At 39.4% G+C, this 72,089-nt stretch overlaps 1 protein-coding gene across 1 annotated transcript; it reads right to left on the reverse strand.

Annotated features, from left to right (window-relative positions):
* Positions 1-22,066: 22,066 nt before the first annotated feature.
* LOC108037833 (60S ribosomal protein L10) lies at positions 22,067-28,544 on the reverse strand. The gene is made up of 5 exons (XM_044458339.1): positions 28,465-28,544; positions 28,294-28,324; positions 27,935-28,240; positions 27,650-27,812; positions 22,067-22,317 (listed from the first exon to the last, which is right to left on the reverse strand). Exons 2-5 carry the CDS (start codon positions 28,314-28,316, stop codon positions 22,153-22,155), a joined length of 657 nt encoding a protein of 218 aa, XP_044314274.1. The 5' UTR covers positions 28,317-28,324; positions 28,465-28,544; the 3' UTR covers positions 22,067-22,152.
* Positions 28,545-72,089: the final 43,545 nt, after the last annotated feature.

Below are 72,089 nucleotides of genomic sequence, written 5' to 3' on the forward strand. Positions count from 1 at the left end.
AATGCTATCACATGCTCCCCGTCCTCTCCGTCCTGCGTTAAGACCGCGCCTACTCCTAAGTCACTGGCATCCGTTTGTAGTTTAAATTGCCTTGTGAAATCGGGGCATGCCAGTACCGGTGCCTTTGTTAGGCTCGCTTTCAGTTGGTCGAACGATTCCTGTTGTTTCTTGGTCCATTCGAATTTTTGTCCTTTCCTGATCAAACCTTGCAACGCTCCTGCCTGTTCGGTGAAATTTGGTATGAACCGTCGGTACCATGACGCCATTCCTAAAAAACTGTGTACTTCCTTTGTGGATCTCGGTGCTGGTAAGTCTCGAATTGCCGCTACTTTGTCTGGGTCTGTCCGTATGCCCCGATCTCTTATGACATGTCCCAGGTACTTTAGCTCCTTTTGGAAGAAGTGGCATTTGTCTGGATTAATCCGCAGGTTTGCGTTCTGTAGTCTCCTGAATACCTCTGTTAGCTTCTCCAGATGTTCACGTTTGTTCCGGCCAATAACCACTATGTCGTCCAGATATGCGAAAGCAAACGGTTCCATTTCTGGCCCTATTATTGAGTCCAGTGCTCTTTGAAATGTTGCAGGAGCTGTGGTTAGTCCAAATAGCATAACTTTCCACTGGAACAGTCCACGTCCGGGGACTGTGAATGCCGTGTATTGTCTACTGTCCCTATCCATTGGAATCTGCCAGTATCCTGACTTGAGATCTATTGTACTGATGAACTTTGCCTCTCTTAACTGGTCCAAGATGAAGTTCATTCTTGGTACCGGATAGGCGTCTTTTTCTGTCTTGTCGTTCAGTAGTCGATAATCCACACACATTCTCCATTCGTTGTTCTTCTTTCTCACTAGTACTACTGGCGCACTGTACGGGCTACGTGAGGGTTCTATGAGTCCCAGTGCCAACAACTCGTTCACCTGTTCATTGATGATTGCCTGTTGTTTCGGATTTCGAGGATAGTACCTCTGTTTAATCGGTTTATCATCCTTGAGGTAAATCTTATGTTTTGTTATATTACTTGTTCCCTGCATTCCTTCAAATACTTGCCTTTGTGTCTCCAGAAAGTCCTGTACTTCTTTTTCGGATGGTTCCCCTGTCGTGTCTTCTTGCTCTGTAGTCGTCTCCGATTGTTCCTCTTCGCCTCCGGGCTCTCTTATTTCCAGCTCTAAATTTCCACACCTCAGCGTGCTGTGTACCCCTGCCAAAAAGTCCATCCCTAGCAGTATTCCTCCTGCTACTTCTGTCAGTATCATAAACGACACACTGAACACTCTTCCTCCAAATTGGACTTCTGCTGTGAACTCACCTACCGCCTTCTGCGTCGTTCCGTTGGCCATTGTTATTTTTGCACGGGCTCCACACCATCTGCCCTGGTGTTTCAGATCTTGATATCTGTTTCTGCTTATCGCGCTCCTGGATGGTCCTGTGTCCACGATTCCTTTCGCTGTCCTGCTTCCGACCCTTATCCGCCCCGTGTCCGGTTCCTCCGCAGCGCATGCATATCTCCGGTCTTAGCTGCTGCACAGGTTGGCTTGACTGTGTCCGATCCTCTGCTTCTATTCATTCTACCTCCTCCGCAAGTTTGAGAAACTCAGTCAACGAGTTGAATCCTGCCCTCCTAGCGTACAGCTTTATCTTGCTCCTGCTGTTTCTGTATACTCGGTCCAATTTGGCTTCCTCTGAGAGTTTCGTGAATTGCATCAGTTTTCTTAGTCCCATTGCGTATTCTCTTACGGGCTCTGTTTCTCTCTGTCTCATCTGTGCAATCTGATTCTCTAACTGTTCTTCATACCTTGGTGGTAGAAAGTATTCTAGCATTTCTGTTCTGAACTGCGTCCATGTTGCGATCATGCTCGGCGTGGTGTTCCACCAATCACTCGCGATCCCCTCCAGGGGATATATATATATATTTTTCCGACAGTTCTGCAAGTCTTTGTTTGACCGTTTCTGTATGATCCGTTTTTTTGGCGAATGCTGCCAACAGACGTCTTAAATCTTCACTTCTTTCTGCCGTTCCTAATCTGAACTCCTCTGTGTATTTCGTTAGTTCGCTCTTTGGTGCCAGATATACCCAGCTCGACATTACTCCGCTGGAGTCGGTTTATCTCCTGCAACCACTTATCCCTGCTCGGGCGCCACTGTGACGGTTCGTCGCTGTCGGGTGGCTCAGGGATGGCTAGGATTTGTCACAAGAATTTGTTTGTGTCAGGCGTGGTTGCTGAAAGAGAGTTCCGACCCAGCCCAGAGTAGAAGTCGTGGGAAATTACTTAGTAATTGATTAGGACTAGGTTTTATTTCAGTAAATATCTTGACATTTGATTAACAACTAACGAGTTCTCCGATTTGACGGGGTGCCGCCCTTGCTGCCTTTGCTTCCTTCGTCCACTTAGAATACCTGGTATCGGGGGCCGTTCCGCTGTTCGAGAGGACCAATACGGGATGTGTTGCCTGAAATGAGAATAGGGTGCTTGGGGACCCTGAAGTCAGCCACGAGAGAGAGAGTTTGTTGCTTGGGGACCCTGAAGTCAGCCACAAGAGAGAGAGTTTGTTGCTTGGGGACCCTGAAGTCAGCCACAAGAGAGAGAGTTTGTTGCTTGGGGACCCTGAAGTCAGCCACAAGAGAGAGAGAGTTTGTTGCTTGGGGACCCTGAAGTCAGCCACAAGAGAGAGAGAATTTGTTGCTTGGGGACCCTGAAGTCAGCCACAAGAGAGAAAGAGTTTGTTGCTTGGGGACCCTGAAGTCAGCCACAAGAGAGAGAGAAGTGCTTGGGGACCCTGAAGTCAGCCGCAAGAGAGAGAGATCAGCCGGTGAACCGTGCCGTAAGGAGGTGTGATCCTAAAATCAGACGTCTCCCAGGGATACCTCCAGGAGGAGGGACTACTACTAAGCTAAGGAGCTAACTACTATGTATAAGCGGACTTGGATCGAATGATCCAGTCCACCAAAAATTACTTCGCTGCTTACCACCACTGGGGAGTAGATCCTTCACCCTTAGACGGTTGGCTGCTAAGTGCCTTTCCATGGCCCGTGGCCCGTCTTATATAGGGCTCGGCGAGATCTAGTGTGCCCGTCGTCTGTGGGATCTGCCGGGCTAAGTGTGACCATCTTTCTCTCGGTCTAGTGTGCCCCTATATGCGCGATCGTTGGCGCGCGCGCGTTCTCGGTTTGAATTTGAAATTAAATACTTCTTTTGTTTCATGCTTTTTTATTTTTATTTATTTAATTCATTTAATTCATTTTATTTAATTCATGCTTTTCTTATTTATTGTGCGCGCAGCGTCACAGACTGTTACGTGGGTATATTAGTGGCGCAGTCCTTACGGATTTGAGAAAGAAGCGTCTGACGGGCAGGCACAATGATCAGCATAAAAACGCCCGGAGCCTTATTCCCCATGGGGCGTAAAACCGAGGTCCCGAGAGGCGAAAAAAGGACTATGTAGAAACAAACAAAAAAAGACATTCGAAACCAAATACTAATACTAATTTCGTGCTAAATTAGATAAAAGTAATGTCCTTAAGCCTAGTATTCAGATCGATAAACGAGTACGCTAGCGTAAAAACTTTAATCTTTCCAGTGTGACCAACATTTCGAGAGTTTATCAGATTTAAGCGTGCTACGGTCGTACTGTCAATCAGCTGGGTTTGTTGACAAGCCGCTAAAATTCAAATATCGTATTTGCGGAAAAGAGCCTTTAAAAGATATTATCAACTACCTTGGCATAATAATACAACTTAAATTTAACAGTTGTTTTTTTATTTACTGATAATTATTTGCTAATTTAAAGTTCATAGCTGCACTGTTATTATGTTTTTTCGAACAATTTTGACCTAAGAAACACTTTGCTCTGACAAAAGGCACCCCAGATAGTATTAATGTTATTTTGTCCTCACATGTAAACTTCTGTAATCGACTTTTGCAGGTTTTTTAATTTTTCCCTTGCATTTTTTAAAATGTTCAGTGAGAAGCACACGCCAAAAGATTAAATTTTTTATTCTTTTCTCTAGGATTCCCCCAAAGTTCATTTCCGCAGACTGGCAACGCTATGCAATTTTCTGTTTTTCTATTTTTTTCCGTCGATCTGAGGACCGAGGTGAAAAAAAACGTTGACGAAAAGTGAACGCCAGCTGTTTGCCTCTCGCTCTCTCTCATGTCTGGCGTCCAGATTTCGTCGATCTGAGTATTAGGCTTTAAGATTGGCAATGATTCGGTAGTATAAATAATATGGTATAGTCTATTACACAGTACTCTAAAGCATTTGACTCTGTAAATCGCTTTCTTCTTTTTGGGACACTTGACCTGTTAAGGTTTTCATTTGATCTCCTTATATGGATCTTAGGTTATCTGAGTGGCAGCATACAAAGGGGCTTATTAAAAGTTGTCTTTCTAAAATTTTCCGTGTTACAAGGAACCAATCTTGGTCCGCGTCATTTATATCATTTATAAGTCATTATCGAGTAGTTATGTACGCAGATGATGTAAAATTTTGAGGACATTACCTGCCGTTTAGACTTACAATCCGATCTAGATAATTTTCAAAACTGGTGCCGAGATAATTTACTATTTTGACAACTTTCCACACTGGTCCCAGAATATTTTACTAAATTTAAGTGCAAGCTCGCAAAGTGTCAGCGCTTTGGACAAAACAAATTTTGTAAGCAATTTTGGGGTACTTTTAGACCCAACTAAAATTTTCTGATCCGGTTTTGTCCATGGTTAATTTAGCCAAAGGCGTGTTTGGTTTTATTAAAAGGTGGTGAAAAGAATTCGATGATCCCTATGTCATTCAAACAATAATTATTTTGCTAGTACTTCCGATTCTGAGGTATAGGTGTCCTGTCTGGTGTACAGAATACATATTGGATCGGCAAAAGGACGACATTATGGTTAATGCTATTGGACTTAGGTTTTTTAAGGTTTTTCCTAATTTCCGATTGAAATTTTTCCCATTGGCACTGTCTGTTTTATACTTAAGTGGGGTGTACTTTTTTGGTGTTCTCCTCGATACAAATTTCCGTACTTATCGGAAAGATCACCGTCCCGATGCATAGCAAATCATAAGTAGCTGGTTAACGGTTTTTGACGGTTTTGCATGAGATGACTACATATTTAGTAATTCCGAAAAATAGTTAAATGGTTGAGAAGGCGAAGCAATTTACCCAAGATTAGGTGACCCCGAAAAAGAAAATTGGATGACAACGGTGAGAAGAATAGAGTATATCGGTAGACAATACTAAATTAACTTTCTCACTAGTGAATTTGATAACAATACTTACTTTTATTTTTTATAACCACTTATTACACTATTACATTTTTCAATAGGTCGAACTTATTTAATTCACAACTCTTTTACTCTGCTCGATTCGGATCTCAAAAACGGACTGCCCTGCCTCGAGTTTAATAATCAATATTCAAACCTGGGTTTAAGAGATTTATGCTTAATATTGATAAAGAGAGACCCAAGAGAGTCGGAAAATAGGATGATGCAATTGCCAATTAAATTTCAAATCTAAATTCGGGCGGAAATTGGTGTTTACATTAGCGGACTTTAGGGATCGCTGCGTTGTTTACATTAGCGGACCCAGGGCTCGTTTTGGGGCTCCGATGCTTACAATATCGGCTTGGATGTTTACAGCATCCGTTTGATGCGTAGTTGACAGAAATAGCTGACCACGGATTTGTTTTTGGTCTGTCTGAGTTATTTGGAAATTAGCTCTCGGCTCAAAGTTTTTTATAAACTGGGTAAGAGCCCCTAAATAATGTGTCATATAACTCCACCCATTCTAAATTGGGTATATTGAATGTAATTGGTTGGTTAATTTGACGATGATATTTTCTTCTAGGGTATTTTCATTGTCGGGGATAGAATTTATTTCATTATCGGAAATTTCGCTTTCTGGATCAATTTCTATATGAATTTGCCATGGTTTGAATATTAAAAAGTTTCTGTATTTGATTATAACCATAATAATTAAATATATAAATGTGAATATGATTAATATTAACGTAACTGGTATAGTTATAGTTTGAGTTATTTGATTTGAGTAAAAGGATTTAGTATGCTAATATTATCGAAAGAGAGTCTCGAATCATTAGATATAATATATTCGGATACTTAAAAATCAATATATTTTCGAGCGGTGATGTATTCCAATATCTTGTTGTCTACATTGGTTAGTTATTAAATTATTAAATATGACCCATTTAAATGAATGCCATAAACTGTATTTTTTCCATTTACAAAAATGGATCCATCTTGGATTACATCTATATTTTTATTTTTTTCTCGGATTTTGTTACAGAAAAATTTTTCTCTATTTAGTAATCCGGTAAAACAAGAACCTTCAGGGTTAACTGTGCAATAATTATTAAATATTTCTGTCTTTAAATTAGACATTACATGGTACTTATTTCTACATTTTGCGACGTGATTATCTTTTAATAATTTTCATTTTTATACACTTGCAGAGGGTATTATTCTATATATTTTTCTGTCTATTTTCGGGCTTATAAATTTCGTGTATATCATCATTGTTTAGAATATTCGCTAGTGTAATTGTGTCCATTAAATTCATAAGATCGTAAGTGAGCAAGCGCAGACGATATTTTCTGAGTGGAATTTCTTGATCAATAAAGATCCTTTTGAATTCTTCAGAAAAAGATTTTATCTTTTTAAATATTTTAGAATTAATAACAAATTATTATTGTTTTTTATTAAGGGGTTATCCGGGTCTTGAAGCACGAAAAGAAGCCTATTTTCGTGAATTTTTTAAAAAGATCTTACGACAATTTTACAAATTTCATTTATTGTACATTAATGTTTATGGTTTGACCAACATTGTGTAAAAATTTGAACAAAAATTTTTTAAAATTGAGCTGTTGAGGCAGGCTTGAACTTGACCTCATAAAAAATGATAGTGTATGTGTCACGCTTGTCCTCTACGAGCCATTTTTTTTTAAATTAAAAATTAAATTTTTTGTATCGCTTTTCATAAAAAGTGTAATTTTTTACGTAAAGTTTGGCCATATTTTGGCTAATAAAATGAGTTGTAATTAAAAATTTAAAAATCCCTCCGTTAAGGACAAGAGAAGTATGTCTTAAAGAAGTGTACAAAAGCAGAAGTTGATCGGTGCATTAGTTTTTGAGAAATCGTAACTACCGACTTCAAAAAAGCGACCAGCTTCCTTAAGACTTTGTTTTGAGGATGGCGATCTGCTGGTTTGCCAAGCACGTCTCAAACGTCTTTTCTCCAGAACAAGCTGTTCGATTTCAAGGTTAGTTTTGTGTTGGTGTGTGTGCCCATCCCACCCTTGCGGTGTTGAGACTTTGGCTGCATCGGCATAGCAGTCGATGTCCTCCTTAATGTTGAGCTGTGGAGTTAGTTCAATGTGGGAACTTACGTACTTTTTGAACTTCAGCCAGTTGGTTCTATGCGACGTCAGCCTGCGAGGGTGCTCGATTAATTTCGGGCTTTGAAGAAGAGTTATTAGCACAGGTGAGTGGTCGGATGATAGATCCAAAAGCGATTTTGCTGATATTAGATTGCGAGAAATGTTTTTTGTCACAGCAAAATCAATTAAATCAGGTAGTTTTCTAGGATCTGTAGGCCAGTATGTAAGGCTGTCTGGTGAAACCTAGTCCAATTTGTTGCATGTTTTAATGAGTGCATTATATAATTGCCTTCCTTTGGGGGTCACAAGACGGGATCCCCAGTGCGTGTGCTTGGCGTTGTAATCTCCTGCTGCTATAAATCGCTCACCAAGTGAATTGTAGAAGTCCATGAATTGGTCTTCGGAGACTGTAAAGCGGGGTGGGCAGTAGACAGCGGCAATGACAAGGTTGCAGTTGCCCAACTGTAATTTTATCGATGTAGCTTGCAGATGATTTTTTACAAATCGTTGGTGAAAGTGGTGTTTGACGCGGTCTCTTATTAAGATGCCAGTTCCGCCATGCGCTTTACCATCTGGATGATCGGTGCCGTAGAACGTGTATCCCCGTATTTGAAAGTTATATTTACTGGTGAGATGCGTTTCTGCCAGCAACATACTGTCGATGTGGTTTTCGTTCAGAAATTGAGTTATTTCAGGTTTATGCCGTGAAACACCGTTGGCGTTCCACAGAGTTATTCGAAGGCTAGGCATGGTTTATTTGGACTGCTGAGCTGCAAGCATTTGTAACAAGATATTTTGGTTTTGCATAAGGGTTTGCATGGTGGTTTTCATGAAGGACATAAATTCCATCATATTTTGTTGCAAAGTAATCATCATAGATTCCTGTCCCATGGCCTGCTGGATGTTATCAATTTTCGGCTCTATGTGAGCTGTGCTTGATCTTAGAGCACTGGCGTAAGACATTCCGTTGGTGGTAATTGAAGGGCCAAATGATGATCTGGCTGCTTTTGCGAAGAAAACTTCCGGTGTCGTTTGTGATCTCATGTAAGTGTTTTGTGTGTTCAGGGAGCGTGCCGTTGTCGCTCGTTGCTTACTGACTTTTCATCACCTGACCACCATCATACTGACTGACTGGACAGCCTCTGTAGTTTGCGGTGTGGTTTCCTTGGTAGTGAGAGAGTCTTCCTTGTTGGCAGGGCAGGGTTCGGAGCCGTGGCAGTTTTCACAAGCTACACATACTGACCTGAGGGTGCAGTAAGCCCTGGTATGACCGTATTTCTGGCAATTTGTACATTGCACTGGCCCGGTCCGTTTGTGCGGCTCTTCTACGGTGCAGAAGGTACTGCAACTTGTAGATCGGATGCACTGCGTTTTTTTTAAAGTTCTGCTGTCTGGCTCCAGCTTGACCTTAAAGAGTGGTTGCGGCTTCTTGTTTTTGTTCATAATGTTTATACAATTTTTAAGGCCTCTGTAATTTCGGAGGGGATCACATCGGGTTCTATTCCCTTGAGCACAACTTGCAAACCTTTGCTACTTTTCAGCTGGTACGTGTAGTAATTCTTTTTGGCATCGTTTCAGTACTTCGACACTGCTCGGAAATCGTCTTCGGTTTTGGTTTGGAGTTTAGTTTCGCTTATATTCCGTTTATAAGCGGAATAACATGAAAGTTATCTAGTTTTCCGAGTTTTTTGGGGATGTTAGCTTGCGCTTGGAGATATTAATGTAGCGATCCATGCCAATCTGCATGGCCGAACCCGCTTGCAGAATTGTCACTTTTATTTACTCCAGCCTGTCTGGTTGAAGGTTCTGACATTTTGAGAACTTGTTCGAAATCAGAAATTAATCTTCCACTTTGTTTCTACAATCCCTAAAGATTATAAAATGAAAGACCGATTTTTAAGGGGATACGGCCACAGCCCAAACCGTAAGAGCAAGAGCAGCCAAATTTTTTCACAGTATTCCATTGGGGGCGTGGGCGCCCACTAAGATCCGATATGTCCCCCCAGTGGCCCCAAACAGCTCCAACATCCATTATTCTGAGCAAAAAAAAGTTGATGTATTCAAGCTTAACTTCTAAACTGGTTGGAATTTCGATATTTGGTTTTTTCCGAATTTTAGGTTTTGAAAAGGCCTAATTAGAAATCTAAAAGAAATTTTGATATCCCCCATAATTTGGGGGCTACATTTAAAATTAACTTTACGATTTAAAAAATCTAAACCGCTGCTCCGATCAAGATGATTTTTCGCTCAATAGTTATTCTATGGCCCAAATGCTTAAGTTTAATTTGTCAAGTTTTTAACATTTTTTTAAGTATTTTTAACGAATTTATTTAGATTTTCTAAGTCATTGCGTTGTATTTTGCGGGAGCCTGTCGAGAGAACGAAACCCAGAAGCCAAGAGAGCGACGGCCGAGAGAGCAACAGCCAAGAAAACTGATGATGGGGAGGGGTAGTGCTGCAGGGAAAGGGGAGGGGAAAGAGGCAATTTAAGTTAAATTTGTTTAGGATTTTAAAAACTTAAACTGCTGCTCCGATCAATATGATTTTCGATCAATAGTCAGTCCTGTGGATCAAATGCTTAGGTTTTATTTATCATTTTGTAGCAGAAGTAAGAGCCTTATTTAATTTCCACCATGGATGAAAATAGAAAATTACTACAAATTCTGTAAGCAAAGCCAAAATGTTTCCAAGTTAAATATTAATCTTAAGATTCGAACTTTTGACCAAATACGTATGTACATATGTATATTTGGATATGTTTTGATTTGCTTATATGTACAATACATGTACATACATACAATGTGTGTGTATGTTTCTATTCGAATGTAGATAATGTGCTTAAATACAAATAAAATGATTTATTATACCCGTTTATCGATCAAATGTGGAATCTGAAAATAATACGTTACTTTGCTGTTTTTGTATTGGATGCCAATCTTTTACTGTGTGTACAAAGGTTTTCGTTTCATTCAAAACAAGAAATTTGAAAACAACAAATTCCAATTTATAAACAAGTATACATATTTGTGCGCAAATTAAAATTGCTTTGATAACATTGTAACTGATAAAAAGTATACAAGCTCACGACTTTTACTTGGATCACTTTCATCCCTAAAGATTATAAAATGAAAGACCGATTTTTAAGGGGATACGGCCACAGCCCAAACCGTAAGAGCAAGAGCAGCCAAATTTTTTCACAGTATTCCATTGGGGGCGTGGGCGCCCACTAAGATCCGATATGTCCCCCCAGTGGCCCCAAACAGCTCCAACATCCATTATTCTGAGCAAAAAAAAGTTGATGTATTTAAGCTTAACTTCTAAACTGGTTGGAATTTCGATATTTGGATTTTTCCGAATTTTAGGTTTTTAAAAGGCCTAATTAGAAATCTAAAAGAAATTTTGATATCCCCCATAATTTGGGGGCTACATTTAAAATTAACTTTTCGATTTAAAAAATCTAAACCGCTGCTCCGATCAAGATGATTTTTCGCTCAATAGTTATTCTATGGCCCAAATGCCTAAGTTTAATTTTTCAAGTTTTTAACATTTTTTTAAGTATTTTTAACGAATTTATTTAGATTTTCTAAGTCATTGCGTTGTATTTTGCGGGAGCCTGTCGAGAGAACGAAACCCAGAAGCCAAGAGAGCGACGGCCGAGAGAGCAACAGCCAAGAAAACTGATGATGGGGAGGGGTAGTGCTGCAGGGAAAGGGGAGGGGAAAGAGGCAATTTAAGTTAAATTTGTTTAGGATTTTAAAAACTTAAACTGCTGCTCCGATCAATATGATTTTCGATCAATAGTCAGTCCTGTGGATCAAATGCTTAGGTTTTATTTATCATTTTGTAGCAGAAGTAAGAGCCTTATTTAATTTCCACCATGGATGAAAATAGAAAATTACTACAAATTCTGTAAGCAAAGCCAAAATGTTTCCAAGTTAAATATTAATCTTAAGATTCGAACTTTTGACCAAATACGTATGTACATATGTATATTTGGATATGTTTTGATTTGCTTATATGTACAATACATGTACATACATACAATGTGTGTGCATTGATAACTTTGTAACTGATAAAAAGTATACAAGCTCACGACTTTTACTTGGATCACTTTCATTTATTATATAGCTCTGCCAGTATCCTTCTGATTCTCTCTCTTGAAGGATCTTCTACAAAGGTTGTTAACACAAAGGTTTTCAAAAAAAGGGGCAAATAAGAAATAAGAAAGTCCTGACAACCCTAACTCCAAACTAATATTAAGTCGTATACAATACAAAAAGCGTTGGGGCTGAGATGGGTGAAATATTTTTTTTGGATGCACCTGGAGGGACAGGTAAAACCTTCTTGACAAACTTATTGTTGGCAAAAGTTAGAAGTTAAAAAAAAATAGCCCTAGCTGTGGTATCTTCCGGTATAGCTGCTACCCTGCTCAATGGAGGTCGAACTGCTCATTCTACATTTAAACTTCCTTTGGATTTAGTTAATTTAGAAACACCTCATTGCTCTATTTCAAAGCAATGTAATATGGCTGCGGTGTTTAAAGATTGTGAGTTAATTGTTTGGGATGAGTGCACAATGTCACATAAAGGTTGGCTTGAAGCCATAAATAGAACCCTGCAAGATAATAATGAGAATACTATGTTGGTGGGTGGTATTACAGTCCTGCTAGCTGGAGACTTTCGCCAAACCCTTCCTGTTGTTCCAAGAGGTACAAGAGCTGACGAAATAAAGGCCTGTTTAAAATCTTCATTTTTATGGCCACAGATAAACAAACTAGCGCTCATGAAAAATATGCGAGTGCACTTAAAAGGAGACAGTTCTGCAGGTATTTTTGCCGAAAATCTTTTAAAAATTGGGAATGGCGTCCATCCAACAGTTGATGGAAAAATAGTTATAACATCACGCTTAGGAAATGTAGTCAAAAACGTTCAAGACCTTACATCCAAAATATTTCCTGACATTTCCAACATATCATGTAAAAGCTTAGATTGGCTATCTGAGCGCGCCATTTTGACAACGAAAAATGAAAGAGCAACCACTATTAATAATTTATTGCTAAACTCATTTAATGGTTTAGAAGTCTCCTATAAATCGGTCGACTCTGTTCCTGATGCTGATAATGCTGTTCATTACCCTGTTGAATTTTTAAATTCTTTGAATCCTCCAGGAATTCCTCAGCATAATCTGTCTCTTAGGATTGGAGCACCCGTAATGTTATTGCGAAATTTAAGTCCCCCAAAGTTATGCAATGGGACACGATTGCAGATAAAAGGTCTTCATAAGAATGTAATCGAAGCTACAGTATTTACGGGGTGCGCGAAGGGGGAAACATTAATACCATCCAGTCTGCCGTTTAAGTTTAAAAGGCTACAATTCCCTCTAAAAGTTTGCTTTGCAATAACTATAAATAAATCGCAGGGGCAGACTTTGAAGCTGGCTGGACTAGATCTTAGAGAAGATTGCTTCTCTCATGGACAATTTTATGTCGCATGCTCTAGAGTTAGCTCTGCCAGTAGCCTTATTATTCTCGCTCCTGAAGGATCTTCTAAAAATGTTGTTTACACAGAGGTTTTAAAGTAATCATATTAATTAACATTATTAAACCTAGAAAGTTTCAGTGGAATAGGTCTAATTGGAGATACCACATTAAAAAAAACGCGCCAATTTCTCTACCTCAGGGGAGGTGTGGAAATAGGAAAGTCTTGACAACCGTACTCAAAACTAAGCGAACGAAGTCGCGCCGGGTACAGCTAGTTTCTTATATAATAATTCATTCGTCTTTGACTTTCAAAGTGAACGGTCGTGTTTTTTTTCTGCGCTTCGAATTTTGTATTTTGTTTTCATTTATTCCCATCGGTGGGTTTTATCAAAACAATTTTAATTTTCTTCCGGTTATTTAAACATAAATTTAAACTCCGTTCGCTTCGCGAGTGCACTTTTGTATTAATAATAAATTGATCTGCTGTTTTGCTTAAATGGATTTCAAGTTATCTGAATGGCAGGTCACAAAGGGTCCTTTTAAAAAATTCAATTCTTTTTATCAGGCCAATCCGATATACGCGACTTACACATTAAGTGGCAGCTCTTTGGATAGAATAACTCTTGTAAACGATCTTGGCGTTCTCTTGGACCCTAAACTAAAATTTTCTAATCACATTTCGTCCATGGTTAATAAAGCCAGAGGAGTGCTTGGATTTATTAAAAAGTGGTCAAAAGAATTCGATGATCCTTATTTGACTAAAACTTTATTTATTTCGCTAGTCCGTCCGATTCTGGAGTATGGGTCTACCGTCTGGAGTCCACAATACGGAATTGGTCGTATTGAATCTGTACAAAAAAACTTCCTTCTTTTTGCTTTACGGCGCCTAAACTGGGATGCAAATCTTATCTTACCTTCTTATTCTAGTACACTTCTTTTGATTAATTTACCATCCCTAGCCAACCGTAGAACGATGCTTGGTACTATCTTTATTTATAACCTTATACATGGTGATATTGACTGCCCCGACTTCTTAAGTCGGCTAAACTTTTCTGTGCCAAGTAGATTAACTAGAAATTATATTCCCCTAACTTTAAATCATTGTAGATCTAACTATGCCTTGCATGAGCCTTTCAGAGTATTATGTTCTGACTATAATAGACTTTTTCCTGTAATATCAAATCTTGACTCTCTGCCGCTCCTAAAACGATTAATACTTGCTTCATTGGCACAAGATTGATCTAACTATTACTTTTTTCCCCGGCCTTTACCTTTATTTTCCTATCTCGCGTCTATCTTATCGCGAATCGTGCCGTACGATACACGGCTGCGCCCCTCGGTCGGTTGGGCGGGTAAGTGGGCCGTGGGACTCCGCGCGAAAAAAAAAAAATAAATAAATAAAAAAAAAATAATAATAATAAAAAAAGGTAGTATCGCTCACGAATCGTTCTCCTTATTTTTCTTAAAGTTGTTGGCTGATCCAGTTGGGGTCGCCCTTCTCTTGGTTGATGATTCTCCTTGGGGTCGTCCTTCTATTTTGGTTTTCAGATTTTTAACTTGGTGTCTTCCTTATTTTTCAATGTTTATTTTTGGCGAGGGATTGCCTGTTTTCTTTGAATGTTTTTTTTTTTTTTTGATGATGGATTTGATGATTTTTTTTAATTTTTGTTTTATAAATATTTTTGAATTAAATTGTTTTTTTGATTTTATATTGTCAGAGCAGCGAATTTATTGTTACGATCACTATTTTGTAATTTGAGATTTAACGGGATTATTTCATTAATTATTTTCCACCTTATTTTTGAATCAACACAAACTTTTTAATTTCCATCTTATTTTTTGTCAACACAAGCTTTATATTTTCGTCGGTTGTATCGGGTTTTTGGCCGCGCTAAATTCCATTTCACTTTAAAACTTTTTAGCATTTATTTTAAGCCCTTGTTTTAGAATTTTTTAATCGCACAGCCCCATGTTGGGCGCCAATTAACTTTCTCACTAGTGAATTTGATAAAAAAAAAAATTATTTTTATTACATTACATTTTCTTACATTTTTCAATAAGTCGAACTTATTTAGTTCACTACTCTTTTACTTTCACTCGATTTATTCAACTGCTCGATTCGGATCTCAAAAACGGACTGCCCTGCCTCGAGTTCAATGATCAATAATCAAACCTTGGCTAAAAATTGATAAAGAGAATGACTCAAGAGAGTCGGAAAATGGGATGATGCAATTTGCCAATTAAATTTGAAATTGGTGTTTACATTAGCGGACTTTAGGGATCGCTTTGTTGTTTACGTTAGCGGACTCAGGGCTCGCTTTGGGGCTCCGATGTTTACAATATCGGCTTTCTATTCTATTTCTTTCTATTGAAACTTCTTTATTACGGCAATTATTTATTTTTTTTTTTGAAATTGCTTTGCTATTTATTTATACTAACAATAAGTGTATCAAATCTTTAGTAATCTAACTAACAGTCATAAGACTGGTACTGAATGCGGCCCTGAGAATTATTGCTGGATTGGAAGGTCGTTGCATTGAAGGCGGGTTCTGGAAACCCGAGACAAGCCTATTGCGAGATGATTTGGGTGCACGGAGAGTTTTTGTTTGTAGGTCGTCTTTTGTTTGTCAATTTCATCTTTTACTGCAAGAATTCCGAGGTCTATGTGGATGGTTGCGAATATACCACGGTGCCCCAGTGATAGTCCTCAAGATTATCGATTGCGCGCGCTGTATGATGTCAATGTTGCTGCTGCTCGCGTTCCCCATAGCTGGGAGCCATATGTCCAGATAGGCTTGAGAGTAGAGTTATAGAGCAGGACCTTGTAGTCCAGACGCAGGGCCGATCGAATGTTTAATATCCAGTGGAAGCTGCTGGCTTTTAGTTTTAGATGTAGTTTCTTACATTCGATGTGTCTTCTCCAGGTTAGTCGTATGTATAAGTGGACGCCGAGATACGTAACTTCGTTGACTTGGGGAATCGGAGTACTATTCAATGATAGTGGAGGGCATGTTTGCCTGTTGAGAATAAACGATATGTGTTTACATTTTTGTTCATTTATTTTAATACGCCAATCTCTCAACTACTATGAGGTGACTGGCTAGTTGTATTGTTGCTTGGCTTGGGCTCCTCGAACGACTTAGGATTGCAGTGTCGTCAGCGAACGTAGATGTTGTTAGCTGCTCGTTTGTAGGAATATCGAACAGAGTAGGCCCAAGTGCGCTTCCTTGCGGGACTCCAGCTTCGATAATGTAGTCGTCAGATGTTGTTGTGTTGCACCTTACTGCGAAGACTCTGTTGTACAGAGACGACTCAAGATAAGCGTGTAAGAAGGCATTTTTCGAAAAACTTAGACAGACACGATAGTAAACTTATTGGTCTGTAGGATGAAGGAATTGTGTAGTCTTTTCCGGGCTTCGGTATCATTATGATAGTATTAGTATTCCCATTGAAGAGTTTACAAATAGCATCAATAGCAGAGTTTGGAAGCTCAATTATCATTTATGGTGTTATTAGGTCACTGCCCGGAGCCTTTTTCGGTTTCAGATCCCCGATCACTTTCGCTATCTCTTTTGACTGATGCAATGTTGGTAAGGATATAGTTTCGGATTCAATTTGTGGTAGGAGAAATGGACCAGAGGCAGGGTTCGACTGGAAATCGCTTCGGAGATATGAAGCAAAAGTTTCGGCTCTTTCTTCGTCGCTGCGGGCCCAGCTACCTGATGGGTTTCTTATTGGAGTGACTGTTTCGATTGGAGAGCTCGGATTTGCATGGGCCTTTCTCAGAGGATGTTTTGTACTGGTTGACGAAAGCTTTCCGATGTACCGCAGTTGTGCATTTTCAGCGTCTTTCTTCAGGGCTCGGTTTAGTGTGCGAGTTGCTTCCTTAAGGCGTTATTTTGAAGATCTATTGGTTTGCCAAGCACGTCGCAGACGCCTCTTTTCCAGTACAAGCTGTTCTAATTGCAGATTAGTTTTGAAATGCTTGATTTGCACGTCCTTCGATTGTGGTGTTGAAATAGTGGCTGCTGCCACGAGTACATCTTCAAGAGCATCAGTGGATCTTTCGATGTCCGCTTCGATGTTGAGCTGCGGGGTTAGTTCGATGTGAGAACTTACATACATTTTATATTTTAACCAGTTTGTTCTGTGCGATGTCAGTCTCTGGGGGTGATCTGCACTGGCGAGTGGTCAGATGAATGGTCCGAAAGCGCTTTGGCGCTTATTATATTGCGTGAAATGTTTTTTGTCACCGCAAAATCTATTAAGTCTGGGACCTTTCTGGGGTCTGCTGGCCAGTATGTGGGGCTACCTGGGGAAACATAGTCCAATTTGTTGCTTAGTTTTATTATTGCATTATATAATTGCCTTACTTTGGGAGTCACGAGTCGTCCCCCCATTAGGTATGTTGGGCATTATAATCTCCTGCTGCTATGAAGCGATTTCCAAGTAAGTTGTAAAAATCCATGAATTGTCCTTCAGTAATTGTAAAGCGAGGCGGGCAGTAGGAAGCGGTTATGAAAGTGTTCCGCTATCTGACTGCACTTTGATAAAACTTTCGTGAAAGTGGTGTTTGATGCGTTCCCTGATTAGGATGCCGGTTTCGCCGTTGGCTTTAACATCTGGATGATCTGTGCGGTAGAAGGTGTAGTCTCTCATTTGGAAATTGTATTTGTTTGTGAGGTGCGTCTCTATCAGTAGCATAATGTCGATATGATATTTATTCAGGAACTGTGTTATTTCATGTTTGTGCTGGAAAACGCCATTGGTGTTCTACATGGTTATTCGTAGATTTGCCATCAATTATTTGGACTGCTCTGCTGCAAGCAACTGTAACACCATGTTCTGGTTTTGAACCAGTGTTTGCATGGTCGTTCACATGAAGGACATAAATTCCATCATACTTTGTTGCATAGTAACCATCATAGCTTCCAGTGGGCTTTGTGACTGTCCTGGGACCTGCTGAACGTTTCCTAGATAAGACTGGAGTGGGTTTTTCGTTCACATACTGATCGAAGTGTGCAGTATGTTCTGGTGTGTCCATACTCCTGACAGTTTGTACATTGAACTGGGCCGTTCCTTTTATGTGGTTCTTCCACCTTAATTCTTCGGTGCAACAGGTATTGAAGGTTTTTCATTTCATTTTTCTTCAAGACTCTGCTGTCTGGCTCCAGCTCTTCTTTGAAAAGTGGTTGCGGCTTTTTGATCCTGTTAATGATGTTACTAACGTTTTTTTGGAGAAAAACCATTTTCTTTGAGGGCATCGATAACTTCATTGGGGGTTACGTCGGGCTCAATCCCTTTTAGTACAACTTGCAGGCCCTTGCTGCTTTTTAGTTGGTACGTGTAGTAGTGTACCCGTTACTCGTAGAGTAAAAGGGTATATTGTATTCGTGCAAAAGTATGTAACAGGTAGAAGGAAGCAATACAATAGCGCCATCTAACGGATGATTTTGGAACAGCTGGCCAAGGTGCTCAACAGAGTCAACGTTAATTCTCGATAAGGATTTCTATTAAAGGAAATTGCGATGGTTTTCATTTGTCAATACCGAACTATATCCCAAGAACTATGCAAATCAGATCAAGGTAGCCAAATTGGAGGTCTGAGTCAAACAATGGCGTATGTGTGTATGTATGTAAGCATATACATATGTATGTATTTACATTGTACACAGTTGCAATTGCCAGGCAAAGATAACTCATTTCAAAGAAAGCTATTCGCTATACCCGTTACTCGTGTTGTGCAAACATTTCGACTTTAATATACATAATACTATTTAAGAATGTATGTGTTTAGCCAATATAAGTATGTATGTTTAATATTTCTAGTCAGTTTATTACAAGAAGGCATATTTATATTAAGTTGTTTAGCTGAGTAACGGGTATCTTATAGTCGAGGCACTCGACTATAGCGTTCTCTCTTGTTTTTCTTAGCTTCCTCCAGGTATTTAGACACAGCTCGGAAATGTTCTTCGGATTTGGTCTGAAGTTTGGTTTCGTGAATATTCCCTTTAGTGATCGGAACAACATGAAAATTTCCGTCCCCGACCAGCGCAACAATTTCGTTGATGTAAATTTCTCCCTGATGTAAATTGGTGGGAGCTTTGGTTTCGGTTTTGGTTGAGTTTCAGCTAGGAGGGCAAATCTTTTGTTATTGGATCTCCCGTGTAATTCGTTGTCTCTTTGGAATCGGTTTATTTTTGGCTAATTACCCACCGCGGTGTTCTGCGGGCTAAGCCTACGCTTAATTTGGATATAGCGATCCATGCCGGTCTGTATGACCGGGCCCGCTTGTTGAATATTTGCTTCATTTTGTTGTCAAAATTTTTGTTGAAGTTATATTTGGCGCTGCAGTCGACGACATCGCAGTGAATTACGCGGTAAGAGCCGTTGCTGTAGAAGTTGTTGGTTTTGCCGCCGTTGCTGTAGTTGTTGTTGTTACTTTTGGTGCAATTGCAGATGTTTTACCACTGCATGTTGCTGATGTGCTCTTTGAGTATCGACTGACAGTAGAGCCGGGTAGGTCTTTGTAGTATTTTTAACCCGTCACTTCGGCACACCGAGCTTAAGCGCTCTTTATTTGGTTCGCCGGTCATTGGCAAATTATAAAATAATTTGCCCTTGTGCGATTGTGTGCGCTGTATGATGTCAATGTTGCTGCTGCTCGCGTTCTCCCATAGCTGGGAGCCATATGTCCAGATAGGCTTGAGAGTAGAGTTATAGAGCAGGACCTTGTAGTCCAGACGCAGGGCCGATCGAATGTTTAATATCCAGTGGAAGCTGCTGGCTTTTAGTTTTAGATGTAGTTTCTTACATTCGATGTGTCTTCTCCAGGTTAGTCGTATGTATAGGTGGACGCCGATATACGTTACTTCGTACCTTGGCAAGACAACTCTGCCGCTATAAGCCTAGTATCCAGATCGACGAAAACCGTACGCCAGTCATGAGAGAGAGCGAGAGGCAAACAGCTGGCGTTCACTTTTCGTCGGGCCTTTTTTTCACGTCGGTCCACAGATCGACGAAAAAAATACCAGAAAATTGCATAGCGTTGTCAGTCTGCGGAAATGAACTTTGGGTGAACCCTAGTCAGTTTTTTAGGTCCGGAATGTACAAAAAAAACACAATAAAAGTGCAGCTATGAACTTTAAATTAGCAAATAATTATCAGTAAATTAAAAAAAAACAACTGTTAAATTTAAATTGTATTGTTTTTTAATTTATTTGTACGCCGGCAGACTTGTCTTGCCAAGGTATTTTATAATATCTTTTAAAGGCTCTTTCCCGCAAATACGATATTTGAATTTTAACTGCTTGTCAACAAACCCAGCTGATTGACAGTACGACCGTAGCACGCTTAAATCTGATGAACTCTCAAAATTTTGGTCAGACTCGAAAGGTTTTTAAAGTTTTTACCCTAGTGTAATCGTTTGTTGATATGGATTCTAGTGCTAAACCACGATTAAAAAGATTACAATTTAAATTTATTCGTTTTTTTTTAATTTACGGGTAATTATCCATAATTTAAATTTCATAGCAGCACTGTTATTGTGTTTTTGGAATTTTGACCTAAAAACATTTTTCGTCGATCAGAGGCACCCCAGATAGTAATAAAGTTTTGCCCCACTTGTAAATCCTGCAATCGACTTTGGCGAGCTTTTTGGTTTTTCCCTCCATTTCTTATGAATGTGCAGTGAGCAGTTTACGTCAAAAGTTAAATTTTTAAGCCTGGTATCCAGATCGACGAAAACCGAACACCATTAATAAGAGATCGGGGGGCTTATAAGCTAAACTGTTCCCCGTTTTTCGTGGTACTCAGTCACGAAAATTAATAGAAAGTTTCATCTGTCGTTGCCAGTCTGCGGAAAATGAACTTTGGGTGAACTTTAGCGAAAAGATTAACAAATTTAATCTTTTGGCGTGCGCTTCTCACTGAACATTATAAGAAATGGAGGGAAAAACTCACAAAAGTCGATTGCAGGTGTTTACATGTGAGGACAAAATAACATGAATACTATCTGGGGTGCCTCTTGTCAGAGGAAAATGTTTTTTAGGTCAAAAATGTACTAAAAAACACAATAAAAGTGCAGCTATGAACTTTACAAATAATTATCAGTACATATAAAAAACAACGGTTAAATTTGAATTGTATTGTTTTTTAATTTCTTTGTATAGCGGCAGAGTTGTCGTGCCAAGGTAATTGATAATATCTTTTAAAGGCTCTTTCCCGCAAATACGATATTTGAATTTTAACTGCTTGTCAACAAACCCAGCTGATTGACAATACGACCGTAGCACGCTTAAGTCTGATGAACTCTCGAAACTTTGGTCACACTGGAAAGATTAAAGATTAAAGATTACGCTAGCGTAGTCGTTTGTCGATCTGAGTACAAGGCTTTCGCATGAAGAGGTTTGTATACACAAGTTTTTGGTTGCTGCCAATTTTAAGGAACTGTCATTAATACTCATCTATAAAAATATTTTTATTTAACATGTTTTCATAATAATTTAGGTCATCATCATCACCCAATATTTCAGAGGGTCACCATTTTCTGAAACGTAGATGGTGGCCCACAAACTATCGATGGTTACGATGATTTGCAAACATCGATATCTCTGCACCTCTATCTGGCAACTGTTATCCGCCAAACCAAACAGTCCATTTCCTCGAAAACCGTGAGTTTTTTTAATCAAGTTTTTACAAAATTGGTTTTAGGAAAACAAGCTCTTCTTGCACTAATTGATCATTTATCTCCGGCTCTAGTTCCTGTTTAGAAGTTGGTAGCACGCTTTTCAGTCAAAATTTGTAAATACAAATTTTTTTGATGAAACAATACCCACATAAACGCACCCCCTATATAGTGGTATACGGCGGATACCTTCACAAATTCTTAAACTTCTGCAATTGGCCATTTAAGTTTGACTTACCTTTTTGTGAGCTGACCTGCCAACCACTGTTAGGCAGCAGTTATCTCAGAATCCAGGTTTTAATTCATGAATGTTTTTGGTCATTAAATAGGCATCTATCTAGTGGTTAATTATTGGCACTGCAAGCAAGTTGAACTTTTAGACTATTTTTATACCCTTGCATAGGGTATTTTAATTTTAGTCAAAGGTTTACAACGAAGTGAAGGATACATTTCCGACCCTAAAAAGTTTATATATTCTTTATAAGCTGTACCGTTAAAAAAACATTTAAATATGTGCTCAGCAAATAGTATTTATGTATATTGTTTCCGAATTACATAGTTTATGCTAGTTTAAGCGACATTGTAGTTGCACTTTTTTAAGCATAAACATCACGCTGAGCTTTTTCCCAAGCAGCAATTGGGCCGTGCTCGGGGCGGTATTTTACGTTGCAACCATCTTGCTCTAGGCGGTTGTCATCACGAAGTTCCTCGTAGCGTTCGCGTTCGTATTTGGTAAATCCCCATTTTTTGGAAACGTAGATCTATAAAAACAAAAAATAGTAATTATTGAATTAAAAGTGTAATTAGATAGAAAGGAGGGTGGTGTTTGGACAAAGTATTAAATGGCTTTTGCAAAAAAAGTTCGAAATGGGCATAAATGAGTACATGAGAGTTGATTTTGTTCTTTTTTCATTACTAAAACAATTAAATGGTTTTGTTATGTTTTATATACCTTTAAAAGACTAGAAATGAAAACTTGACTAAAAAATTTATTTCTTAAAAGAAAGTCACTTCTCGGCAGAAAGAGCTTTCAAATAAAAAAGCATCTAAAAAACTTTTTAGAAAACTTATGAGATTAATCAGAATTTAATACTGTCAATTTAAACGAAATCGACACAAAAATGTTTTTTGTGTGTGTAAGGATTTTTAAATTATTGATGACAAGATAAATAAATATTAAAGATAAAACAACTTGAATTCGTTTTTTCCAGAAGAATATTCTTTTGCATTTCTCTTATAAATCGACAAAGCAAAATTTGCAAGCAAGATCCTCAGAAAAACAAAAGGCACTTAAAAAGGAATCTGGATTATTACAAGATGAGGCCACATTTGATGCACCAATTGGCGAAAAGACTAAGACAAATTTTTCAAAAGGCTGATCTTTCTGCACAAATTACAAATATTACTAACGGTTGTTTGAAAAATTCCACAAAAAAAATGGCATAGCTATTTAGGATTTCTCAGATTTCTGTACCTACTAATAAATGTTTGCTGTGGTTAATTTAGTGTTTTTCTCACAACTGACGTTGTTTTCAAAGACGGTTCCCCCTATAACTTCAAAACTACTGTGCCGATTAAAAATTATTTTTTCATATTTTAAATTACGTTATCAAATTTACAGAATCCTTTATGGGCAGTTATTTTAAAGCATAAGTTGGTTCTCTTTACGCTTCGCCTTTTTAATTGAAATAAGTCAAATAACACGACAGAAAAAATTTTAATTTTTTAATAAGCCTAATGTAGTGTTTGTTTGTATGAATATAAACACTGAATCAAAATATACAATAATAATACTACAGTATATATATAGCTGCCGTAGAAACGATGAACAAAACCAAAAAGTAAAGTTAAGTTATTTTTAAACATATACATATATTCGTTTTATATGGTTTTAGTTATTTAAATTTAAACGAGGACGGAAGCTAACTTTGGCAAGCCGAAGTTTTAATACCCTTGCAGACTTTGCCGAAATTGCTAAAACTGAAAAAGTAGCGAAAGGAATAAGGTATACATAAATAAACTAGATTTGCGTCGTTTGATATCAATTGCTTTTATACTGCAAAAATGTCATATAAAAATAGAAAAAAAGGGATACTTTCGCAGCCTTTAACAATTTTTTCTACGGAAGCTATAAGAAATAGACGTCCGATCGGCAAGCGCTTTTACCCTAATCAAGGTATGCATAAAAAAATACGATTTGGAAAGATTCATGTCAATTGCTTATATACTGTGCGAAATATCCTAAAAATCATTAAATTTTAACCGATTTCACCGTATTGTTCCGATGGGAGCTATAGGATATAGACGTCCGATCGCCAAGCGCTTTTACCCTGATCAAGGTATGCATAAAACAAGAAAGGAAAGCTAACTTCGGGCGGAGCCGAAGTTGATATACCCTTGCAGAATACTCTGTAAATTATATTCTTCAAAATTATTCATATGATGCATTCTTAATACTCATAAAAAATCCCAACTTCCTAACATTAAAAACATCAAAGTTATGGCATTTCCAATCGTTCAGTTATAGGATATAGTCGGCCGATTATTATGAAGTTTGTTAGGTCGGATTGATTGCCCAAAAATAAAACCCATAGAAAATCCCAACTTCCTAACTTAACAATCACCAAAGTTATGGCATTTCCGATCAATCAGTTATATGGCGGCTATAGGATATAGTCGGCTGATCCTTATGAAATTTGGTAGGTCGGATTGATTGGCCAAATATAAAACCCATAGAAAATCCCAACTTCCTAACTTAACAAACACCAAAATTATGGCATTTCCGATCAATCAGTTATATGGCAGCTATAGGATATAGTCGTCCGATCCCGGCCGTTCCGACTTATATACTGCGTGCAAAGGAAAGAAGGGTGTGTGCAAAGTTTCAATTCGATATCTTTAAAACTGAGAGACTAGTTCGCGTAGAAACAGACAGACGGACAGACAGACGGACAGACGGACATGGCTATATCAACTCAGGAGGTGATCCTGATCAAGAATATATATACTTTATAGGGTCGGAGATGTCTCCTTCACTGCGTTGCACACTTTTGACCAAAATTATAATACCCTCTGCAAGGGTATAAAAATAAGATTTGGAAAGATTTATGTTAATAGCTTTTACACTGCGCGAAATATCTTCCATTCTTGAAAGTTATATCCGATTGTTCCTATGGGAGCTATAGGATATAGACGTGCGATCAGCACGCGCTTTTACCTTGATGAAGGAATGCATAAAAAAATACGATTTGAAAAAATTTATAGCAATAGCTTTTACACAGCGCGAAATATTCTGAAAAACATAAAATTTGGACCGATTTTTCCCTATTGTTCCTATGGGAGCTATAGGATATAGACGTCCGATCGCCACGCGCTTTTACCCTGATCAAGGTATGCATAAAAAAATACGATTTGGAAAGATTCATTTCAATAGCTTTTACACTGCGCGAATTATCATCGATTCTTGCTAGATATATCCGATTGTTCCTATGGGAGCCATAGGATATAGACGTCCGATCGGGGCGATTTTCAAACTTGATCTGCGTACACATTTTTTAGGACGAGTGTGAAAGTTTCAGATTGCTAGCTTTTAAACTGAGCTCGCAAACGGTATTGAAACAGACGGACATGGCTATATCGACTCCCCTATTGATCCTGATCAAGAATATATATACTTTATAGGGTCGGAAACGTCTCCTTCACTGCGTTACAAACTTCTGATTAAAATTATAATACCCTCTGCAAGGGTATAAAAAATGTTGGCAATTTTGTTGCTAGATCTGCAAATTTTCGATATTATGTAAATCGTAGTTTTTTTATCTTTAAAAAATGGTTTTTGTTTAATTTTAGAAAATTAAATGTTATTATTTATATCCATTTATTATCCCGATAAAATAATTTTTTATCGTAATCGAAATACAAATACTGTTAAAGATACTAAAAAGCTCTAGAGCATAGTAAAATATAAAAAACAAGAGAGAACGCTATAGTCGAGTGCCTCGACTATTAGATACCCGTTACTCAGCCAAAAAAGTTCAAATTATCAATTTGAATTCGGCGATCTCTTAGAGCTGGCAGCTTTACAGCACGAGCATCAGCACCAGCGCTGCTTTAGCGCAGGCAGCTGTTGTCCTGCACCAGCAGCTGTTTATGTTTATGTTTTTGAGTGCAATAAATTGACTAGAAATATTAAACATATGTACATACTTATATTAGCTAAACACATACATTCTTAAATAGTATTATGTATATTAAAGTCTAAATGTTTGCACAACACGAGTAACGGGTATAGCAAATAGCTTTCTTTGAAAGGAGTTATCTTTGCCTGGCAATTGCAACTGTGTACAATGTAAATACATACATATGTATATGCTTACATACATACACACATACGCCATTGTTTGACTCAGAACTCCAATTTGGCTAACTTGATTTGATTTGCATAGTTCTTGGGATATAGTTCGGTATTGACAAATGAAAACCATCGCAATTTCCTTTAATATAAATCCTTCTCGAGAATTAACGTTGACTCTGTTGGCCAGCTGTTCCAAAGTCATCCGTTAGATGGCGCTACCACGGGCCATGAAAGGTGGAAATGTAGGCGCTAGCAAGGCTTAAGCGTTTAATAGGTTTTTGGGCGTTAGAGTGGGCGTGGTAAACTCTTAATAGGAAAATCGATAGGTATTGACGAAACAAATACATATCAATTAAAATTTTCATAATAGCATAAAAACTGTGGCCACAGCTTGTGGCTTGTGGGCGTCAGAGGGGGCGTGGCACCATTTTGAAACAAACTTGCGCTGCGTAGGAACTCCTAAAATCTACATGCAAAATGCCAATCTTCTAGCTTTTACAATTTCCGAGATCTCAGCGTTCATACGGACAGACAGACGGAGAGACGGACAGACGGACATGGCTAGATCGACTCGGCTAGTGATCCTGATCAAGAATATATATACTTTATAGGGTCGGAAACGCTTCCTTCTACCTGTTACAAACTTTTGCAGCATTATTAAGTTTGTCACTGCACATCTTTTACGGACATTTACCTAAAATTTCACGACGAAAACTTTTCACAGATTAATTTCCGAGAGAACAAAATTAATTGATTTAAAATGCGGCATACCTTAACTTTCAATTTATATTATTGTTATATTTCTTGAAGTTTAAGGGAAATAAACATTTTAGCGAAGTAAAAAGTATTCGGTTTGTGAAAGAATTCCCGACCCTATAAAGTTTATATATTCTTGATCAGCATCACCAGGAGAGTCAATCTAGCCATGTCCGTCCGTCCGTTTCTACGCAAACTTGTCCCTCAGTTTTAAAGCTATCTGCTTGAAACTTTACAAAAAGTTGTCTTTCTATCGGATCGGACGACTATATAATATAGCTCCCATAGGAAGAATCGGAGAAAAATGAAAAAAAAATATTTCTTTGTTTTTAATTTTTTTTGTTGTTCTTTGGGATTTGGTAATATTTAAGTATAATGGAATTACGGTTTTAATTAAATTAAAATCGGGCAACAATATCATATAGCTGCCATAGAAACGATGGCAAAATGCAGCGCAAAATCAACATAGCTTCACTGTTTGCCTCCTCTTGTTTTTTTTTTAAATTGGTTTTGTCTTTTCTACTCTTTCATACTAATCTTAAACGAGTTTAAACTCAAATTTGCTTGAAAAAATCTTATATCTCAACAAAATTAGGAAACAAATAGCCATCAGCGTTTTAGAAAAAATAACGGTCGAAAACGGGTTTATATGCAATTTTACGTAGACTTGGCCCTGTAAGTCTTTTGGTCAACTATTATTGAAAACCGTGAAAAAAAAATTTACGAAAATTAATATCTCGTTTATTGATCAGCATTAAACGGAGCATTAAATTCTAACGAATAAGGTATTAATCGCCGCTTGCCGATGGATCGGGCCCGACAATTCACTTATACGACGAAATCATTTATACGGCTATTTATCCCAAATAAATTTACTTAATGTAGTCGCATGTTCAACTCTTTTGAACTTCTTTTTTGCATACTTGGACGGCCCCTTATTGGGAATAATAAATAAAATATGTTATATACTATTATTTACTGACCTTCTGACGTCCAGGAAACTTAAACTTCGCACGACGCAAAGCTTCAATAACTTGAGCCTTGTAACGATCGCTTGATCGGACAGACATAATGGGTTGTCCAATACGAACTCGGGCTACCGTACCCTGGGGCTTCCCAAAAGCACCGCGCATTCCCGTCTGGAGCCTAAACCAAATAGTAAAATCATTTAAAATGAATGCTACAAGCTTACAACCCTTATATGGGATACAATTAATATTGTTAAATGTCATTTATAATATAAAGCATCAATTTAAACAAATATTCACCTATCAGCTCCAGCGCACGACAACATTTTGTTAATGCGAATGACGTGGAATGGGTGCAGGCGCATTCGGATGTGGAACTGGTCCTTTCCGCAGTATTTTACCAAATACTTATTGCAACAAATGCGCCCAGCTTCCAAAGCTTCACTACTTAGTTGTTCATATTCATCAGAAACTAAATGAACGCAAAGTGGAAAATCTTCAACGGTAGCTTTTTTTCTTCCCAAGTCAAAAATACGAATTTTGGGGTCAGGAACACCCCGACAAAATCGCGATTTTGGGTAAGGTTTATTTTTACAGTAACGGTAGCTGTAAGTAGAAGGCATTAATAATGAATACGTAATTTACATAGATTTACATACCATCTTGCTGGTCGTCGGCCCATTTTTACCCCTAGTAATAAAAATTAAAAATTTTGTAATATCTTGATTTCCTAATAAATAAGCACAAATATAGCAATCTATTGCTATATAAAAGGCCATGAAGGCCAATTAATAACAGATTAACTAAGATTAACTACGGAGCTAACTTACCTCTTCTAACGAAGCGCACGAAAAAAGGAAGAAGATATTTAACGGAAGCAGACAAGATGCAGTCGCCAGCTACGCTTATCGGTCAGCACTTTAACATTATTCTAAATTTAGGAACAAATGGAATACAACATTATTTGGGGCTGCTTTTTTATATGGTATTCTCACTAACAGCCCAGTGGCTGAGCGACAAATGTATAAGACAGTTACCATACAAAAACAGCCGACAACAGTCATCACTGGTGTAAGAAAAACTTCAGAATTGAGGAATACAAATTTACGTTATAAATCGATATTCAATTTGAGAGTCGCTTCAAATCAAGCATAAATATTTATTTGCTGGAAACCTAGATTTTAATTTATGATAAATACTTTTGTATTTGTCAGCCAATCTAAAAATAAAATTTTAAAATAAATTTTAATTGAAATTTTTGTTGATATTGGCTGATGATTTGCTGATTAAGATGCGATGAAATGGTGATAAATTATTCAGCGATGAACTCTTAGAACATTCTAGTATCAGGAGGGGCCTGATGATCCAGTAACGAGTTACATGATATGCTGTTCACGGCACAACCTTTTTTTTCTTGGAGGCGCCTACGGCGCTTGGCTGTCAACGGCTCATTTATTATTTTTTTTCGATGAAAATTTGTGAAAATATGGCATAAATGTTGTACTTTGATATGCTTATAAAATAATTGATCTGACATTAACCGTATCGCGTAAAAAAATTCACGAAAATATGCCTTTTTTGGCCGAATCAACTATACCCTTAATAACAATTCTAATTTCAATAGTACTAATGATGCTTATTCAACTGATCTCGAAAAAAATTGTTTCTTATTGTTTAAGCCTAATACTCAGATCGTCGATATCTGTTCGCCAGCTATGATCGAGAGCCAGAGGCAAACAGCTGGCGAACGCTTTTCGTTAGAATCTTTTTTCACCCCGGAACTCAAATCGACAAAAAAACAAGAGAGAACGCTATAGTCGGGTGCCCCGACTATCAGATACCCGTTACTTAGGTAAAGGGAGTGCGAGGGAGATGGAGATAGAAACTTTGATCACGCATAACTTTTTAACGAATGGTCCGATTTGAAAAATTTCTTCTACATTTCGATAGGTATTGATAAACACAATAAAACTACATTTTTACTTTTCCGAAATATTTAAATTTTTAAAATCGTATATAAGCGATTGTGGGCGTTAAAGGGGGCGTGGCACCTTTTTGAAACAAACTTGCGCTGCGTAGGAACTCATAGAATCTGCATGCAAAATGCCAATCTTCTAGCTTTTATAGTTTCCGAGATCTCAGCGTTCATACGGACAGACAGACAGACAGACAGACGGACAGACGGACAGACGGACAGACGGACATGGCTATATCGACTCGGCTAGTGACCCTGATCAAGAATATATATACTTTATAGGGTCGGAAACGCTTCCTTCTAGCTGTTACATACTTTTGCACGAATACAATATACCCTTTTACTCTACGAGTAACGGGTATAAATACTGCTGAAATGAACTTTGGGTGAACGTTTATTAGGCCCTAGTGAAAAGATTAAAAAATGTAATCTTGGAGGGTGTCTGTTGTCAGAGCAGAGTGTTTCTTAGGTCAAAAATGGACGGAAAAACACAACAAAAACACAGAAAAATCGCCTGCAAGAACTTAGGGCAGCTATGATCTCTAAACTAAAAAATAATTATCAGTAATTAAAAAAACAACTATTAAACTTAAACTATATTGTTTTCTAATTTCTTTGTATAGCGGAAGACAACTCTTGCCAAAGTAGTTGAGAATATCCCTACAGGCTCTTTACCGCAAATAATATAATATTTTTAAATATTAACTATTTGTTAACAAGCCCAGCTGATTGACAGTACGACCATAGCACACTGGAAAAATTAAAGTTTTTCCGATGGCGAACTCGTTTTTCGATCTGAGTACATGGCTTTTAGCTGCATTTGTTTTTTTTATGCCGTCTTTCCACAGAGATTAATCCACCTTCCCCCATCCGTTAAACGGATGGTCTATAAGGTTTTGCCGTTCCGAAAATATCCAGTTAGTTACCCATCCAAATTTGATGCACTTTTTATGCGATAGTTAGGCGATGTTTTTACGGTGCAACTCTGAGTTCTTCTTCTTGACAGTGAAAATTGAAACATTCACTACGAAAACGTAAACAATAAAGATAGGTAATTTTTGAAAATGAAAAGTGCCAAATCAATTGATTCTGCTTATACTTGTAATAATTAATTAATTACTGCTCCATCCGTGTGGCAGCATTAAGAGTTGCTCCACTCTTTTCTAGGCGCACACCGTATTCACAACATGGAGCAGAACACATTAGAGTACGAGAGTATGTCCCCAGACTTATATTTGTGGCTTACAATTAACTAATAAAATATATTTATTGCAGGCACTAGGGAATACTTTGTAAAAGTCTAAAAAGGCTCTGCAGCGGAAGTCAACGCAGCTCTGCGCCCCCTGCAAGGCGCGCAAACGTGGACAACAAGGACGAGCTAGTGGAGATAGCGCTCAAGAAAGGCTAGTGGAGCAGCGAGCGCATACCGAGATCATGTCATTGAATTGAGCTTGGCTGTCTGCCTTGACATTATAATAAGATAATATATGAAATTATAATAAAACAAAAAACAAACTTTTGTGCTCATTTTAAATGTTATGCAAAATGCAACAGGCTATAATAATAAGCCACAGCTGTTATTGGATGGTGAATGTGCTCTGTGGGAATCGGAGTTTTACATTTGTCAAAAATCCGCCCGTTTCGAATGGATGGACTCTTTGGGAAGAGGGTATTAGAAACATCGATGTTTTACTCGATGTTTTTTTGTTAGAAGCATAGTACCACTAACCATACAACAACTAGACTGGTCATTTCATACAACGAAAATGGACACAAATGTTTCAAAGCGGCAGGCCCCACAGCTGGTAGCGGCAGGCCCCGGACACTTCGTGTGCCTTCGGGTTTTTTTCGCTCTCATTCTTATTCTCATTCTGACGCTCGCGCGCTCATTACTCGAGTTCGGTCGTTCAGTCGCAAAAACCATAGAGTAAGAAACTATATAGAGGTTTCAGCTCTGCTGAGAGCCATGTTCGAAGCTAACTTCTTCTAACTTCGTTTTCTCACCACTTCTAACATGTGCGAAGCACAAGCAATAGTATGGGGAGTTCTCGCACCTATCCTTAGGAATAAGAGCGAGCAGTGCAGCAATAAGAATTCACCATGGGCATCGTTTCAAGCTCGATTCGAACAAATGAAAAACTCTCTTTGCAAAGGCCAATATAATCTCTAAGATGCGTAACGCCATACGATTTTTTTGCACACGAATTTTTTGTGCTGGCTTTTCAACTGGCTTTTCGCTCTCTTGCCCAAAAACCAGCGAGAGAACGCTCTAGAGCCAGCCGATCTCTTGCACGCATACTGCGACAGCCGACGACTGTATGTGTGCAAGTTAACTAAGTTAACCGGGCGACGGCAATGACCGATCGTCCGAAGGCTCGCTCCGGCCAAATTGCTGACACAGCGTCTGGCCGGAAGCTCGTGCATAGCCGGCAAAGACTACCCATTGGAGTGGCCGCTATGAGTCTCATTTTTGTTAGCTTTAAGTTTCAGTTTAGATTTGACTTTATATGAATAAAGAGCTGTCGCTCATACAATTTATACTCCGACTACCGTCGTTAAATTCTTATTATTGAAAAACTGTCTGAGTCCCTAGGCCAGCAGGTAAAGAAGGGCAGTCACCCTTCCAACATAATCTTCGTAATTCATCTTGGAGAATTCTACGGCCAGCCGGCCAACCACCACAGCGACGAACCTTGCCACCCGCACCCCCCTGGATAAGCTGCAACTGCGAGGGACGACCCGTGGGATAATTAATTAATTAATTGGCGCTCAACGCAAAAGTACCCACAGCGGTATAATAGGGATCATGTAAGTGAGCACCTCAGTCCTTATACTTCCCGGCATCTGCATTTGTGTGTAACTTATAATAAATAAAATAAATAAATCACGGCCAGAATATTCTTCTGCAGCTCGAATAAATAAAACAAGTAAATCACTGCCAGAATACTTTCTGCAGCTCCGCTTCCATAATTTGTTTGGTGTTAATTTAAAAAAATAAATACAATATTAATTAACATACTCATTATTTGATGACATTGTGGAATTTTAAATTGTGAAATTATATGCGTTATTATTATATTTGCTTCTGTGTGTTGTTTGCATTTTTAATTGATAAAAAAAATATAAATATATCAGACACATAAAATATAAATATAGTATTAAATATCTCAGCCTCGGCGCAAGAGCGCCGCTGGGAAATAAATAAATTGTTAATTTATTTAAATAATTTTATTGGCGACAGAGCTGTCACATCCAATTGTGGGCATTTAATTTAGCCCTTTTGTGTCGTTGTGTTTTTTGCTTATACTTAAAATTCTCTGTATTAGCTTTGCAACAATCTTGGGGTTTTTTTGTTTTTTTACTGCTTCCCCGCTCCGCGCCGGTACGCGAACCCGACACCGCGCATTCACATTTCGGCTCTGTTAGCTTCGCTTCTTTGTTTACCATAGCGGCAGCCCAGCTGCCACGGCCCCTTTGCTGTACAATTTTTTTATGTAAAGCTGCTTAGGCATGCAACTCTTGGTAGATGGAATTTAACATTGCTGCCCATGTCATTCCTAGATTATAGGGATACCAAACAAAATAGCGACTCAGAGTCAGACTCTGAGAGACTTCTAATTACTTCTACACCGAGGCAGGCGGCTACCAGTGCCGCTCCCAATACAAACATGTCCATAAACGCGGATCAGCTCCAGGCTGTCATCCAGGCGGCTATCGCCAACGCCCTAATAGAAAAGGCCGGCGAGGACCAGCGCAGGGAGAATGAAATGCGCCGAACTATAGAGAACTTAGCTAGGCAGGTGGCAGAGGCGCGGATATCACCCGCCCAGATGGAAACCCCCCAGATTAAAGTTTATGAACCGATTGATATCTCAGGCAATGTTCAATGCAACGAGCCCTTAGACGCCGTTAAATGCCTTCCCGAATTTACGGGGGGCACAAGAGACATATGTCTCTTGGCGGCAAGCGGCAGTAGCTGCGTATTATATATTTAGAAATTACGTAAATAGCTCACGCCATTACCAGGCGGTAATTATTATTAGGAGCAAAATTAGGGGCCCTGCTGATGCCGTGCTATCTTCGTTTGGCACTGTATTGAATTTTGATGCGATTATAAATCGCCTCGATTTCACATACAGTGACAAGCCACCGATGCATGTCATAGAACAAGAGATGGGCACCCTCAGGCAGGGAAATCTCTCTCTGCTACAATATTATGACGAGGTCGAGAAAAAATTAACTCTCCTCACAAACAAAGCCACCATGTCGCACGATGCCTCGGCGGCAAGGGTCCTATGCGAAAAATTCCGGGATGATGCCCTTCGAGTATTCATCTCGGGATTAAAACGCAGCCTCACAGATGTCCTCTTCTCGGCAAAGCCGAAGGACATGCCAACAGCGCTTGCTTTGGCCCAAGAAGTGGAAGCAAACCACGAGAGGTATTCCTTCGCGGCTTCGTTTGCAAGAAGCCAGGAGGATAAAGAAAAAAAACAATATCCTAGGACGCAGGAGCGCCAACAGGCCACTCCTCAAAACAATTCGCAAACAGGTGCTAGCAAGAATCCGTATTTACCAAAACAGGAAACCGGCCGTGTCCGATCGATCTGGCCCGCACAAGAGGCAGAGAGTTAACAACATTGCGCAGAGCGAGGGCGAAACCGAGGGCAAATACACCGCCGCAGCCTCAGGCGCGGTCCAGGAAATCAATGACGACGCCATTCATGAATATGATTCGGACGTTATTAATTTTTTAGGGGAAAATCCCTGCTACCCGTCATCAGACGAAGAGTAGCAGGAGTAGAAATTAAGCTTTTGGTAGATACGGGCGCATCAAAAAATTTCATCCGTACATACGAAGGATTGAAAGGCATTCGCCCGGTAGAATCGCCATTTACGATACATTCTATCCATGGCGTCACCACCATCACTAGGAAGTGCTTTGTCTCCCTATTCAACTTGAAGGCCACGTTCTTCATATTACCAGATTTGTCCTCCTTCGATGCCATAATTGGCCTTGACCTGTTAAAACAGGCAGGGGCATCGCTTTGTCTAGCTTCCGGCCACCTCAAATGGGGCTCCGAAGTAGAACAGTTAGAATTCCAATCGTGCCCCGACGTCAATTTTACCAACATTGATTGCTCGGACGCCCCGCCTCTAGCTAGAGAGGCCTTTATAAAAATGCTCGGCGAACGAAAAAAAGCCTTTGCAAACGCCAACGAGGCTCTACCTTACAACACGTCGGTGGTAGCTACCATCAGGACGGTTAGTGAGGAGCCCATTTATGCCAAGCTTTACCCATACCCAATGGGGGCAGCTGATTTTGTCAATAACGAAATCCAAGAGTTGCTAAAAAACGGCATAATACAAAAGTCAAAGTCCCCCTACAACAACCCAATATGGGTAGTAGACAAAAAGGGCACTGACGAAGCGGGCAACCGCAAAATGCGGCTCGTATTGGACTTTCGCAAATTGAACGAGAGGACGATACCTGATCGCTATCCTATGCCAAATATCTCTATGATACTAGGGAATTTAGGCAAAGCCAAATACTTCACAACACTCGATTTGAAGTCTGGCTACCACCAGATCACTCTGGCAGAGCGTGACCGTGAAAAAACTTCCTTTTCCGTTAACGGAGGAAAGTACGAGTTTCGCCGGCTACCATTTGGTTTGAAGAATGCTGCCAGCATCTTCCAAAGAACCATCGACGACATACTGCGAGAGCAGATTGGCAAATTTTGCTATGTCTATGTTGATGATGTCATCGTCTTCTCAGAAGACGAAAACGCCCACATACGGCACGTGGATTGGGTTCTTAAGAGCCTGCACGACGCCAACATGAGGGTATCAACGCAGAAATCGCGTTTTTTTAAGAAAAGCGTTAACTTTTTGGGCTTTATTGTCACCAGCAACGGTGCCACAACTGACCCAGAAAAAATTAGGGCCATTCAGGAATTCCCCGAACCCAAAAATATATTCGAGGTGAGATCGTTCCTTGGCCTGGCCAGTTATTACCGATGCTTCATTAAAGATTTTGCATCAGTAGCTAGGCCCATCTCCGATATCCTGAAAGGGGAGCATGGAAGTGTCAGTAGGCACAGATCCAAAAATATCCAGGTGCAATTTAGCGAGCAGCAACGGCTTGCTTTCCAAAAGTTGCGTAACATTCTGGCTTCAGAGGATGTCATCCTCAGCTACCCTGATTACAAGAAGGCATTCGATCTAACGACGGATGCCTCGGCATTTGGCATTGGCGCGGTACTATCCCAAGAGGGAAGACCCATCACCATGATATCTAGGACCCTAAAAGACCGAGAAGTTAACTACGCTACTAACGAGCGTGAACTGTTAGCCATAGTCTGGGCACTGGCAAAATTACGCCATTACTTATATGCAGTAAAAGATATAAATATCTATACTGACCACCAGCCATTGACATTCGCAGTTTCGGAATCCAATCCGAATGCGAAAATCAAACGATGGAAAGCTCGCATCGACGAGTCCGGCGCCAAAATGTTTTATAAGCCCGGCAAAGAGAATCTCGTTGCGGATGCCCTCTCCCGACAGCAACTTAACGTTGTGGAGGCGGAAGAAGCTTATTCGTGTGCGGCCACTATTCACAGTGAAGTGTCGCTCACACACACCATCGAAACCACGGATAAGCCATTGAATTGCTTTCAGAACCAGATAACTCTGGAGGAAGCACGCTTTCCGTGTAAACGCAGCTTCGTGCTCTTCGGAAACAAGAGACGGCACAGCATTGATTTCATATGCAAGGAGTTACTGCTTGAGGAGCTCGCGGACGTTATAGTCCCCAAAGGCGTAAACGCCATTCATTGCGATCTGCATACGCTGGCAATGATACAGGATGAATTGGTCCGGCAATTCCCAGCCACCAAATTCTGGCACTGTAAAAACCGTATTACAGATATTTTCGCAGTCGCTGAGAGACGAGAAATCCTCACCACTGAGCATAATAGGGCTCACAGATCTGCACAGGAGAATGTCAAGCAGGTACTTTCGGAATACTATTTCCCGAAATTGACCAAGTTAGCGAATGAAATCGTCACTAACTGCAAGACCTGCGCTAAAGCAAAATATGACAGGCATCCTAAAAAACACGAACTCGGCGAAACGCCAGTACCGTCGCATGTGGGAGAAATGCTACACATAGACATTTTCTCCACTGATAAGAAATACTTCCTCACATGCATTGACAAATTTTCAAAGTTTGCAATGGTCCAACCAATTCCCTCTAGAACAATAGAGGATCTCAAACCGGCTTTACTACAACTTCTTAACGTCTTCCCTAAAGCCAGAGTCATTTACTGCGACAATGAACCCTCATTGAACTCGCACACTATTCGGGCCATGCTGGAAAATCACTTCGGGGTTAGCATTTCAAATGCACCGCCACTCCACAGCGTCTCGAACGGACAAGTGGAGCGATTCCACAGCACTCTGGTGGAGCTTGCCAGATGCCTTAAAATCGACAAAGGCATAAGCGACACTGTAGAGTTGATCTTGCTGGCTACGTCTAAGTACAACAAGTCTATCCATTCGGTCATCGATAGGAGACCGGCCGACGTGGTAGTCACACAAGCAAGTGACCCGCATTGCGAAATACAGGATAAGATTAGAATTGCCCAAAATAAGCTAAGAAGCAGGGAAAATACCTCCCGACAAAACCGAGTGTTCAATGTCGGCGACAAAGTCCTAGTGAAATCCAACAGGAGACTAGGCAACAAGCTTTCACCGTTATGCGAAGAAAAAACTGTGGAAGCGGACATGGGGACCACAGTCCTCATTAAGGGGAGGGTGGTCCACAAGGACAACCTTAGGTAGGCGAGACACAAACATGTTGTCATTCGCTTGATAATTTTTTACTATTTTTTCCATTTTTTATCTCTAGCCACTTGGCATAAGTTTTTGTCCTTATCATGTTTCATTAACATTATTTGTACTCATAACTCATTTACGCTTTATCTCATATGTTTGGTGGTGGGCTACCCAAATGTTATAAAATACTACAACAAATCCAAAATTACAGGTTTAAACCCATACCTCTGCTATTCCTTTTTGCCCTGACATCGGCGCACGTCACGGACTACTCGCAAGCCAAATACATTCCCATCATTGATGGACGAATTTTAGTATGGGAAGAATTCGCATTTTTGAGACACTCAGCGAATCTCTCAGAGTATAGGCGCGTGGTGGAGGAAACTGGTGACATGATTAACATGTTTCCCCAGTCCCACATGCAAAAGCTTTTGATCGTAGATGTCGGTCACCTGCGTGACCTTCTCGAATCACTAAGCATCCACCATAGGGTAGCCAGGAGTTTAGACTTCTTGGGAGCGGCGTTAAAAGTAGTGGCGGGAACGCCAGACGCGGAAGACCTCGAAAACATTAAACTTACTGAATTTCAACTTATCAATGCAAACAATAGACAGATAAATATTAACAACAAAGTACAGGAACAAATCAATAGTATTACCACCACTGTCAACCAAATTCTGAGGTCGGCTAAAAAATCCCAAGTTGATACGGGACACCTATACGAGATGTTATTATCTCGGAATAGGATGATTGCGATGGAGCTGCAGAGTTTATTGCTAGCAATAGCTCTTGCCAAAATCAATATAGTTAGCCCCAGCATATTAGATCATGCAGACCTGGAAAGTGTGTGGATAGAGGAGCCCACAGATACCCCCATTAGAGATATACTGTCCGTTGCGTCTGTCAAAATATTACAATCCGTTAACATTTTACATTTTATTATTAAATTTCCAAAAATTAAGTCAGCATGTGTCAAGATCACAGTTTTTCCCGTGTCACACCATGACACAGTACTCAGGCTGGAGGACAAGGTCATAGCAGATTGCGACGGAGAGATTCACACAGTCAAAAACTGCTCCGTGTCACCTGGAGCCACATTTTGTCAACTGGCGCTGAGAAGATCATGCGCCCAAGAACTCCACGCTGGGGGTATTGCGCACTGCGATATCCAGCATAGCGATTTGCACCCCATCACCCACGTAGATGAAGGCATTATCATCATAAACGATCGTCCAGCTCGTGTGAGGGTGGACAACGGCACTTACGTCCACTTACGAGGAACTCACCTCATCACCTTCATTGAGAGTGCCATGGTTAACGAAACCCGATACGTCAATCACGACGTGGCCCGGAAAAGGGTACCAGGAGTGGCTAGCTCGCCTTCCCTGAACATCACTCTGGAGCACAACATTCTCAGCCTTCCATACCTTCACCGCTTGAGTGAGCGTAACTTGGAACATATTAAACAATTCGGGGAAGATATCAACGGCTATCGTTCACACCAGATAATGCTAATCGCAGGAGCGATCTGCTGCGCGTTGATCTGCGTCGGTCTCACTTATCGGCGAGTCACCCAGGCCAGGAGATCCACGGCCCAGCTAAGGCAGGTGATTGCCCAAATAGGGTCGGCCGAGGGCGGCCTTAATTCTGAGGGGGGAGTAGTTAACTAAGTTAACCGGGCGACGGCAATGACCGATCGTCCGAAGGCTCGCTCCGGCCAAATTGCTGACACAGCGTCTGGCCGGAAGCTCGTGCATAGCCGGCAAAGACTACCCATTGGAGTGGCCGCTATGAGTCTCATTTTTGTTAGCTTTAAGTTTCAGTTTAGATTTGACTTTATATGAATAAAGAGCTGTCGCTCATACAATTTATACTCCGACTACCGTCGTTAAATTCTTATTATTGAAAAACTGTCTGAGTCCCTAGGCCAGCAGGTAAAGAAGGGCAGTCACCCTTCCAACATAATCTTCGTAATTCATCTTGGAGAATTCTACGGCCAGCCGGCCAACCACCACAGCGACGAACCTTGCCACCCGCACCCCCCTGGATAAGCTGCAACTGCGAGGGACGACCCGTGGGATAATTAATTAATTAATTTGCACATGTATTCACAAGCGAAGAAATTCGCTGCAGCGCGCTGTCGAAATATACTCTTTATTTTAAAATTCTAACATTATTATATTTACTTTATTTACTAATTATTCGAATGTTTAATATTTTTTAGTAATGACCAAATATAACCAAGTATAAAAAAAAACATAATTTATTTCATACATGACTTCATATTGGAATCATTGTCATTAGGGTATTCAGCACGCGACGTGTGAACGATTTTTAGGAGCCTCAGAAATTTTGCTATTGAACAGGAAGAACATTTTTATATTTATTGTATTTTAAATATAAGAATTTAAAAATATGTGGTGTTTTTATATTATACGTATTATAATAACATTGAAAATTTAAAATAAATTTATATAAATATTTGTATATTAACTATTTTAATTATTTAAGCCTAGTATCCAGATCGACAAACGATTACGCTAGCGTAATTTTTTTTTCGTACATTCTGGACCTAAAAAGATTTTGCTCTGACAAGAGGCACCCCAGATAGTATTAATGTTATTTTGTCCTCGCATGTAAACACCTGCATTCGACTTTTGTGAGTTTTTTGAGTTTTTCCCTCCATTTCTTATAATGTTCAGTGAGAAGCGCACGCCAAAAGATTAAATTTTGTAATCTTTTCGCTAGGGTTCACCCAAAGTTAATTTCCGCAGACTGGCAACGCTTTGGAATTTTCTGGTATTTTTTTCGTCGATCAGGGGACCGACGTGAAAAAAGGCCCGACGAAAAGTGAACGCCAGCTGTTTGCCTCTCGCTCTCTCTCATGACTGGCGTACGGTTTTCGTCGATCTGGATACTAGGCTTTAGAAAAAAAAGAAACGCAAAGGGGAAACAAAAAACTTATTGAAAATTAATTGTAAGCGACACCAATAAATAAATAATATTTTACTGAAAAATTAAAAAAAAATGGCATCGAAAAAAATTTAAAAAATATAACAAAACGCTTTCGACAACTTGGAAAAAAGTTATAAATATGTATGTACGTAATATTAAATATAAATAGGATATCCTGTAGCTTAGTTCTATAATTAAGCATTCAATTCGTGTTGTTATAAATAGTTCAACTTTTTATAAAATAATAATATTAGCTTTAAATATTTATTAGGTATACAAAAAAAACGATGGATAAATAAAAATGAATATCTGCATATCAAATTAAATGTTTCGTTTTATATATTTAAATTAATCATAAAAACAACCTTTTAACACAAAACAAATAAAACTGCTTGACTAAATAAGAATAGATTTAAATGCAGGTTGATAATATTAGATATGATGTTATTCATATTTCCTTAAAATATTTTAAATCATTAGATCAAAGTTTAATATATTTAAACAAAAATTTAATTTAATATTTCCATTTCAAAAATAGCCATGGATTAAAAAAAAAAGCGAAATATATTTAATTAAATATCCTTTAAATATATTCAATTTAAATATAGTTCACTTTGTTTTTGTTTAACAATCATAGTATATTCAAGTCTATGAAACTTTATTGAAATATTTTAAAATTTAATCAAGCAGTTTTATATGTTTTGTATTAAAAGTTATGTTTTTAGCTTTAATTTAAATATGTAAAACGAAACTATGAATTAAATACGCAGATATTCATTTTTAAGATATATAAAAAAGTTTTACATCAAGCTTCATTGCCATATATACATAATTGCAATTTAAATAAACATCCTGTTCAATCATAGAAGTTCTTTTGACACACAATTAGTTTCGTAAGCCTAGTATCCAGATCGACAAACGATTACGCTAGCGTAAAAACTTTAATCTTTCCAGTGTGACCAAATTTTTAGAGTTCATCAGATTTAAGCGTGCTACGGTCGTACTGTCAATCAGCTGGGTTTGTTGACAAGCAGTTAAAATTCAAATATCGTATTTGCGGGCAAAAGCCTTTAAAAGATATTATCAAATACCTTGGAAAGACAAGTCTGCCGGTGTACAAAGAAATTAAAAAACAATACAATTTAAATTTAACAGTTGTTTTTTTTAAATTACTGATAATTATTTGCTAATTTAAAGTTCATAGCTGCACTTTTATTGTGTTTTTTCGTACATTCTGGACCTAAAAAACATTTTGCTCTGACATGAGGCACCCCAGATAGTATTAATGTTATTTTGTCCTCACATGTAAGCACCTGTAATCGGCTTTTGTGAGTTTTTTGAGTTTTTCCCTCCATATCTTATAATGTTCAGTGAGAAGCGCACGCCAAAAGATTAAATTTTTTAATCTTTTCGCTAAAGTTCACCCAAAGTTCATTTCCGCAGACTGGCAACGACAGATGAGACTAAATAAATGGCTTACAATATCGGGGATCAGTTTAGTTATAAGGATCAAATGAAGTTTATTGTATTGTTAAGCCTAGTATCCACTTCGACGTAAACCGTACGCCAGTCATGAGAGAGAGCGAGAGGCAAACAGCTGGCGTTCACTTTTCGTCGGGCTTTTTTTTTCACGTCGGTCCCCTGATCGACGAAAAAAATACCAGAAAATTCCAAAGCGTTGCCAGTCTGCGGAAATTAACTTTGGGTGAACCCTAGCGAAAAGATTAAAAAATTTAATCTTTTGGCGTGCGCTTCTCACTGAACATTATAATAAATGGAGGGAAAAACTCAAAAAACTAACAAAAGTTGATTGCAGGTGTTTACATGTGAGGACAAAATAACATTAATACTATCTGGGGTGCCTCTTGTCAGAGCAAAATCTTTTTTAGGTCCAGAATGTACGAAAAAACACAATAAAAGTGCAGCTATGAACTTTAAATTAGCAAATAATTATCAGTAAATTAAAAAAAACAACTGTTAAATTTAAATTGTATTGTTTTGTAATTTCTTTGTACAGCGGCAGACTTGTCCTGCCAAGGTATTTGATAATATCTTTTAAAGGCTCTTTCCCGCAAATACGATATTTGAATTTTAACTGCTTGTCAACAAACCCAGCTGATTGTCAGTACGACCGTAGCACGCTTAAATCTGATGAACTCTCAAACTTTTGGTCACACTGGAAAGATTAAAGTTTTTACGCTAGCGTAATCGTTTGTCGATCTGGATACTAGGCTTTAGGGGGAAATTATATATATTGCGATTTGAAAGTCCGAGAGTTAAATGTGAGTTTAATATTATTTTAGACAACACAAAACCATTTAGTTGTGCACCTAGAATACTGTCTTATAATAAAAAGGAGGCATTGCAGAAACTGTTAGATGAATACTTAGAAAAAGGAATTATTCAGAGTAGTGAATCGGAATACGCCTCTCCGATCGTTTTAGTGAAGAAAAAGACTGGGGAGTTTAGGTTGTGCATTAATTTCAGACGGTTGATTAAAACTATGGCTAAAGATCCTATTCCCTTAATTAGTTAGATAGATTAGATTTGTTAGATAAATTGGTGGGAAAATCGGTTTTTACTAAATTAGATTTAAAGAATGGGTATTTGCACGTTTTCGTGAGCAAAGAATCAATGAAGTACACACCCTTTACAACGCCATTAGGGCAATTTGAGTTTTTGCGAATGCCAATGGGTTTGAAGACGGCTCCCCAGGTATTTCAAAGATTTGTTAATGATATGTTTTCTGACATGATATGGACAATAAGGCGATAAAATGACATTTTAATTGCAAGTCAGAGTTGTGAAGAACATTTAGAAATATTAGTAGAAGTATTTAGGAGATTAGTGGAAAATAAATTAGAATTAAGAATAGATAAATGCAAGTTTCTTCAAAATAAGGTTAAATATTTATTTTTTTCTAATTTCAAATGAGGGAATAAAAGCTGATGATAGGGGATTACAAGCTATAAAGAGCTTCCCTAGGTCTTTGTTCACACTTTCGCCGCTTTATAAAGGACTTTTCGATATTAGCAAAACCACTATACGATTTACTGAGGAAAGGGCATTTGAATTTGGAAATGAAGAGTAAGCTTGTTTCACACTGTTGAAAGTTGCAGCTACGGTGCTAGCCTTGTACGATTATAAGGATGAAATTGAGCTCCATTGCGATGCGATTGCTTTAAGGTTTGGTGCTGTACTGTTCAGAGAAAGGAAGACAAGAAGCTGCATCCGATTTTTTATTTTTCGAAAAGATCAACGACAACTGAATCTAAATACCAAAGCTTAGAATTAGAGACTTTAGCCATTATTTACGCACTTAGAAGGCTTAGGATATATTTACAAGGGAAACGTTTCAAGATTGTTACATATTGTAATTCTCTAACATTAACATTGAATAAGATTTAATACCAAGAATTGCAAGGTGGGTTTTAAAGTTACAAGATTCGATTATGAATTAAAACACTGGGCAGGAAAACAAATGCAGCATGTTGATGCACTTTGCAGATGTAATAATGTGGTGATAATAGAGGCAAAAACGTTTGGGAATAATTTGGTAATTTGTCAGTCAAGAGATAGTAAGCTAAAGGAAATTAGGGTAATTTTAGAAAACAGAGAGCCATAAGTGGTTTGAAATGAGGAATGGGGTTATATATAGAAAGAATAATAATTTAAAATAAATCTTAATGAATTAAATAGAATAAAAATACTTATAATAAGAATTAAATTGTAAAATATTGTAAACTACTTCTAAAACTTAGCTTAAGATATATTGTTACGCTAAGATAGTGGGCTATCTCAAAGCCAGGTTGTCCGAGTTAAGCTGGCCACACTATTAGAGCAGTGGATCTCTTTTTCAAGAGAGGTGCTATCCCTCGCTCTCAAGAGAGAGCGCCAGAGAGAACTGCATGCGTGCAGCGAAGCTCAGTCTCGACATAGAGTAAGAAACTATATAGAGGTTTCATTTGCTCTGCCCGGGCCTCTGCCAAAGCTCTGCTGAGAGCCATGTTCGAAGCTAACTTCTTCTAACTTCGGTTTCTCACCACTTCTAACATGTGCGAAGCACAAGCAATAGTATGGGGAGTTCTCGCACCTATCCTTAGGATATATTCCTTTAAACTACGCAAACTGTATTGCGATTTTCTCAAAAACTGTGGATACAATTTTTATAAAATTTTCCAGAAACATTACTAAAACATCCCTGATTCAGACGCTTGTCGATTTTTATTTTTATACAATTTTGAGTTTATATCCTCGAAGAAACGTCTTTTAAGCTGATGTAGAGTGCAACATGGCACACGCTCTGTGGGTTGAGATATTTTCCAAATTGTAGGGAGTCGATTTTTTAAATGCATTTTTGAAATATTTGAAGACCTCCAAATCATCCTTACATATATAGTTAGCAATAATTGTAGTGTTATTGAATTACTCGAGGTCATACGTTGGTTATATTTTAATTTCTTCTATAACGCAACGATTTATTCCACTTAACTTTCATCACACTTACACTCCCTGGGGAGTGAACCCGACTATGATAGGACTAGCTCGTTTCGTCTGCACGTCACCTCAGACTCATCAGCTATCTACGGGGATGGAAGCAGAGCGTCAGAAACTCCCCAATGTTACGATCAGATAAGCTTTTTGGCAATTGTGAGTTGCCAAAGTTTATTGGTTTTAACATAGGTGGAGTTCTGTCGTTAAATTTTAAATTCAACAGTTCCGCCATCGACGCTTAAGCCCTCTTCCCATAGGGTCCATCCGTTCAAAACGGTTGGGATTTTTGACAAATGTGAAATTCCGATTCCCACAGAGCACATCCACGATCCACCATCCGATAACAAATAATCTGAACAGCTGTGGCTCATCATTTAAGCCCGTTGCATTTTGCACAACAGCGTTATAAATGATACTTGGTAACAGACTGCAAGTGATCTACGCGAACAACCAAATCGAACTAATATGTGTGCAGAAAAAATATGAACCGCTTTTGCACAATATTGTCTAAATGGTAACAAATCAATTTTTGTATATATAAATGCTTTGTTTTATTATAATTTCATATTTTATTTTATTTTTAATGTCAAGGATGGCAAGCTCAATTCAATAACATGATCTCGGTCTGTGCTCGGTGCTCCTCCAGCCTTTCTCGAGCGCTATCTCCACAAGCTCGGACTTGTGGTCCGCCTTTGCGCGCTTTGCAGGGGACGCAGAGCTGCCTGAGCGTTGACTTCCGCTCCAAGGGCTTCCATATCATCGGGGTCCACATCTAAGACCTTTACAAAGTATTCCCTAGTACCTGCAATACATATATTTTATTAGTTAATTGTAAACCACAAATATAAGTCTGGGGACATACTCTTGTACATACGTACGAGCAATACTTAATGCGGCCACGCGGATGGAGCAGTAATTAATTAATTATTACAAGTATAAGCAGTATTAATTGATTTAGTGCCTTCCTTTTTCAAAAGTTAAATTTTCGTAGTGAATGTTTCAATTTTCACTGTCAAGAAGAATAAGAGTTGCAACAAACATCGCCTAACTATTGCATAAAAAAGTCCGTCAAATTCGGATGGGGAACAAACTGGGAATTTTCGGAACGGCAAAACCTAATGGACGGATGGTGAATGGTGGATGGATCTCAGTGGGAAGACGGCATCAGCGTTATTCTTCACTTCTGTTAATTTTGGTTTAAGCCTAGTATCCTGATCGACAAACGATTACGCTAGCGTAAAAACTTTAATCTTTCCAGTGTGACCAAAAGTTTGAGAGTTCATCAGATTTAAGTGTGCTACGGTCGTACTGTCAATCAGCTGGGTTTGTTGACAAGCAGTTAAAATTCAAATATCGTATTTGCGGGAAAGAGCCTTTAAAAGATATTATCAAATACCTTGGCAAGACAAGTCTGCCGCTGTACAAAGAAATAAAATAACAATACAATTTAAATTTAACAGTTGTTTTTTTTAATTTACTGATAATTAATTGCTAATTTAAAGTTCATAGCTGCACTTTTATTGTGTTTTTTCGTACATTCTGGATTAAAAAAACATTATGCTCTGACAAGGGGCACCCCAGATAGTATTAATGTTATTTTGTCCTTACATGTAAACACCTGCAATCGACTTTTGTGAGTTTTTTGAGTTTTTCCCTCCATTTCTTATAATGTTCAGTGAGAAGCGCACGCCAAAAGATTAAATTTTTTAATCTTTTCGCTAGGGTTCACCCAAACTTCATTTCAACAGATTGGCAACGCTATGAAATTTTCTGGTATTTTTTTCGTCGATCAGGGGACCGACGTGAAAAAAAGGCCCGACGAAAAGTGAACGCCAGCTGTTTGCCTCTCGCTCTCTCTCATGACTGGCGTACGGTTTTCGTCGATCAGGATACTAGGCTTTATTTACCATAAAGCCTAGTACTCAGATCGAGAAACAAAGTATGCTAGCGTAAAAACTTTAATCTTTTCAGTGTGACCAAAATTTCGAGAGTTCATCAGAATAAAGTGTGCTACGGTTGTACTGTCAATCAGCTGGGTTTGTTGACAAGCAGTTGAAATTCAAATATCGTATTTGTGGGAAAGAGCCTTTAAAAGATATTATCAAATACCTTGGCAAGACAAGGCTGCCGCTGTACAAAGAAATTAAAAAACAATACAATTTAAATTTAACAGTTGTTTTTTTAATATACTGATTATCTGCTAATTTAAACTTCATAGCTGCACTTTTATTGTGTTTTTTCGTACTTTCTGGACCTAAAAACATTTTGCTCTGACAAGAAACACCCCAGATAGTATTAATGTTATTTTGTCCTCTCATGTAAGCTCCTGCAATCGACTTTTGTGAGTTTTTTGAGTTTTTTCCTCCATTTCTGATAATGTTCAGTGAGAAGCGCACGCCAAAAAATTAAATTTTTTTTATCTTTTCGCTAGAGTTCATTTCCGCAGCCTGGCAACGCTATGCAATTTTCTGGTATTTTTTTTCCGTCGATCTGAGGACCGAGGTGAAAAAAAACGTTGACGAAAAGTGAACGCCAGCTGTTTGCCTCTCGCTCTCTCTCATGACTGGCGTACAGATTTCGTCGATCTGAGTATTAGGCTTTAAGATTGGCAATGATTCGGTAGTAGAAATAATATGGTATAGTCTATTACACAGTACTCTAAAGCATTTGACTCTGTAAATCGCTTTCTTCTTTTTGGGACACTTGACCTGTTAAGGTTTTCATTTGATCTCCTTATATGGATCTTAGGTTATCTGAGTGGCAGCATACAAAGGGACTTATTAAAAGTCGTCTTTCTAAAATTTTCCGTGTTACAAGGAACCAATCTTGGTCCGCGTCATTTATATCATTTATAAGTCATTATCGAGTAGTTATGTACGCAGATGATGTAAAATTTTGAGGACATTACCTGCCGTTTAGACTTACAATCCGATCTAGATAATTTTCAAAACTGGTGCCGAGATAATTTACTATTTTGACAACTTTCCACACTGGTCCCAGAATATTTTACTAAATTTAAGTGCAAGCTCGCAAAGTGTCAGCGCTTTGGACAAAACAAATTTTGTAAGCCATTTTGGGGTACTTTTAGACCCAACTAAAATTTTCTGATCCGGTTTCGTCCATGGTTAATTTAGCCAAAGGAGTGTTTGGTTTTATTAAAAGGTGGTAAAAAGAATTCGATGATCCCTATGTCATTCAAACAATATTTATTTTGCTAGTACTTCCGATTCTGAAGTATAGGTGTCCTGTCTGGTGTACAGAATACATATTGGATCGGCAAAAGGACGACATTATGGTTAATGCTATTGGACTTAGGTTTTTTAAGATTTTGCCTAATTTCCGATTGAAATTTTTCCCATTGGCACTGTCTGTTTTATACTTAAGTGGGGGTGTACTTTTTTGGTTTTCTCCTCGATACAAATTTCCGTACTTATCGGAAAGATCACCGTCCCGATGCATAGCAAATCATATGTAGCTGGTTAACGGTTTTTGACGGTTTTGCATGAGATGACTACATATTTAGTAATTCCGAAAAATAGTTAAATGGTTGAGAAGGCGAAGCAATTTACCCAAGATTAGGTGACCCCGAAAAAGAAAATTGGATGATAACGGTGAGAAGAATAGAGTATATCGGTAGACAATACTAATTCACGAACGTGTGAAAATTAACTTTCTCACTAGTGAATTTGATGACAATATTTACTTTTATTTTTTATAACCACTTATTACACTATTACATTTTTCAATAGGTCGAACTTATTTAATTCACAACTCTTTTACTCTGCTCGATTCGGATCTCAAAAACGGACTGCCCTGTCTCGAGTTTAATGATCAATATTCAAACCTGGGTTTAAGAGATTTATGCTTAATATTGATAAATAGAGACCCAAGAGAGTCGGAAAATCAAATCTAAATTCGGACGGAAATTGGTGTTTACATTAGCGGACTTTAGGGATCGCTGCGTTGCTTACATTAGCGGACCCAGGGCTCGTTTTGGGGCTCCGATGCTTACAATATCGGCTTGGATATTTACAGCATCCGTTTGATGCGTAGTTGACAGAAATAGCTGACCACGTATTTGTTTTTGGTCTGTCTGAGTTATTTGGAAATTAGCTCTCGGCTCAAAGTTTTTTATAAACTGGGTAAGAGCCCCTAAATAATGTGTCATATAACTCCACCCATTCTAAATTGAATCGTCCCGATTCATTGGAACTGATGGGTATATTGAATGTAATTGGTTGGTTAATTTGACAATGATATTTTCTTCTAGGGTATTTTCATTGTCGGGGATAGAATTTATTTCATTATCGGAAATTTCGCTTTCTGGATCAATTTCTATATGAATTTGCCATGGTTTGAATATTAAAAAGTTTCTGTATTTGATTATAACCATAATAATTAAATATATAAATGTGAATATGATTAATATTAACGTAACTGGTATAGTTATAGTCTGAGTTATTTGATTTGAGTAAAAGGATTTAGTATGCTAATATTATCGAAAGAAAGTCTCGAATCATTAGATATAATATATTCGGATACTTAAAAATCAATATATTTTCGAGCGGTGATGTATTCCAATATTTTGTTGTCTACATTGGTTAGTTATTAAATTATTAAATATGACCCATTTAAATGAGTGCCATAAACTGTATTTTTTCCATTTACAAAAATGGATCCATCTTGGATTACATCTATATTTTTATTTTTTCTCGGATTTTGTTACAGAAAAATTTTTCTCTATTTAGTAATCCGGTAAAACAAGAACCTTCAGGGTTAACTGTGCAATAATTATTAAATATTTCTGTCCTCTTTGTGCGTCTTCACAGAGAACGGTCGTGTTTTTGTTTTGCGCTCCGAATTATCATTTTTCTTATTGAAACCACCGGGGTTTACTTAAATCTCTTCATCGTAGCTACACCTTTAAGTGTTTTCTAACAACTTTCCGTTTGCTTCGCGAGTGCATCGTGATTAACTTGTGTTTAGTAAACAAAAAGTTTTTATCATAATTTAATTCGGTGCTGGTTTGTTGTTATTGTTTTCTATTGCCCCTCTTTTCAGGCTTTCTCTTCGTTGTTGAGCGCTGTTGGAACGGCACGCACTCCAACGGTCAAATCTCTCAGAGGTGTTTTATACCGGAGTTAATCGGTTAATAATCCCGCTCTCTCTCTCTTTTCGTTTCTATATCGTTTCGTGGTGCCTAACATCAAAGTTATTCGGTGTTTCGCTCCCGCTCTGTCGCTCTGCTTGATTTCTCATTAAAAAGTTCTTGAGCGCTTTCGATTTTTTTGTCCGCTATAGTGCACAGTGGTCCGTGGTCAGCGAAAATGGCTTTCTGTTCATTAAAAAATTGCAAGAAAGTTATCTCGGCTGGACAGCCATACATGTGATAAAATTTATCACGCAAAGTGTCTTGGCTATTCTGGCCTGGTTCGTGATGCCATCGATAAGAGGAGTGGCCTACGCTACTACTGCGATGAATGCATTGTATACGAGAACCAGGCAATAACTATTAGGCGGCTCACAAAAACCAGTGTTACGGAATTAATCCGGAACTGCCGTAAAAATACGGACTTGCTCGTGGCGCTTGAATCTCAGCTCACTAGCCGCATGCTAACTGAGCCCGATTCCCCAAAGCGCAAAAAAGTCGCGGTCGGTGGGCATTCTACGGCAGGTGCTGTGCAACCTGCTGCCCGCGATTCGACTCCAGCTCAGCTGCCAATCTTAGGCGCCACTCAAATGTTACTAAGATCGGGGGCAAAAAGTGATTCGATATCCGAAGTTGCTGGAATCGATGTGGCTCCGCTAGGTACTTCCGCTCTGTCCGATCAAAATAAAGTAGTGGCCCCAACACCTCATGTAGACTTAACGTCCGGATTACCGGCCGATACTGGTAGTACAGATACAAATTCTGTAGTACCAAAAAGGGTTGCATGTGTTGTACCAAAAACGGTTACTTGTGTTCGGGTGCCCCAGCTAAAACATGTATTTGTTTCACGGCTCGCCCCAGACCTCTCATCACTGGATATTACGGCTTATATCCGTAACAAAATCCAAGTTTATGATTTGAAGGTCGAACAATTTAAATTTTCTTATGCTAGGAAAGTATCATCATTTAAGATTGGTATTCCTTGTGCTCTTTTTGCATCTGTGTGTTCCACCAGTTTCTGGCCCGAGGGCATATTTGTAAAAGAGTACGAAGCTAGAGAAAAAAGAATAGTTCAGGGGAAATGGAAAACACCATTAAAGAACCATCCCCAGCGCCCTCCACATCCTCTTCTGTCCCAAAAAACTAGCCTCCTCTTTTCTTCTTTGCTATCAGAATACAAGAGGCTTACTTAGTAAGCTGACTAAATTGTATTCGGATAGTTTTTCTTTCCCATATAATATTATGGTATGTACAGAGACCTGGTTAAGGCCGGATATTCTTAGCTCCGAAATTCTCCCGGGTAAGTACACAATTTATAGGCTTGATCGTCAGTCCAGACGGGGAGGTGGAGTCCTGATTGCTGTCGACTCCACCTTTTCGTCTGAATTACTAACTTTCGAAGAATTTTATGACATCGAATTCCTAGGTATAAAATTATCGTTTCCCGGTAGTTTTGTATATATTACTTGTTCATATATCCCACCATCATCTCAGTTCCCTATTTACGCAAATCACCTTTCCGTTATTCAGTCCATTTCCAAAAAACTGTCGGATCGAGATCAGTTAATTGTATTAGGTGATTTTAATATACCTAGTGCGACATGGTCCCCTGACGAAAACTCTAACATTTTACTTCCATTAGCGCAGCATGACTTTATTGACGGCTTGCTTGACATTGCGCTATCCCAAGTGAACCATGTTAAGAACTCCATAGGACGTTTACTGGACTTGTGTTTTGTTTCACAACTTACACAACCGGAAGATCCTTATCATCCAACTCTAGAGCTGACTGTAGACGCAAGAACAGAGCTGAATAAAAAATCCGAAAAGTCGGTTAAACGAATCCGATGCTTTCGTAAGGCAAACTTTCATCTTTTAAATACTTTTATATCCGGCTATGACTGGTCCGAATTTTATTCATGATATAATATATAATATATTTTATAATGCATTGAATTCCTTCTTTTATCTGTATGTTCCGTTATACTATCAAATAAACCTCCGTGGTTTAATAAAGAGTTGTCACACCTAAAAAATATTAAGTCCAGACTTTTCAATAAATTTAAAATGTGCGGTTCACAATCTGCCTTCTCTCGGTACCTAAGGGCTCGGTCAAATTTTATCGTGCTCAACGCCCGGTGTTATAAAAGCTATTTGACTCGTTGTAGGGTCCAATTTTCACAAGATCCAAAACAGTTTTATAATTTTGTTAACACTAAGCGTAAATCAGCCTGTTACCCTGCATCACTATCATTCGAAAACTCTACGGCAAATTCTGATCAGGCAATTGCCGATCTATTTGCCCAGTTTTTCCAGACAACATATTCTGTTTCATCCCGTCCAAATCCGTCTTATTCAAATGCCATACCCAAGTCGAACTTGATTTTTTGTCCGAGGTTAAGCGAAAGCTCCCTTTTTTTGGATCTTCATAAAGTTAAGCCTGTCTATTCACCGGGTCCGGACGGAGTTCCAGGCTGCGTGCTGAGGTACTGTGGTGAAACTCTGTGTAGACCTCTGTACAAATTGTTTACCTTGTCTTTAAAAACATCTCATTTCCCACTTATTTGGAAGGAGTCATTTGTCATTCCCCTTCATAAGAAAGGAAATAAATGCAATACAAGTAATTACAGAGGCATATCCAAATTATCCGCCATCCCAAAGCTTTTCGAAAACACTATTACACCCCATTTGCAACATCTTTGTAGATCGATTATATCTCCATGTCAACATGGATTTATAAGGCGAAGATCTACGACGACAAACCTCTTGGAGCTAACGACTTTTGTAATAAATGGCTTTAGAAAGAACATGCAGACTGACGTAGTTTACACTGACTTTAGTAAAGCGTTTGATTCAGTAAATCACTCGCTACTTGTATTAAAGCTAGACTTATTAGGGTTTCCATGTGATCTTCTAACATGGATCTCAAGTTATCTGAGTGGTAGGACTCAACGAGTCCTCTTTAAAAACTCGATCTCTGATTTGATCCGAGTTACTCCAGGCGTCCCACAAGGAAGCCACCTTGGCCCACTTCTTTTTACTTTATTTATAAACGATCTCCCTCTAGTCTTGACAAAGTCGCTTGTCCTTATGTACGCAGATGACGTTAAGTTATGCCTGCAATATAACGAAATTTCTAGCAGTTCAGACTTACAATCTGACCTAAACGCTTTTCAAACATGGTGTTGTGAAAATCTTTTGGATTTAAATAGCGCTAAGTGCAAAGTAATGACATTTTTTCGGGTGAACCCACAATATGCAAAGTATTCGCTGGGTGGTTGCGCGTTGTCTAGAATTACGCATGTTGATGACCTTGGCGTCCTCCTTGACCCTAAACTTAAGTTTTGTGACCATATTACTTCTATGGTGAATAAAGCCAGGGGAGTACTTGGATTTATTAAAAGGTGGTCAAAGGAATTCGATGATCCCTATGTTACAAAGACTCTCTTCATTTCTCTAGTCCGTCCAATCCTGGAGTACTGTTCTGCAGTTTGGAGTCCTCAGTATGGTGTACATATAGACCGGATAGAGTCTGTGCAAAAGAACTTTTTATTATTTGCTCTACGGGGCCTTAACTGGAATGCAAGCCTTATTTTACCATCCTACTCTAGTAGACTTCTCCTAATAATTCTACCATCCTTAGTAAACCGTAGAACGATGCTTGGCACAACTTTTATCTATAAACTTATTCACGGGGATGTGGAGAGTCCCGAGTTACTGGGTCGCATAAGCTTTTCCGTGCCTAATAGAATTACCAGGAACTATGTTCCTCTTACATTAAATATTTGTAGATCTAACTTTGATATGCATGAACCGTTTAGAGTACTGTGTAACGACTATAATAGACTATACCACATTATTTCTACTACCGACTCTTTGCCAAGCCTAAAATCATTAATTTTATCTTACTTAGCACAAAATTAGTATTAGTATTAGTCTCGTACGTATTTGTAATCTTAGTCTGTCCGCTTCTACATTGTGCTTTTAACTTCTCGCGATCTCGTTTTTACGCCTATTAGGCTTCGCGCGTAACAAGCACTGCTTGGTGTCGTAAGGGCCACTTGCTTGCGCTGATCATAGTGCATCAACGTCCGAAAAAAAAAGAAAAAAAAAAATAAAAAATTCCATGGTACTTATTTCTACATTTTGCGACGTGATTATCTTTTAATAATTTTCATTTTTATACACTTGCAGAGGGTATTATTCTATCTATTTTTATACCCTTGCAGAGGGTATTATAATTTTGGTCAAAAGTGTGCAACGCAGTGAAGGAGACATCTCCGACCCTATAAAGTATATATATTCTTGATCTGTCTGTTTCTACGCGAACTTGTCTCTCAGTTTTAAAGATATCGAATTGAAACTTTGCACACACCTTTCTTTCCTTTGCACGCAGTATATAAGTCGGAACGGCCGGGATCGGCCGACTATATCCTATAGCTGCCATATAACTGATTGATCGGAAATGCCATAACTCTGCTGTTTGTTAAGTTAGGATGTTGGGACTCTCTATGGGTATTATATTTGGCCAATCAATCCGACGTACCAAATTTCATAAGGATCGGCCGACTATATCCTATAGTTGCTATATAACTGATTGATCGGAAATGCCATAACTTTGGTGTTTGTTAAGTTAGGAAGTTGGGATTTTCTATGGGTTATATATTTGGCCAATAAATCCGACCTACCAAATTTCATAAGGATCGGACGACTATATCTTATAGCTGCCATATAACTGATTGATCGGAAATGCCATAACTTTAGTGTTTGTTAAGTTAGGAAGTTGGGATTTTCTATGGGTTTTATTTTTGCCCAATCAATCCGACATATCAAATTTCATAAGGATCGTCCGACTATATTCTATAGCTGCCATATACATAACTGAACGATTGGAAATGCCATAACTTTGGTGTTTTTAAAGTTAGGAAGTTGGGATTTTTTATGAGTATTAAGAATGCATCATATGAATAATTTTGGAGAATATAATTTGCAGAATATTCTGCAAGGGTATTTCAACTTCGGTTCCGCCCGAAGTTAGCTTTTCTTTCTTGTTCTGTCTATTTTCGGGCTTATAAATTTCGTGTATATCATCATTGTTTAGAATTTTCGCTAGTGTAATTGTGTCCATTAAATTCATAAGATCGTAAGTGAGCAAGCGCAGACGATATTTTCTGAGTGGAATTTCTTGATCAATAAAGATTTTTTTGAATTCTTCGGATAAAGATTTTATCTTTTTAAATATTTTCGAATTAATAATAATTATTATTGTTTTGTATTAAATCATCGATTTTATTTTGGACTGTTATAAAATCATCATGAATTCTCAAAATGTTGCCGCGCCCACTCTAACGCCAACAAATCACAAAACACTTTAGATACCCCGTTCTGGAAATATGTCAAAGCTGGCACTTAAAACTGTAAACAAGAATTTTCCGAATCGCACCATTAATTTACAAGTTATAGAATATTTTATGTGTAAATTATGACGTCATTGCATATTTCGACTAATTGAGAGAGCGGTAGAAAGCGGGAAACAGGTAGCGGAGGGCGGGGGTACTGCTCGCTCTCAGCTTGTGGTGTTGGTCATGCAATTCAGCAGATGTCCCTTTCTAAAATTGAAATATTTTTATACCCTTGCAGAGGGTATTATAATTTTGGTCAGAAGTTTGTAACGCAGTGAAGGAGACGTTTCCGACCCTATAAAGTATATATATTCTTGATCAGGATCAAAAGGGGAGTCGATATAGCCATGTCCGTCTGTCTGTCTGTCTGTCTGTTTCAATACCGTTTGTGAGCTCAGTTTAAAAGCTAGCGATCTGAAACTTTCACACTCATCCTAAAACATGTGTCGCCCCGATCGGACGTCTATATCCTATAGCTCCCATAGGAACAATCGGATATATCTTGCAAGAATTGATGATATTTCGCGCAGTGTAAAAGCTATTGACATGAATCTTTCCAAATCTTATTTTTTTATGCATACCTTTATCAGGGTAAAAGCGCGTGGCGATCGGACGTCTATATCCTATAGCTCCCATAGAACAATAGGGTAAAATCGGTCAAAATTTTATGTTTTTCAGAATATTTTGCGCTGTGTAAAAGCTATTGCTATAAATTTCGTATTTTCGTATTTTTTTATGCATTCCTTCATCAAGGTAAAAGCGCGTGCTGATCGGACGTCTATATCCTATAGCTCCCATAGGAACAATCGGATATAACTTTCAAGAATGGAAGATATTTCGCGCAGTGTAAAAGCTATTAACATAAATCTTTCCAAATCTTATTTTTTTTATGCATACCTTGATCAGGGTAAAAGCGCTTGGCGATCGGACGTCTATATCTTATAGCTCCCATAGGAACAATACGGTGAAATCGGTTAAAATGTAATGATTTTTAGGATATTTCGCACAGTATATAAGCAATTGACATGAATCTTTCCAAATCGTATTTTTTTATGCATACCTTGATTAGGGTTAAAGCACGTGACGATCGGAACAAAAGAGTAAAATCGGTCCAAATTTGATGTTTACCTGAATTTTTCGCGTAGTGTGTAAGCTACTGACATAAATTTTTCCAAGTCTTATTTATTTACGCATATCTTGATTAGGGTAAAAGCGCTTGCCGATCGGACGTCTATTTCTTATAGCTTCCGTAGGAAAAATAGTTAAAGGCTGCGAAAGTATCCCTTTTTTTCTATTTTTATATGACATTTTTGCAGTATAAAAGCAATTGACATCAAACGACGCAAATCTAGTTTATTTATGTATACCTTATTCCTTTCGCTACTTTTTCAGTTTTAGCAATTTCGGCAAAGTCTGCAAGGGTATTAAAACTTCGGCTTGCCGAAGTCAGCTTCCGTCCTCGTTTAAGCTGAGTAACGGGTATTTATAGTCGTGGCACTCGACTATAGCGTTTCTACTTGTTTTGTTTTTAAAAAGTTCTGGGAAACTATACTTAATACCTCCGCTTCACTGTAAATGTTCTATTTTATGCTAGCATTATTTATTGCATTGTTTTCAATTCCGTTCATAAACACTTTACTCGCTGAGTAAACGGGTATATTGTATTTGTTGAAAAGTATGTAACGGGTAGAATGAAGCGTTTCCGACCCTTTAATGTACTGATGTTCTTGGAAAATAGAGATCAAGCAAGCATAATTTAGTTTAGTCAATATCTATATCTATATAGTGGTATAAAGCTCCCATAGGAAGAAATAAAAAATATTTTTTTTAAGAATAACTTTGTTGCTTTTAATCTGTTTATTTGTACTTTGGGATTTGCTTATATTTAAGTACTATTGAATTATGGTTTTTAATAAATTAAAATCGTACATTTACAACTGTTTAATTTATATTGTATTGTTTTTAATTTCTTTGTACAGCGGCAGACTTGTCTTGCCAAGGTATTTGATAATATCTTTTAAAGCCTCTTTCCCGCAAATACGATATTTGAATTTTAACTGCTTGTCAACAAACCCAGCTGATTGACAGTACGACCGTAGCATGCTTAAATCTGATGAACTCTCGAAATTTTGGCCACACTGGAAAGATTAAAGTTTTTACGCTAGCATACTCGTTTTTCGATCTGAGTACTCGGCTTATCTCTCTAACAAACATCGATAACAAATACTGAAATTTAAATTGCTAAAACATTGAGCGATACGTTAATCCGTTCCACGACACACAGCAAGAGATAGAAAATGAAATGAAAACCAGCCTCAACGCTTAAGTTTTTATGGGTAATAGGCATCCCAATACTACTGAAATAAGTGACAAAAGGTTACTTTCACTATGCCGTCAACAAAGAGAGGTAATTGAGTCCCTATTAGGCGCGCTAAAAGAATACGGGCGAAAAGGGCAAGCCTCCAACAAATTTATAAAATCGTTGTGGTTACTCTAAAGATTTAGGACGAGTTTGACAACCCAATTTAAAAAGGCTGAAACAAGGAATCCTATTGGGAGTTACAAATAGAAGTGCAAAAATCACTCATTGCCACGCCAAGCGCAGCCGCCACAAGCAGGACTGATTGGCAGCTAACAAAAAATCCAAATCCCGAAATTTAATAAAAAGTTGTTGAGATGGAGATCACTTTGCTTATATTGTCATGCAAGGTTCATTCTGGGATCGGCATCTCTGTCCGCTTAGGATTTTCCATAGTTAATACAGTTGCGGGAAGGGGCAAAATCTATAGAATTTGATTTTGGGCAAGATATAGTCAGTGGTCACATAGGTGTCACTAAAAACTCTGCCGGTGTTATTTTTCTAAACAAAACTATTAGAAAAAATTTTCACTATAATGCCCGGACAACTCATGTCAGCAAAATAGCGGCTAAGACAAAGCGAGACTATTTCTTGCAGCATACTCGAGGTTCGCGCAAGTTTTATTGACTTCGTCATTTTAATAGCTATAAGTTATTGTAATAGTCATTTTGTCGGGGCTGACCCATTCGAAGTATTATGTGTTCGAGTAAAAGCTCGCACCCTCCATCCAGGACCGGCAATTCACCATTGTTAGGGAAATCCGGAGCGGTTCATTGGGTAGATGACCGGTGGAGGGCTCGCGCGAGTTGGCCAATGCCGTCGAGCCGGGCTTCGATGGCCCGGATTAAGCGTCGGATGATATGGAGCTGCCTCATGGCCTGATGACCCGGTGACGATGTCGGTAGTCGGACGTGGAAGTTTGAATGACTGCTGCGGCGTGATGTACTGCGCCCGTCGATGGAGTCTGGTTGAGCGAGACCATGATACAATTTCTACACCTTGAAGTGTCTTTTACAACTTTCCATTCGCTTCGCGAGTGCATCGTGATTAGCTTGTGTTTAGAAAATAAAACGTTTTGAACATTATTTCGGTGCTGGTTTGTTGTTGTTGTTTCCTATAGCCTCCCTTTTAAGTTTTTCTATTCTTTGTTGGGCGCTGTTGGAACGGCACGCACTCCAACGGTAATATCTCTCTGTGGTGACTAATACCGGAGTTGACTTAACGTCCGGATTACCGGCCGATACTGGTAGTGCAGATACAAATTCTGGAGTACCAAAAAAGGTCGCATGTATTGTTCTAAAAACGGGAACTTGTGTTCGGGTGGCCCAGCTAAACATGTATTTGTTTCACTGCTCGCCCCAGACCTCTCATCCAAGTTGATGATTTGAAGGTCGAACAATTTAAATTTTCTTACGCTAGAAATGTATCGACATTTATGTTTGGTATTCCATGTGCTCATTTCGCCTCTTAGTGTTCCCCCAGTTTCTGTCCGGGGGCGTATTTGTAAAAGAGTACGAAGCTAAAAGAAAAAATAATAGTTCAAGGTAAATAGAAAATACCATTAAAGAACCATCCCCAGCGGCCTACACATCCTCTTCTGCTCCAAAAAACTAGCCTCCTCCTGTTTCTTTCCTATCAGAATACAAGAGGTTTACTTAGCAAGCTGATTAAATTGTACTCGGATAGTTTTTCCGTTCCATATAATATTTTGTATGTACAGATTTCAATATACCTAGTGCCACGAAAACTCTAATATTTTCTTTAGCGCATCATGATTTTATTGACGGCTTGCTTGAAAGTAAACCATGATAAAAACCCTAAGGCGTTTGTCTATTAAGAACATCACTACTTACACAACCGGAGGTTCCCTATCACCCAACTCTAGTGCTGACTGTTCATTATTTATTTTATTTAATTTAGGTTAGGTTAGGTTAGGTTAGGACGGCTGCCAGACTATAGCCTGGCACACTTAGACCTCTGTGGGTCCATTGTGATACCGTATGATCTCTATTTTTGGGTCCCCTATCCGTTAAGAGTCAGCCTGTAGGTTGGTCGATCAGCAAGTCCCCCATCCGGAGGATTTAATAAAAGAGCTTAGACTCTTTAGGTTAATCTGCGATATTTCGGTCAGGTCATTTATGAAAGGATATCCTAAGTGTTTCAGTCTAAGCCTGCATAGGGCTGGGCATGAACAGAGTAGGTGTTCCACCGTTTCCTCTTCTTCCTCATCCCTGCAGCTTCTACAAAAATCATTTTTTGGGGCTTTTAGCCTGCCGGCGTGTGCGCCAACGAGCCAGTGGCCTGTGAGTACTCGAATTAGCATGCCGCACTCAGTGCGGCTGAAATTGAGTAGTTCTGATGTTTTCTTATTGTTTATTGCAGGCCATGTCTGGTGAGAGATTCGGCTTGCGGTGTGTTTTGCCAATGAGTGTTGGCTAATTTGCTGAAATGGTTTTTAATAATTAGCTTGCAAGTAGCCATAGGCATGCCAACATTCTCCTTTCCTGGAAGGAGAGGTATGGTGGTGCCTTGCCTGGCTAGCTCGTATGCTATACAATTGCCTACGATATCCCGGTGACCCGGAACCCAAATAAGGCTGACAGTAAACTGACTAGCCATCTCGTGGAGAGATTTGCGACAGTCTGCTATTGTTCGGGAGTTTGTATTCGTCGAGTAGATTGATTTAATAGCCGCTTGGCTATCACTATATATGTTTATATGTCTGTTCTGGGTGTTTAAGTCCCTTAAACAGACTAGTGCTTCGATTATAGCATACACTTCCGCTTGAAAGACACTGCAGTGGTCAGGAAGTCTGAATGACTGCCTGATCTCTAATTGCTCGGAGTATATGCCTCCACCTACGTGTCCGTCTAGTTTGGAGCCGTCTGTATATAAACAGATTGCGTCTATTGAGCCCGGTCGGCCCCGATCCCATACTTCCCTGCCTGGGATCGGAGCTTCGAAGGGCGTGTGACTGTATTCACGGGTTTTACATAGATCCGTTTTTGGCGGGATCAATTTGTTATGCTGAAGAATCTTAGCGTGACCATACAGTTGGACTTTCCATTGCCCCGTATCCCTTAGTCGAATGGCTGCCGATTTCGCCCTTTCCCTGCCTGCTAAGTCCAGGCTCTGGAGGTTCAAGATCGCATTCAGCGCCTCGTTTGGTGTAGTTTGAAGGGCTCCACTAATACACAAAGCCGCCATGCGCTGTACTTTGTTAAGGGGAGTTAAGATACATTGTTTGTGTAAAGCGGTCCACCACAGAGCCACTCCATATAGTAGGATTGGCTTGACTACCGCTGTGTATATCCAATTGACGATTTTAGGGGACATACCCCATCTTAGCCCGATTGCTTTTTTACAAGAGTAAAGTGCAATGGTCGCTTTCTTGGTTCTCTTATGGTTGTTTAAGCCCCATTTAAGACGCTTATCTAATACTAACCCCAAGTATCTTGCGTGCTCGCTAAAAGAGAGATTACAGTTTTTTAAAGTGGGTGGGTTAAGTTTTGGGATTTTGTATCTATTTGTAAAAAGGACTAGTTCCGTTTTTGAGGGATTTACCCCTAGTCCGTTCTTTGTAGTCCATTCCGATAGTTTTTTTAGTTTTGCGGTCATAAGATCGCATAACGTTTGTGGATACTTACCATTAAAGATGATAGCGACATCGTATGCCACAATTTTACAGCCTCCTCCTTCAAGAATCCGCAGTAGTTTATTTACCGCGATATTCCATAAGAGGGGTGATAGTACACCTCCTTGCGGAGTGCCTCTGGGCCGAGGTCCCTAGTGTGGCCGTGACCAGTCTGCTTATTAGCAATTTGTGGATCAGCCCCACCAGCGGTGGCTCAACCCCTAGTTCAGTGAGGGATTCTGTTATTGCCGTGGGAAGCACGTTGTTGAAAGCTCCTTCTATGTCAAGGAAGGCGATCAAGGTGTATTCTTGTATACTGAGTGATTTCTCGATGTTGCTTACTACCAAGTGTAGCGCCGATTCGGTCGACTTACCTTTGGTGTATGCGTGTTGCGCCTCTGATATCTGCGTCGGGTCAATGATGTCTCTAATATGTAGACCTAACAGTCTTTCTAGGATTTTTAGCAGGAATGATGTCAGACTTATCGGTCTGAAATCCTTCGCTGTAGTATGGGTGGCTTTCCCTGCCTTAGGGATGAAAACGACTTTCGTTTCCCGCCATGCTGTAGGTAGTTCTCCTACTGCAAGAATGGTCTGGAATATTTTTCTCAGCCAGTTTATAGCTAGCTCTCCTGCTTGCTAAATATGTGCCGGTGTTATATTGTCCGGTCCCGGCGATTTGTATGGTTTAAAACTATGAATGGACCAGTTTATATTACGGTCTGATAGTAGGAGATTTAAGTTTATTCCTTCTCCAGTGTGTCTTCCTGGGGAATGTCCTGTGTGCAGGCTCCCTGGGAAGTGAGCGTCTAGGAGTAGGTTTAGGGATTCTTCACTACAGTCCGACCATGATCCATGATCTTAGAAAGTATTTTTCTGAGCCTTGCGGCATCAGTTGTCTTTTCAATATCCGAGCAGAAGTTCTGCCACGCAGTTCTCTTCTCTTTTCTGATGGCCTTTTTGTATGTGGCTAGTTCCTTTTTGTAGCTTTGCCAGTTTATGTCCTCATTTGTAGCTTTCGCTCTGTTGAACAGGTTTCTGCATTTGGCTCTGAGGATTGATAATTGCTGGGTCCACCAAGGAGGTTTTTTTTGTTTCCTCTTGGTTTCCCTAAACGGGCATGCAGCTGTGAATGCCGCGTTGCATGCTTCTGTGAATTCGTTTACTATATTATCTAGCTCCTGAGTGCAAAGAGTGCTTTCTGGTGGCTCCCTGGGGAGGAAGCTCGATGGAATTTCTTTGTATTTATTCCAGTTTGCCCGCCTGGGGTTGGCAAAGCTGACCGGCACAGGTGACACTAGGGACCAGTCCTCTGACTAGCGCGTCTGGGGGGTCTACCTTTTCAAAAGCCATGTAGGCCGATAGCATCCTAATAGAGCCGCTTTGCAGCTCCAGGCTTATTGCTGTGTTGTCTCCGTTGCTGTAATTGCGAAGCAGAAATGTACTAAGATGTCGTTTGGCTAAAATGCAGGTTCGAATTTTACCTTGTTTGGGGTCAAGCATAAGCTTGTAATCTTTTGTTCCTGCAACCCTGCCTCCTGCTACCCAGGGTTCCTGAACTAAGACCACGTCGGCTTCGCCTTTGGCCAGGCGAAGCAAAAGAGCAGCGGACGCTGCTTTACTGTGATGTAGGTTGATCTGCAGGAGTCTTAGCGACATCCCCAGCTGCAACCTCCACCAAAGTAATGTCGTCCTCCGAATCGTTCAGGTCCACTTCATCGATTGCCGGTCCCATCGCTCGCATCTCTCTGCTCAGCGACGAGTCGGTTGAGTAGCCGTCCTCCGGCACACCAGGGGCCTCCACTTCCTCCGCAAGCACCTGCTCAGCTGGGTTGCCGGCAGGACTTCCCGAGGAATTAGAGTCCCCTTTGTAAATCTTTATATGTATGGCACTGAAACCATAGTTGAGCGTTCCCCGAGCATCCTCTATGGGAGCGACCGACTCCTTATTCAGCACCACGATCGCTTGGTTCACGTCACCTGCGTGCTTCTCCACCTTAACAACTTTCCAGTCCTTTGTGGGGAGATGTGGGTTGCATTCTTGCAACATATAAAGGATGTCCTCCGGTGATGCGATTGCTGCTGGGAGCCAAATTCTGGCTCGTGGTCTACTGGGGACGTCACACCAAGCATAAGCTTGTAATCTTTTGTTCCTGCAACCCTGCCTCCTGCTACCCAGGGTTCCTGAACTAAGACCACGTCGGCTTCGCCTTTGGCCAGGCGAAGCAAAAGAGCAGCGGACGCTGCTTTACTGTGATGTAGGTTGATCTGCAGGAGTCTTAGCGACATCCCCAGCTGCAACCTCCACCAAAGTAATGTCGTCCTCCGAATCGTTCAGGTCCACTTCATCGATTGCCGGTCCCATCGCTCGCATCTCTCTGCTCAGCGACGAGTCGGTTGAGTAGCCGTCCTCCGGCACACCAGGGGCCTCCACTTCCTCCGCAAGCACCTGCTCAACTGGGTTGCCGGCAGGACTTCCCGAGGAATTAGAGTCCCCTTTGTAAATCTTTATATGTATGGCACTGAAACCATAGTTGAGCGTTCCCCGAGCATCCTCTATGGGAGCGACCGACTCCTTATTCAGCACCACGATCGCTTGGTTCACGTCACCTGCGTGCTTCTCCACCTTAACAACTTTCCAGTCCTTTGTGGGGAGATGTGGGTTGCATTCTTGCAACATATAAAGGATGTCCTCCGGTGATGCGATTGCTGCTGGGAGCCAAATTCTGGCTCGTGGTCTACTGGGGACGTCACACCAATCTAGTGCGACTATGTTCGCCCCTTCGTAAACTGCTCCGAGCTGTGCTACCGCCTGTTTGTATAGGTCAGCTGATCGCTGATTATCGCAGGCCACCACTTTTACACTGCCCTGGTACCAGCCCGCGTCCATACAGCAAGGCGCTGAACCGGGCTTCTCGCGTACCATACGCAGGCAAATAAGAGACAGCTTGGACTCAACCGCCTTCCATTTATTTCTGGGGATCCTGTTCTCCGGATTTGCCTCTTCGTCTGAGCACCTTCTTGCTGGGGCTTCTCTTGCCCATAGTTAGGAAACACCGTCCTTGCCCACTCTACCTTCTTTAGCCATTCGGGCGAAGGCGTGGCGACATTGCTTCTGGCATGCGAGCGCTGGGTTTGGGCGGCAGTCCGTCTCTCTGCGTATGTGAACTTCTTTACACCAGCGGGTGACCCGATCGACTTTGCTGCGCCTACCGCTGGTTTTGGCGCAGATGCGCACATAGCGGAGGCGTTAGCGACAGTCTTTCTGTCCCCCGACATCCCTAGTTTGGGATGGGGCCCTTTCTGAGCCCTACTGGTGCTTGCAGTGGAACCATCGTTCATCTTTGCAACGCCGGGTTTTTGTGGAGTTCCCGTCTCCGTTTTCTTATTTGTATTTTTATTTATTGTTTCCATAATTGGTCCTACGAGCTGCGGAGAAGGGGAAAGGTCCGCCCGGGCAGAGATCCGCGGTACCCGGGAAGGCGGTAGATAGAACAGGGGGTCGCCATCTCCCTGAGCCCACCGTTTGAGACTGAGCTAGTTGTTGATCCGGGCCCCCAGCCAGGCTGACTCTTGGCACGGTCCGAATTACACCGTAGTCCGGCCCGGAGTAAGATGTTGTTTGGGAGAGGAAGTGGGTAGGTGGTGTGTGGGGGATATTGGGTTTGTGTAAAGTAACTGTTTAGATGCGGCTGAACAAATCGCATCGTCGGTACTGCCTCGTTGCAAGATACCCGCTGGTTGTCCGGGACTGCTTATTTGCTGGGGTTTCCGTCCACGATTCCGTGTTTGACTTCCACCGCCAGCTTATTCGCAGTTGGCCTCGAGTGAGGTCGTCCGCTATCCGCAACCTGCGACCCGCTCGGTCGCCCCAGCTAGGCGGCTTCAGAACCATCTCACAAGTTCCTCAGACCGAGACTTAATTTAGGTCAACATATTGATTTAATTTAACGTCGATCAACCAACTAAATGGTTATAATACGTTAAGAATAATAAGGGACAAATAACGTGAAAACATAACAGAGAAGTGATTAACGAATTTTTCAACAAGTTAACAGAATATGGTTAATGCTTAAGGACTCGAGGAACATGTCATCCTCTTGTTCAGAGATGGGTGGGGTGCCTTTGTTTCAGTCTTCGTCTACACGTCGGGTTGGCCAGGGAAGCTGCTAGGTGGTTGGTGTGGACAGCGAGGCGATCGTTGTACCGACTCGAGTGGCGGCTTATCTGTTTTGTTAACACTAAGCGTAAATCCGACTGTTACCCAGCATCGCTATCATTTGTAAATTCTACGCAAATACTGATCAGGCAATTGCCGATCTATTTGCCCTGTTCTTCCAGAAAACATATTCCGTTTCATCCCTTTTAAATCCGTCTTATTTATATGCCATATCGAAGTCACTCTTAATTTTTTGTCCGAGGTTAAGCGAAAGTTCCCTTTTCTTGGATCTCCATAAAGTTAAAGTCTCGACGGTGTTCAAGACTGCGTGCTTAGGTACTGTGCTGAAACTCTGTGAAGACCTCTTCACAAATTGTTTACCATATCTTTGGTAACTTCTCACTTCCCCCTTATTTGGAAGGAGCCATTCGTTATTCCCCTTCATAAGAAAGGAAATAAAGCAAGTACAAGCAATTACAGAGGCATATCTAAATTATCCGCCATCCCAAAGCTTTTCGTAAACGTTATTACACCCCACTTGAACATCTTTGTAGATCAATTATATCTCCACGTCAGCGTGGACTTATAAGACGAAGATCTACGACGACAAATCTTTTGGAGCTAACGTCTTTTGTAATAAATGGCTTCAAAAAGAACATCCAGACTGACGTTGCTTACACTGATTTTAGTAAAGCGTTTGATTCAGTAAATTACTCGCTTCGTGTATTTAAGCTAGACTTAATAGGTTTTCCATGAGATCTTCTAACATGGATTTTAAGTTAACTTTGTGGAAGGACTCAACGAGTCCTCTTTAAAAGCTCTATCTCTAATCCGAGTTACTTCAGCGTCCCACAAGAAAGCCACCTTGGCCCACTTCTTTTTAAATTATTAATAAACGATCTCCCTCTAGTCCTCACAAAGGTGCGTGTCCTCATGTACGCAGATTACGTTAAGTTATACCTCCAATATAGCGAAATTTCCAGCAGTTCTGACTTACAATCGGACCTAAATGCTTTTCAAAAATGGTGTTGTGAAAATCTTTTGGACTTAAATGTAAAGTAATGACACTATTTAGGGTGAACACACAATATGCCACGTATGCGCTGGGTGGTGATGCATTATCTAGAATCACGCATCTTGATGACCTTGGCGTCCTTCTTGACCACAAACTTAAGTTGTGTGACCATATTACTTTCATGGTGAACAAAGCCAGGGCAGTACTTGGATTTATTAAAAGGTGGTCAAAGGAATTCGAAGATCCCTATGTTACAAAGACTCTGTTCATTTAACTAGTCCACCCAATTCTGGAGTACTGTTCAGCAGTTTTGTGTCATCAGTATGGTGTACATATAGACCGGATAGAGTCTGTCCAAAATAACTTTTTATAATTTGCTCTACGGGGCCTTAATTGGAATGCAAGCCTTATTTCACCATTACTCTACTCTAGTAGATTTCTTCTAATTAATCTATCATCCTTACTAAACGAAGCTTGTCACTACTTGAGTCACTTCATGTTCCATTTCGAATAAAATTCAGAATATAAGTAAATAATAATAACACAAAAAAATTAGGCTGTGGCGTTAACCCGTTATATACGGGGAGGCCAAATAAATCTTCCTCCTCTACGGACAGGAAGTAACTTAATACCAAAAAAAAAAAATAATAACACAACCACACGAAAAAAAAAAAATTAACAGATGAAAATACTTTAGGCTAGATGGGCCTAATACCGAGTGCCGATATTATTTTCTTTTTGTAAAGCTGTTTAATTAAAGGAAAACATAAAACACAAAAGACAGAACCAAACTAAATCAATCACGATAAAAACATGTTAAAACATAGAGCTAAACATTTGATAATTAGTGTTAACAGTGTCATTTCGGTAGAGTTGGATGTTGACAATTTAGAGTTGAAAAAGTCAAACCGATCATTGAAAACTTTAAAAAGATCCGGGGCTTCACATGCATTTTCCAATGGCACTCGCTGTTGTATTGGAAAACAATTGAGTTGCCAATTTTACCTTTTGTTTACCGAGCGAGCCAACATTGATGTGATTTTCGGTAATGTTGAACAATATAGACACATCAGACTTATTGCAGTGGCTAATTGGCTGTCGAACTGTCGTCTTATTAAATTTTTTGCAGTTGATGACTATTCGGTGTTTCCGAAAAAATATGTTTTATCATCCGCTGGATAGCTAAACCAGGTTTTTGCTAAACCAAAAATTATTTCAATTTTTTATTTATATTAATTTTTGATTTCCAGAGCCTAGGTCAGAGACATCCCTACTACGGGATAACCCCTTTTGTGCAACTTCTTTATAATGTCATTCAGAATATCAACGTTCATTTGAGTATCAAAGTCAAAGAATACTGGATTTTTCCAAAATTTGTTCAACCCGCGTACTATGGCCAATTGTAGGTAATTACCTGGACTATAAACGAAATCCGCTGAGCTATCATATTCGAAAGACAAGACTCATAGCATATCCACTTCAAGCATTTCATCGTTGTCAGTTAGATCAATCATAAAGCCAAGGGTACCCATTTTAATAGAAACTTCTATATAACGTGGCTCGGCTCGGCAAATGATATCCTTTTTTGTATAAATGGTTATATGCACGAGGCCTCGCTGTGTGAAGACAATATTCTTGATCAGGATCAAAAGAGGATTCGATATAGCCATTTTCGTCTGTCCGTCTGTCCGTCCGTCCGTCCGTCCGTCCGTCCGTCTGTCCGTCTGTCCGTCGGTTTCAATACCGTTTGCGAGCTCAGTTTAAAAGCTAGCGATCTGAAACTTTCACAGTCGTCCTAAAACATGTGTACGCAGATCAAGTTTGAAAACCGCCCCGATCGGATGTCTATATCCTATAGCTCCCATAGGAACAATCGGATATAACTTGCAAGAATGGAAGATATTTCGCGCAGTGTAAAAGCTATTAACATAAATCTTTCCAAATCTTATTTTTTTATGCATACCTTGATCAGGGTAAAAGCGCTTGGCGATCGGACGTCTATATCCTATAGCTCCTATAGGAACAATATGGTGAAATCGGTTAAAATTTAATGATTTTTAGGTTATTTCGCACAGTATACAAGCTATTGACATGAATCTTTCCAAATCGTATTTTTTTATGCATACCTTGATTAGGGTAAAAGCGCGTGACGATCGGACGTCTATATCCTATAGCTCCCATAGGAACAATGGGGTAAAATCGGTTAAAATTTAATGATTTTTAGAGGGGGTCGTTATTATTGAATCTTCTCTTAATTTTCAGACTAACAATAAGTTTACGATTCTTAACATTAAAATTTAACTAACAGTATAATAAGACTGCATTCTGGTTGCGCGTCCCTCAAGTCGGTCGCTGGGTGGGTAAGTCATCGAGTTTTACAGCAGGGCTTTGTATTCAAGGCTAAGGGGAGACCGAGCGTTGATAAGCCAATGATGGCTACTGGCTTTTAGCTTTAGGTGTGTTCTTTTGGCTTCAATGTGCCGAATTTAATTCGCTAATCTGATAGCCACTTTTCAACATCGACCAGATGAAGAGCTAGCTGCGCAGTTGCTTGCATCAGGCATTTTGAGCGGCTGAGAGTAGCTGTATCATCAGCAAACGTAGATGTTGTTAGTCGTGTGTTTGTCGGAATGTCTGCTGTGTAGAGGACATATAATGTTGGCCCCAGCACGCTTCCTTGAGGAACTTTAGCTCCAATAGTGAAATCGTCAGTTATAGCAGTGTTGCATCTCACAGCAAATTTTCTGTCGTGGAGGTAAGACTCTAAAAGCTTGTGGGTGTTGTAGGGGAGCATTGTCTTGATCTTGTACATTAGACCTTCTAGCCAAACTAGCTAGAGGGACATCTAAAAATATGGCGAGAGTACTGGACTACTCTCGTTTTTCGAACGCGTTCCGAATTTCTGATGATATCAGGTTGACCTGCTCAATTGTTCCGCGCTTTTCACGAAACCCAAATTGATGTGTCGGAATTCCTTCCTGTATTCTTAGGTATGTGTTTATCAGAGTCAATACGCATTTTTCAAAGAGTTTAGAAAGGCATGAACGTAGCCTTATAGGTATATACGACGTGAGGATTGTGTGGTATTTTCTCGGCTTTGCTATCATTATTATAATCGACTTTTTCCATCTCCCTGGAAAGTGGCCAAGTTTTTGCGATGGCATTAAAAAGCTGGGTGATAGTGCAAACGGCGCAATATGGGAGCTCAATGATCATTTTGGGAGTTATGAGTTCGCAGCCAGGTGACTTTTTCGGATTCAGCTGATTTTTGATGTTGTTAACGATTTCGCTTGGGCGAAACTCAATCGGTTCATGTTGAAGCTGAGGCTCATATGGTAAAGTCGGCAAAGTGAACGCAATAGTGGCCGGATTTGGTTGGAATACATTTTTTATGTGGTTGGCAAACGTGCTGGCTCTGTCTGCATCGCTGCGCGAGTTACCGCTCACATTGGCGCGGACACACCGCGTATTCCATAAGTTAGCTCTTAGTTTGGGAAACAATAAATAAGCATTATACTTTTGACTGCGAACGAAAGAGGTTCTCATTTATTTAAAACCGGGAAATTTAAACTCCACCGAATCCATACATTGAAACTCTCGACTTCACCAAGCCCCATACAATTGAAACTCTGGACACTGAGAAAGTGCAATTCTACACTGGGCTGAACCAGCGGGGGCTGTAATTGGCGCAGCCGGCATCGAACCTGGAGATCTACAATGCTCCGACTCCTAATCGTTCTATATCTGTAAGTCAGGTAAGTGAACTAATGGCGATGAAACCAAGAGGGAAAAAGAAGAGAGGAGGAAAAAGATGAAAGCTAAATTTTAAAAAAAATATATAATTAATTAAATTAATTAAATTCGTGCAAGTGTACAAGTGTAAGTGTTTGCTCAAACTGCGACCGAATATGTGCACATATAACGCTGATAATGCACCGGGATCGCATTTTAAGAAAAATGTGTGTCAAACTCGTAAAATAATAAATGAATAAGTGCACAAATTTTAACGATTCGGGACCGAATAAGTGCACATCAAACACTGATAAGGTACCGGGATTACGTAATTGAAATAATCATCCAACTTGTTCATAATAAAAATTCATAAAGATTCGTGACCGAATATGTGTACATCAAACGCTGATAAGGCACCGGGACCACGTAGTCAAAATATTCACTCAAACAAAAATAAAATGCATAACTATAAAGATTCGTAACCGCATATGTGCACATCAAACGCTAATAAAGCATCGGGACCATGTAAAAAAAAATATATATATAAAAAAAAGCGGAGAGACATATAAAATTCAAAAAATTCACTGGGACTGTGGCCGAATATATGCACATCAAATGCTGATAAGGCACCGGGACCACAGACCTGAGCGAATTGGAAACCAAGAAATAATTATATAAAACGTACAAATGATACATATTTTGTCCCTCGCAAGAATTGATTTCATATAATTACGTAATATTTTATTTTACCCAAAAAAAATGTTTTTTTATCCTCTTTCCCTTAGTTGCCATAAGTTCACTTATCTATAATCACGTACCAAATTAAAACAATTCACTAATTTCTAATATAAACATACATTACAGTACTTATCATTTGAACTTTTCCATGGTAGAACTCACATATTTGAAAAAACAGTGAAGTTCGACAACCACCACGACTATTTGACAAAGCTTAATGAATTTAGAAGGGAGCTATATCCTCAAATCCAGAACCAACTAAATAACAACACAGAACAAAGATTAACCAAATTAAACCAAGAAAGAGAACCACCAGTTCAGGTCGAAAGCGACGATGTTGTGTTTAGAAAGGAAAATAGGAGAAACAAGAAAGGAAAGCTAACTTCGGGCGGAGCCGAAGTTGATATACCCTTGCAGAATATTCTATAAATTATATTCTCCAAAATTATTCATATGATGCAATTTTAATACTCATAAAAAGTCCCAACTTCCTAACTTTAAAACAAGAGAGAATGCTATAGTCGAGTGACTCGACTATTAGATACCCGTTCATCAGCTAAACAACTTTAGATTTTGCATTAACATAATGTGAATTAGAGTGACCACAGGAAAAAAGGACAATAAGTTCAAATTATCAATTTGAATTAGGCGATCTCTTAGAGCTGGCAGCTTTACAGCACGAGTATCAGCACCAGCGCTGCTTTAGCGCAGGCAGCTTTTGTCCTGCACCAGCATACACTCGGCTAGTGATCCTGAACAAGAATATATATACTTTATAGGGTCGGAAACGCTTCCTTCTACCTGTTACATACTTTTGCACGAATACAATATACCCTTTTACTCTACGAGTAACGGGTATAAACACCAAAGTTATGACATTTCCAATCGTTCAGTTATATGGCAGCTATAAGATATAGTCGGCCGATCCTTATGAAATTTGGTAGGTCGGATTGATTGGCCAAAAATAAAACCCATAGAAAATCCCAACTTCCTAACTTTACAAA

This window comes from Drosophila rhopaloa, unplaced genomic scaffold (genome assembly GCF_018152115.1).
Source record: "Drosophila rhopaloa isolate 14029-0021.01 unplaced genomic scaffold, ASM1815211v1 contig_164, whole genome shotgun sequence".
Classification (NCBI taxonomy): domain Eukaryota; kingdom Metazoa; phylum Arthropoda; class Insecta; order Diptera; family Drosophilidae; genus Drosophila; species Drosophila rhopaloa.

Excerpts from the sequence above, each read along its gene's own strand:
- LOC108037833 (XM_044458339.1), bottom strand. The coding sequence starts at position 28,316 with ATGGGCCGACGACCAGCAAGATG. Across the intron at positions 28,241-28,293 it reads GGCCGACGACCAGCAAGATG|CTACCGTTACTGTAAAAATA; the intron begins GTATGTAAATCT and ends TTCTACTTACAG. Across the intron at positions 27,813-27,934 it reads TCGTGCGCTGGAGCTGATAG|GCTCCAGACGGGAATGCGCG; the intron begins GTGAATATTTGT and ends TATTTGGTTTAG.